We start from the raw sequence: 70705 nt of genomic DNA on the forward strand, positions 1-70705 counted from the left end.
AAAGAGGAAAAGACAGTAAAATTCCCCAAAACTGCATCTCTGAACTCTCTCTTTAACCAAATCACACACATTTAGGCTATTCTATATGATCTTCTTTTGATAACTAATGTTATATTTTTTCACTTCCATTTACTGAGACTCCCCAGAAACTCTTTGGAGCCCCGCTTCCCACTTTGAAAACCTCTGATCTATAACATCTTTGCCAATTCATTGTCACTGGAGGAGTTCCAGACTTTATACTTGATGACATCACATGTTTGAGTTTTGGCACTCTAGTTTTTTGGATTTGGGAGAGAGTTGTTTATGTTTACTAATATTTTTTGGACTGTTTTAGACCGTAGGAATAAAATGTATGAATTTTGACGATGGGCGTAGTTCCCCTCAAATATCACAAACATGATCTATATTATGATTTTGTCCCAGTTAGTGCATTTTAGCGTGACTGCAGGCTTTGAGCCACAGCTGCATGACTTCAAAGTTGCCAGTGTAATGGGCTTGATACATGACTAATGTAAAAACTATTATTGACCTGCCAGTTGCTCTGGCAACGGCCCTCATTTAATTCTAAACTACTCAACACACACACAGCAATATTTGTTCAGTGGAAGTCACTCATTTTTGACCCATTTTAAACAAAGTTAAGAGTTGCTCAAACAAAGAAGCTTTATGAAGACTTATTCATCGCTGCCATCTAGTGGCCGAAACAGACTCGGCAGCAAGTTGGAGGCTTCATAGCAAAAATGGCTTGAACAATAATTAACAAAGAAACACTTTGGATCAAAACAGTTATATTTAATACACATTACACAGGTTATGTGATCACACTGATGTAAAGTATTTATGAAAAATACATGTCCTGTGTCTTTGTTACGTTGTCGTGTTGACCCTCCACTACTCCATGTCCAAGTCGTCCATGTCCACGGTGACCTCTCTCTTGACCCAGGGTAAAGACAAGGGCACGTAGGGGTCATATGTCCAGCGAGGATACACTCTCTTGTACAAATTCATCAGGACAGTGTCTTGAGAGCGCAGCTGATTATCAAATACACACTTCATGTGACCGTGTGTTCCTTAAAAGATAAAAAAAAAAAATACGACAGTCAGAATTATACAGATAACAGACGTTGTGTTGCTGACGCCGAGTTTCGTTGTAACCTTTTCTCACCTAAAGCCTCCTTGATGTGGCCTCTCCGACCCCACTTTGTTCGCAGCTCCACTGGCTTGAACCACATGATATCATCTGTCGCAGAGAGAGAAATAAAAGAACCATGATGCTTTAAAGCCACAGAGAAGTCAAACGTTCAGTAATATTCTGCAGTCGTAGTAATGTAAAAGTATGTGAACATCCTCCTTACCCCTGTTAAAGAACATGTAACGGACAACCGCGGAGCGCCGGTTAATTTTGAACGGGTGTCCGCTCACTACGAGCCTCTTCAGCATGACACGCCGAGGGTCACAGCTGAGCAGACTGCCTGTAGCCACCAGGTCCTGGATGCCTACAAAGGCACAGTAACAAGAACACAATACCAGTACAGAATCAGTGGATAATCAAATAAAAAAACAGACAAGGGAACTGATGGTCAAAAGTTTAAAATCAAGGCAGCCAGACCACGAATGAAATCTACTCATTCTCAAGTAAACACAGAACTTTTCATCTCACCATCGTCCTTTTGTTTGAAGAGCAGGATTCCCGCGGGGGGGAAGGTGATGGGAGCGAACACCGACACCACGGTGGGGGCATCTGGCCCGAGGAAGCGCTCCATCTTGTGCTTGTCAGCTAGAGGTGAGCAGAGCCCAGTTCAACACTCAATAATTCATTTACTTCTGTATATCCCAGCAGCTAAATGTGTTTCAGACCACCTGCTTCTGCAATCTGCTAATATGTTCTTGAATAGAAGTTAACAACAAATCCATAATGCTATCAAACGACGAATAATTGGGTTCGCGTAAGGACACTGTCCTATAACCAGAAAAAACAAGCAAGACGCTGAAGCGAAGTGGTTCGCACTCGTTCTTTTGCTCAGTGGCTGTGTGCTCATGACCGAGTTGACTACTGGACTTCGCTGACGGTCCATTTGTCCGTATTTTCTTCCATTTATTTCGTTACGATCTGTCGTTTGTGTTTTGTGTTGTCTGTTGTTAACACGGCTAAACAGTGTTTAAAAATGGTGGTTGCCGGTGCTGCACTGGCTCATGTGTTCAATTAATCACCGTACACTTGCGTCACTCACCGTTCCTCTTGTGCTGGGAGGGTAACTTCTCTGAAATAGGAACTTAAAAAGTCCCTTAAACGGCTTTCTAAGAAATACTATTGTTCCTAGTTCTTGCGGTGCGAACACAATAAAATAGGACAGTTCCATTGAAATGAATTGATTTTGGTACCAAATGGAACTGTTAATGCTGGTGTGAGTGAGCCCTTAATATGTAGTAGTTATTTTTCTACCAACTTTGTGTAGACGGGGTCATTTCTAGCTCTCAGGTCTTCTGTATTGGGGCAATTCTGTTTAATTAAGAAGACAATAAGGCTGAGATAGGAGTATGCTGAGAGACACGTTTGCTCGATTAAAAAGGTGTTCTACCTGAAGTGTGCTGAGAGAAGATGGGAGACGCCCTGAACCTCCGAAATCCACAGTGGAACACCAGCTCCTCTTTAGATTTGATCGGCTCTGTGTTGCTGGGGTGTCTCCTCACCAGGAGGTGCATCACTGACATCTGTGCACAGAGGAAGAAATAAAAGAGGTCAGAAAAGTCATTAACAGTAATACAGGACTGTCAGTGTGACAAACGGGACAGGAATAAAGGCTTTCGGATGTCAAAAACTGTGGATCGGACCTTCTGTTCATGGGGCAAGAGAGACACCATCATCAGAGGTCTGCCTGACTGGACGCTCTCCATCACAGAAAATGGCACGTCGATGATGTGCAGCGTCACATACCAGCCCACCTGAAACAGAAGGGGCAGCAGAGTCAGTGAAGAAAGATCGAACAAAAGTGTATTTACAAATGAAGACAGACACTCTTTTTTTTTTTTTTTTCCTTTGTTACCATGGCTCCCTCTTCCTCAGCTGCAGCCTCGGCCAGTATGCGGCGGCGAGTGCGATCAAAACTCTGGAACTGGAAGATACGCGAGTAGTTGAGGGGCAAGTTCTCCATGGAGTCCCACGGCGAGGAGCGGAAACTTTTTAGGCCTCTGTAGCGCTGGAACCTAGACAGGCAACAGAACGAAATATGGCAATGATCAAACTGCATGAAGTACATTCTCTCCAAATTTGTTTTCCCTCTAACCTAAATTCACATCACTCGCATATTTATTCGTCGTCCAGGAGAGAAGAAAGCAGAACTGACCTGATTCTAGCCGCCACGTCGAGGGGCGTGTCCACCTCGTCGGGAAACAGCTCGTTGGCTCGAGCCTCGCGGTAGCGTTTTAGGCCTTCTTCTTCTGCGACTTTATCAATGTGCTGATCATAGCGCTGATCTGCTCCACCTTGCTCTGTGGAGCACAACTCTTCCTCCTCCTCCTCTTGTTCTTCATCTGAACCACAGCCTGAACCTGGCTCCTGCACAGAGACGATATAGTACAATTTTCCTCAATATGAAATAGCTTCCTGTACCCTTATATGTGCCCATTACCAACATTAAGAAGTTGCTAGTCCAAAATTAATTTGTGATTTCTCTTGTCTATGTGTTATCAATTCAAATAGCCAAAAATAATGTTTGTTTTTTTAGATATGATAGCTCGGTCACAACCTCTAGTGTTGGGGTGGAGGCAGTACCAATGGATTTCTTAGGTTTTCTAGTTTCATATGATACCAATATTTTCACTCTAGCTTTAAAACTGAGCCTGCTACAACCTCTGAAAGACAGAATAGCGTTGGATTGTTAAGAGGTTAATAGTTTGTAAATTAAAAGATCCGATACTTGACGGCTGTGTAACAATACAATATTGCCACGCAAAATATCACGATACTATGCTGTGTGGATTTGTTTTCCCCCCTTCCCTTACTGCTAGAGGCTTCCCCTGATCAAACTATGAGCCACTACCTCAAAGATTTCACTGTTCAATCCTTTTGCACTTACAAAACCAAATCAAGATATGCATAGGTTCTGTAGAAGTAATACTGTTGTTGCACTCCTCTTATTACAAAAGCTATTTTTATATATACGCAGCTTTTTGCCTCCCCATTTTTCTAAATTGCAGCCTCGATATTTTACAAACAATGACCAGATGCACATGTTGGGAACACAAGTGCACTCAAAGAGATTTTAAATATAGAAATTGTATTACAGCCAAACATAAACAAGACTGACCCGGCTACAATAAGGACCGTGTTGTGAGTCGGTATGTGATAAGGAGCTGCCAGAATTCAAACTATGGGAACCCCTGGTTTTGCATATATTTAAATCGTGTGTCGTTCCCAGTGTGTCTACAAAACGACCGTCTATGGTGTTTCCAGACATTCGCTCTTCACAATATCTAAAAACTCGACTTCCGTGGGCAATATATTTGTATGAGGAAATGAATCATCAAAGAGGACATGCTTTAAAGTGCTCACTCAACTGGCAGATTACAGGCAGAGCCAGACACATGAGGGGAAAGCACCCAGCATGGGGTTGATTCACAACCTTTCCAACATCCTCGCTGCAATAATAATAATCATTATCATTTGAAGTACCCTTTTCCCCATTGTTACCCTCTCCTAAATACGTATCCCTGTGCGTTAACCTCGACATCAAACACTAATAACAATCACGGATCGTAATGAACCTGTTGCGTAAGGGAGAGCTTCCCCGACTTTCTTTTCAAGCAGAGCTGGAAATAAATAAATGGTCGAACCCCTCCCTTCGTCCAGACGGGAAGTTCTGTTCACAGGACAGGAAGACAGGAGGCTTCTCTCGGGACTCCTGCTCCAAACACTATTGTTGTGGTGGTGAGCAGCCTGGCACTGCAGGCCAGCGACAGACACTGAGAAAACAAACAGTGCCTCTCTAGTTACGAGGTGCACTGACCGTGGGTCACGTATGCACCGCTCCGGCCCCCGGAACAAACTGACGCTCACCCTTTCAGAGCTTCTCCACACAGATTACTGTCCTCATCATCCTCCAGGAGATTACACTGTCTGACTGCAGCCACACTGTTGCTATGACAACAAGAAGCAGCTGAACAAACTAACCCTCTTTTGCTGAAACTATTAAAGGGCGGTCCATCTGCGTACTGCTCCACTTTTTCCAAACGGAAACGCCCACTGAGCCGTTCACAAAAAGCAGTGACGTAGGTTACCAAAGTAAGCTGATCAAAGCTAATCAATAAGGTTATGAATAACTAGCTGAGTCAAAGTTATTGTGTGCCAAGTTTGGAAATAACAGAAGGGTTAGTTCGGATTTTTTAAAGTGGGGTTGTATGTACACTTCCACGTTCTGCGAGGTAAAAATTACAGCTTTTGTGAATGAAGTCTGGTGGCTTTGAAGAGAGCGATATAATAGCTTCAGCTTCAGAGGTAAAGCGGCTGTGGACGGGAGCGGCAGAAAAACGTATTTAGCCACCTACAAAAAAAAAAATCAATATCACTTTAAATGTACGCTATATTTAGAATATTTTCACCCCCTTCACCTCGCCGTCAGATAGCCCTTTTCAACGGGGAACTGAAGCTGACGCTGTTTTCCAAACCACCAGACTACATTCACAAAAACAGTCATTTTACCTCGCAGAACATGGGAGTCGCTGGTCTACCGTTGCATTGATCGGTTAGTTTGTTTGTGTTATTGTGTGACTTTCGGATCCAAACGAACGTGACGTCCACAGCAGTACACTGCTTATCTTCCGTGCCGGTACTCCTGTCTGCCATCCAAGTTACTAGATGTAACATTAATGCACTGACTATATATACTGTATATGTAGCAGTATCATTATGTAGAAACCTACATCAGGTCATGTGGGAAAAAGATTTTAGAAGGGCTTGGGAAAATAACATTTTGATGTTAAAACATACAGTACATACTTTGACAAAAAATGTTATTTTCGGATTTGAATACACAGGGAACCCCACTGGGAAGCTACAGTGATACAATGATAGGAAACCTAAAAAAAGTAATGATAATAATGGACATGCCCTTTAATTGATCAAATCAATTAAAAAACAAAAATGAACAACAATTTTAATAATTGAGAATATTTGTAGACTCCCACAAAGTGAGGGTTTGAGCATTTTATCTAACTCCTATCATTATAAACTAAATCCATATCATTGCTCCCTTTTTTAGTTTCAAGAAAATCGACAATTTGAAAATGACAGCTTGGTATCTGCAAACTTGCAGTGGACATTTGTGCTTATTTTTGCTGGACTCAAAGTTTTTACCTGACTTTGTTCAAACATATTTGAGCACTAGTGTTTCCTTTGACACCCTGCAATCATACTGCCTCTTGAATTATTCAAACTATAGAGATATAGAGTATGCCAAAGAAAAATGATCGATAATCGAGACCAAGCTTCCTTCTGTTATGCGTGTACCTGTGAAGAGCACCATGGCTTAGAGGTTAACATAGCGACCTTCCACTCATCTCTCCGCTGTCTGTGATAAAGGCTTAACATACCTGAGATATCTGAGACATATTGTCCTCGTCCTCGTCCTCTCCGTCCATGGCCTCGTCCAACATGTCGTCGTCATCATCGTCCTCTTCACTGCTTTCTTCGTCTATCTCTCCATTCTCCTCGTCGTCATCGACAATCCACGAGGCCTGGTATTCCGATGTTCCTTTGGGGACCTTCATCACACGTTTGCTCTTCCTGGCCTCTAAACACCAGAGAGGAACAGCAAAGAGACATTTAGAGTCCTGTCTTCTTGTGGCAGGTTTAATTGTACATAGCCAAGTTTCTTTAAACTAACCACATTTTAAATGAAGAAAGGCATTTTAGTACACAAATCATTTCTGGTTGCCGGAAATGATTTTGTGTCAGGTGCTTGTAAGCAAACAAAATATTGCAAATGTACAGTTTCTCTTTGGTTTGAGCTAATTGGAGGTGACATGACAGCTATGTACACATTTTTTTCTGTAACTCCCTGGTCATGTTTATCTATCAAATCTATTTTTATCTATTAAAACTCACTCCAAGATGTTAGATCACAGTGTGATATAGAACTGTAATCAAGGAAAATGTGGCAAACCAGCATCATTTGTACAAAGTTTCCTCAATACAATTATTTCCAGTCACTTGAAGGCTTGCCAGGGTGACCTCTCTCACAGTGATAATTTGGTGTTGATCCCAGTGCAACAAGATCGCTCCAACACAAAAACAAACTGTGATTGCTCCAACCCCGACACTGAACTATGTCTTATCCTCATCTTACCGATTCTATCATCTCAAAATGCTATCATGTGTACGTTCTGTTTCTGCACCTTCAGCTTCCAGAATCTCGGTTTCCGTTGGCCACGTCTGCTCTCCGTCCATGGGGTCCACCTCGGCCTCAGCATGCAGACTCTCCCTAGAGGATGGGTCTGCTTTCATGAGCACCCTCACTGGAGCCTCATCATCACCTCGATCCTGTGGGGAACACAGATGATGACTGAGGCGAATGAGAACTGTTGAGATTAAACTAACTGCAAAGAACTTCCAAAACAATAATGTGTTAAAGGTCAACTCGGACCATAGCAGTGTTTTTGCATGTTGTAGCCCACTTACTATCACTCATATCGTGACATTTACATTTTTAAGAACAGCGGATATTCAGTGGGATGTTTCAAGTCTCTCCACCTACCAGCATGTCAACTTCTCCTTCCTTGCCAGTCTTTGCTGGTCTGGCTGCTGTAAAGATGAGGGGAAGAGGGTCTGATGGAGCATCAATCTGACTGAGCTGAAAGTCTCCATGTCCGCTGATGTGCACCAGTCTGTCAACTTGTAGAGGGCGGCCGCGGACGTACCCAGAGACACAGAGGGTGCCCAGGCCGGTGGGTCCGCTGCCTGTCCCCTCAGTGGGGCTGTTGGGCGTAAAAGTGATGTGCTGAGCCAGGAGATGGGAACGTCTGGAGCGGAAGCCGAGCTTTCTCTGTCTCTGAGTGCCCAGGTGTCTGAGGAGTAGAGTAGCGTCCTGCTCCGAATCCAGAGGGAAGAGACGGGCATCGGGGAAACGGATCTCTGTGATCTTTGACAGGACTCTTCTGGACTCAACCCGCTTCTTCACAGGAAGATCAGACACACCCTGACACACCAGTGCTGCATGGGGTGGATTTAGGGATAGAGAGACAAGAAAATGTATACTATAAAAAATCTGAAATCATGCATAAAATCTGCTGCAACAACAGTCAATCCCAGTGTCAAAGGAGCGTTCAGGTTTATACCCACCATGGCTGGGGAGGCCCTGGGCAAAGAGGCAGGACAGACAGTAATCTCCGTAGCTGTCCCAACCTTCAGTAGAGTCCAGCAGAAATACAAGGCTGTCTGCAATCTTTGCCACATCCAGCAGGGAGTGTATGTCAGCTGTCCAAAGAAACCATTACAGAAGTTTCAGAATGGGACAACATAATTCCCAAAACAAAGACAAAATAGTACAACAAAGGCCTATAACATGGAACAATCAGCAATAACTGTTCCATATCACTCAATACATACCCGTGCTTTGGCTGAGGAAGGTGAACCTCTGCTTAAAACGAGGCAGGAGCAGCCCAAAGCTGTCGCTGACGCCACTGACGCACCGCTCCTGATGTACGACGCCTCCGGCGCCCTCCCCGCGCAGCAGTTTGGTGACAGCAGCAGCGTCGACCAAAGCGTGGAGGGACACCACAGCGACCAAATGAGGAGGACCGTCCCTGGTGCCTAGACGTCGCTTTTCTGTCAAGACCTAAAAAAAGACAAAGAAACACACGGACACTCAGCAACACCGATCAGGAATTCAAAAGGAGATTATTCTTCATGAGAGTGAAATAAAAACGTACCATGTCTTTCTTATTCCTGCGCAGCTGGCTGGCTTTGTGCCTTCTGTCCATCCTCTTTTGCTCCTTCCTCTGTTTTTTGGTAAGGGCCGTCACTGACACTCTCCCTGAGAGACAGGTCAACACAAGGATTTATTACTATGTTGTAAAAGATGGTAAATACATATGTAGGTGCACACTTGCAAAGGCTGATTTGGATGCTTTATTGAGCAATCCTCATAGTATCTGCACTGTATGAAAAACAAAGTGCAAAAGAATGTCTCAACTGTGCAAACAAACCACAACCACCCTGCTGCAACATGTTAATGCATGCAAGTAATCATGTGCTGCTTTGCATACAATCTGCTTGTGTCAATCACTGCAAACTCATATTGAACGGTAAAAACAACTGTCGAGTTCAGTGCAATCCAATGCAACAGCCCTGCAACAAAGACTGCCTTGACTTTTCGAGGCTTATAATGTTCAGTTTTTTTCTTAAATTCTTAGAACAGTATTGATTTGATGGATAATTTTTGAGGACATACTTTGTTGTCATTACAAGTAGACCCAAAAACAATGTAACACCTCAAAAGTTATCACAGAGTTCAATCAACACCTCTCTCAACTAGTGACAACAAGGGAGGAATAGTTCATATCTACTTGAAATAGAAATCTTCTATAAATACTAAACTTACAGATATAGATACATGGACATTAGTTCAGATTCTATGGAAGGAGATATTGCGGTGAACCAACAGTTTGTCTGACAATATAAAAGTTGTGTAGTTTTTGTTTGTTTGTCCCATTTGCTGCAGTTCATTTCTATCTGACAGACTCTCAGCTCAGTTAAACAGGATCCTCTCTTGTGTATATTAAGATATGCAGACTGAAATAAAGTCCATACTTCTATTTGCAGTGTGTAACTCAAACCCCTCCATGTCAAGACTACTCAGCTATTCCTTTAAGCTGTAACTTCGCAATAGCTTCTCAATTGAATGTGTGTATGTTGTTGTATGATATAATCACATACACTTGTAGTGTAAGTTGCAGTGCAAATATACTGGGTGCAGGGTCAGAAATTAACCTTTTTCCTCACCTGCCATTGTGGCATGTCACTGAACATCTCTACCGGCCACTCATTTTTTTTGTCTGCCACTTCTGAATTCTAGGTAGAGTCTTCTAGGTAAAATTGTAAACACTGAGTCAGTGGTACCAGACCGTAGAATTATGGAATATATCATGTAACCTTAATCCATGACTATATTTGGTAACACTTAATTTTACAGGTCTACAAATTAAATGGTAATTAGATGATGATTAGCAAGTTACCTATTTGAAATTTCTTTGGAATTATTGCCAAAGTTATTTGCTAATTATTATCTATTTACCAGCAGACATGGAAATAAAGCATATGAATTCACTTTGTATTCTTTTGCTGGAAATGTATTAAATAAATTACCAGCTATTGAGAAATAGCGGAATATAATTATTAAATAATGTTTATAATTAAGTAATTTTCAATAAATGTATAGGTAAATATTGGGGTAATTTGGCAGTAATTCCAAAGAAATTTCACACAGGTTACTTGCTAATTATTACCTAATTACCATGAACTCCGTGGACCTGTAAAATGAAGTGTTACCATATATTTAATTTAGGCTTTAGAATTGCTTTTTATGTCTGCCATGGTGGCAGGTGTCCTGATATTTTCACCTGTCACAGCCAACATTTATCCTGTATTTGGCAGGTGGCAGGGGCTAATTTCATTCCCTGACTGAGTGGCATTATGTATGACCTACAATGTTGCAATTCCAATTTAATGATGTGTGATGATAAAAAAAATACATGCATGTAAAATTCTGAGTTATGAAGAACTCCATTTAACATTTTGCAATAATAATAATAAAAAAAACAACAATGACAACTGTGTTTCTCTCCTGAGACGTCTGGGAGATCTGATTGGTTCCCAGGGCTTTAAAAGGGCATGGGTCAACTGAAGGATGTACACTAGCAATTAGGTGCATTTACCAAAGTCACACTGTAGGTCATTTCTTACAAAGAGATGTATTTTTTTTATTTACATGTAGCACATTATCTCTGCGTAACTGATGCCACCCCGAAGCCCACTAGAAAACTCAACACGTGTGTTTGCAGATGGGAGCAAAGCCACAGCCACAGGCTAACAGCAGCTGTTAAGTAACACTTTATACCTGAACACGTCTTACCTTTGTTTTCTCTCTCGATTTCACCTTTCGTCCTGTGCTTGCCATGTTTGTGGCCTTTGTTTTTCTGTTTAAATACGCCTGGTCTGTGGCCCTGTTGTTTTTCCTCATTCGCAGCCATCTTCACCATGTGGGAACAAGGCAGGCCATGTACTTCCGCACTGGCGTCTACGTCATGACAAGGGGCGTGTCCTTACACTTTTTCTTCAAAATAAAAGCCTAGGTCATCATCACGTGAACATTATGTTCATGGGAAGCATTTTGCACAAATTTTCATGAATTGATACTGCAATTACATTTCTGTATTTACCGAATAAAATTTAAGCAAGAAAAACGAGACTCTAACATATTTTATGTATGAAGGCTACATTAAATTACAACATCCAAATGGATACAACTGACATTGAAGTTTTAAACTGCTGACCCCACAATACATATAATTCTCAACTTATACTTAGTTTTTTTTTTATTTAGTTTTTTTATTTATTTATTATTATTTTTAATTTACTTATTTTTCTGTTTTTTCTATCCTTTCCTTTTTTTATTCTTTTTTTTAATTTAATTAAAAAAAAAATTGGTATATGTTTCATTTATTTTGCTATCGGATTTAATTCATTTATATGTACTGTATAAATATAATTGTTTATGAAATTAACTCTGCTAATTTAATGGTGTAGTAATATTGTTATGGGGGGGTATAATTTGTTTATACAATTATTTATTGGATTTTGTACAGAATACCAATAAAAGAAATTTGAATAAATTACAACATTCTACAGAAGGTATTAGTCTGTCAAAGTTTAAGATACATTCACAGCCAAGTTACTATGTCGATATAGTTATATATGAGTGATTAATATATTTATTTTTGATTTTCCGTCCCCCATACTTCCCAACATTTTTTCTTCAGGGAACCCTTTTCTATCGAGTGAACTGACGACCCCTGACTAAGTGACACATTTCATGGATATTTCATATTATATTTAATGCATAATAATAACAACATTACAGAACAAGTGATAAACTGTACAATTAACCCAGAGTGAACGCAATAACGAGCAATTTAGATAATATTTTAGCAGATTGTTTCCTGTGAATATTGCATCAGAGATGAGTTTTCCTGTTATTTTTGGAAACTTTTAATGCAGTTCGTAGTCTGTATTATGTAATTTTAGCAATCGTACATACTTAATATATATATATATATATATATATATATATATAAAAGGGAATAAACATGATCACAAATAATAGTATATATGATGTGTGAGCTCAAACCCTCCTCTGAATAGATGTATCCATCCTCTCTTTCATCATCCTCTAATATTCAATCCTCTTTTCATTCATTCATTCATCACTCTATAATTACTTAGCTTCTTTCCAATTATTCAATTCTATAGTTCACAAGTCTCTTTAAACAAAAGACACTGGCTTTGACCTGGAAGTAAAAAGAGAAGGAGATGGGGGGCAAGAGAAAAATGAAGGAGCCACAGATGCAATTACTTCAGTCAAGATTGAGCTTGCAGCTCCTACACCTTTTCATTCATTCCTGTGTTATTGTTGAGCACAAAAAAATAATTTAAGAAGAAAGAAAAAAACATCAGTAATTTCAGCAATGAAAATGCAGAGTTTTTATATCTGGAAAATGACCTTGAAGAAAAAAAGGTGAAAAATAGAAAAAGAGAGGGAGAAAAAGAGGAAATTGAAAAGGGAGGAGACTACATTGCTGGAAGATGAGTAATGTGCCCTGTGAAACAAGAAATGTTCTTATACATCCACTTTATTTAACTGCCATCGTCAACATCATTATGATCATTATTATTTATGTATTTCTTTATCTTCCATTCGCACCCTGTGAAGGGGAAGCTTGTCAAAGTAATGCAGCCTCCTCCACTCACATTGAAGCTGATCCAAAAGCCCTCCAAGAGCCAACTTGAGTAGAACTTTGCCATGTTGGCTTTGGAACAGGCAGGTTATTGTACAGGCTGCTGAGTTACCATGTATAGTGATAGAGAGAGAGAGAGAGAGAGAGAGAGAGAAGGTTTGAACTTGAAGGAGAAGCCACAGGGGTTTCTTCTAAACCCTGTTACATCATGCACACAAACCCACCAAATGCAGAGAATACATTAGTAAACAATAGCTGACTATCATGCACTGCCCAAAGAGAAAAATTGCATACTCTCGGTCAGGATTCTTTAAGTATGATGTAAGTGCACCCAGTCACCTCTGGAAATCCTGTTTTGAAGAAGCCCTCATTTACTGTATGCTGCCAATTATTATAACCTTTTCAGAAATTAAAAACAATTACATTTTTGGTTTACACCCTCCAGAAAAATACAGTGGAGGGCCTTGAGATGCACTGTTTGGCCTTTCAACAACAACTGAGGATCCCCACGGCAAGGCACACAACACACTATTACAGTGAAGCTGAACAGTACGTTTGTACTGGTTAATTCCCTGGTGTGGACCATAGCATTATCTTGTGAATTTGTGTACGTGTGTTGGAATTATGTTTTTATGGGCCAGGGCAGGATGACAGCAAAATGTGCTTATCTGCTTTTTTTTGCAGAGGTAGATTGACGTATATCTACTGCAAAGCTTCATTACAGTAATTCAAATGTCTTTGAGAAAACATGTTTCAGAAAATGAAATGAAATGAAATGATGTATCCCCCGAATTCTCATGGACTTTCTGTCCATGTTTTTTCATATGTTTCTGGGCCTAACTAAGACGTTGTTGATCACCCATCAACACTACTACTGTTCAGTCTGACATGGGATTTGACATATATAGCCTACAGTGTATGCTTGGTCCCAATGCCTAAAGATTTTGGTAATCCCCTGGACTTTTTTTTTTTTCTTTTTAATTTACATTTGCCAACATTAGGCAAAACAATATGTTTATGAGCCAACATGTTGGATCACTGCTTAAAAAAATTTGCTATTCATATTTATGGTACCAAGAGAATTAATTATGTTTTTGATGACCCTTTGACCCTCTCTGTGGTGCCACCATCAAACCAAAAATTCCACTTGTACATAAGAAATAAATAGCTAATAAAATAACAACAATAATATAAAAGAAAGTATGGACTTGGATGGTAAATGGACTTGCATTTATATAGCACTGTCTTCCGACCACTCAAAGCACTTTACACTACATGTCAGTATTCACCCATTCATACATCCATTCATACACTGATGGCAGAGGCTGCTAAGGTGCCAACTGTGCCCATCAGGATCTAATCTAAATACTCATTCACACACTGATGGCTTTGCCTTCGGGAGCAAATTGGAGTTAAGTGTCTTACTTAAGAACACATCGTCATGTGACCCTGAGCAGCTGGGGATCGAACCACCGACCTTCCGATTGGTGGATAACCTGCTCTACCCTCTGAGTCACAGTAAAGTAAATGGCAGACTACCATGAACTACTGACCATTTCCATGTTCATTAGAGGCCATAAGAGAAAAACAATGTTTTGGACTCTATGAACTATTATGCCACCTTAACCCAGCCAACATTTTGTATGTGGGGCCCATGTGGGTAGTAAATGGGGTGAAAAATGGGCCCTATATGGGATTGTCCACGGGTTCCATAATGACCCAATGTCAATTGCCCACATGGATCCCATGCAGGATTACAATGGGTGTTATGTGGGCCCCAACTGGGAAACATACCCAAGACCCATCTTGGTCCCAGCTTTAAGTTCTATGTGGGTACTACATGGGGACTACATGGGCTGAAATATGTTTTGTAAGTGGATTTGTCACAGTTTCCATGTTGGCCCCATGCACTAATTTCCCAGTAGTGACCCAACTAGGACCCACACAGGTAGCCCATATGGGGAGCCCATGTGGGACCAACTTAGTTGATCCAAGTGGGCCCCAGATAAGATGCCCATTTTGGGCCCATACCCACTTGGTACCCAGGTACCCCCAGCATAACCCATGTGGGGCCCACATAACCATGTTGGCTGGGAAATAGGACTCGGTACAGTAGGTCTATAACTATGAATAATTTACAATATGTGGAGAAAAAAAAAACTAGTTATCCAAATTAATTATACTTTTCAGATATCAGCATTGTTATTCCAAGGTAATATCTTTTTATATGACCTATTCCATGGTGAAGTCATTTAGATTTAAGTTGAAAACAAATAGATAGATAGATAGATAGATAGATAGATAGATAGTAACTTTATTGATCCTGAGGGAAATTCAAGTTTCCAGCATCACAGTTCCATAGTGCAAAACATGTTAGTAAAAAGGCAGTAAAAAAGTTAGTAGTACAAAGTACAAAAAAATATACCAGATATAAAAAAAACAATGAGATGAAGAAAACTGTTAAAACTGAATATAGTGCAGGGTAACAGCTGTGATACAGGACTATTAAAAAAATGAATATAGTGCAGAAGAGACTGTTAAAAATGAGTATAGTGCAGGGTAACTCCAGTAGCTTAGTCTATGAAAGTGCACTGTGTGCATTATTATTTGCATTTATTAAGATAAGATAAGATAAGATAAGATAAGATAAAATAAGATAGGGTTAGATAAGAAATTCCTTTATTAGTCCCGCAGAGGGTAAATTTGCAGTGTAACGTGTAAAGTGTAAGTGCAAAGTGTAACAAAATTTGAAGCATATAAATACAAGGAAGTATAAAAATAGGAGCAGTATATACAGTATTGACAAGAAACAGACTATTAACAAAATTGCACAAGTGGAAAATGATATTGCACAGTGAGAATGAAATAATAAAAATGATAAACATGAGGAAATAATATGCCACAAATTAATAAAAAAGTTTTGTCAGAACAGAGTATTTATTCCAATATATATGAGACTGTTAAAATGAGTATAGTGCAGGGTAACTCCAGTAGCTTAGTCTATGAAAGTGCACTGTGCATTATTATTTGCATTTATTATAAATATGAGGAAATGCCACAAATTAATAAAAAGTTTTGATTTATTCCAATATATATTATGGATGTTTTTGTAACAATATGTCTCCTCCTCTGGATGCTGTTGGGTCAGAGAGAGTTTAGTGGCTCTCCAGCAGCAGCAGGGCGGAACTGCTGTTTGCAGTGACTGTGGAAGGAAGACGGTCAGTCAGGCTGAGTAACTGAACAGTAACTAGTTAACATGCCAGCGTGCCGAGGTTAAACCCCACAGATTGTCTAACCCACATCGCCGCCACCACTACATACTTGTTCCTGCGTGTTTAGGAGGTGTTTGAACTTCCCTCACATTCTCCTCAGCGTGTTTTTCCCTGAAGGGAGGCGGTGGAGCAGCTCGGCAGCCATCTTTGGACCTGCCTGCCTGGGAGTGGAGCTCTTCTCTCTCTGGCAGCCCAGTTCACTGCGAGGGTGGGGATCCTTTAACCTACAATAACTCACTAATCTGCGTCTTATAATCGACTGACAGCGTCGAGAAACACAAGGACTCAGCGTAGGAAACCCCTGAAGCAGGAAGAACACTTTAATAACCCCTAAAGTGTGTTGATTTACTCGACACAGAGCTGGAGCCTGGCCTGTCAGCAGAGAGGGTGAGTTTATGCTAAGCTAACTGGCTAAGCTAACTTAGCAAACATCACACTAGCTTGCTAATTTAGCACTTTCTGTCAAATAACTCTTAAAGTTGGGTTTAATGTCACACTATTCCGAGTAGTTACTCGACTATTCACGTTGTAAATACGTCCTGAATAGTGCTTAATGTTGTTAAATAATGTGACACGTAACTTAGCTTAGCTTAAGTTTGGTGTGTGGCTAACAAGCTAACAGTACAGTCAACGTTGGCTAGCCTGGGAGCTCCTCTGAAACCTCAGGTTTTGGGTGTGTTGCTGCTTGGGACTTTTACATTTCACACTTTTGTTTGTTTGATTTACTTGTGTGACAGCTGAAACAGCTGTTGGAAAGTGACAACTTTCAGAAAATCCCACTAAGTGCTCTTGTGTTGCAACTCATGTGAGGCGTTACCACAGCCACACAGGTAACATATAGGGGATAAGGCAGCAAGGTGAGGCTGGGCTACTTGTGTACCTCAGGTAGGATAGTTTGGGGGTAAATCTGTGTGGTTTAAATTGTTCAGATCAATAACAGTACTGTACAAGAGCTCCTGAAACCTCTGATTTTGTTTGCGCACGCTTTTGGGTGTGTTGCTGCCTGGGTCTTCACATTTTACACTTTTGTTTGTTTGATTTGCTTTTGTGTGTGACAGCTGAAAACAGCTGTTGGAAAAAGTGACAACTTTCAGAAAATCCCTCTAAGTGCTCTGTAGTAGTTCCCCTTGTGTTGCAACTCATGTGAGGTGTTACCCAAGCCACACAGGTAACATACTGTAGGGGATAACGCAGGCAGCAAGGTGAGGCTGGGCTACTTGTTTACCTCAGGTTTGATAGTTTGGGGGTAAATCCTGGTCATTTTAACGTGGTTTAAATTGTTCAGAGCAATAACACTACTGTACAAGTGTACTGTAATGTAGGCCTGTACATAAACATAGTTTTCTTGTTGTTTGACATGGGTGGTAGAGATAAAGGAATACACTGGTGGTTGACACAGTGTGATTATGTGTGTTTTTGTGTTATGGATTGGAGTGCCAAAAGGAAACTGATTACTGATAAGTTTAAACTGCGTACTGATTTTTAAAAAAGTGATGGCAGTTGCATTCTGTGAAGATAAATTAACTGTATGGTATGAAAGCTTTTCAAAGAAACTTTATTTTACTGTATTTGAAATTGCAATGCATGTCTGTAAGCGTGCCATTGCTGTTAAGTCAAGAGTTTCAGAGCAAATAACACTACTGTACAAGTGTACTGTAATATAAGGCCTGTACATAAACATATATTTTTTTGTTGTTTGACATTGGTGGTGAAGATACAGGAAACACTGGTGGTTGACACAGTGTGATCATGCGTGTTTTTGTGTTATGGATTAGAGTGCCAAAAGGAAATGGCTTAACTGATTACTAATAAGTTTAAACTGCGTACTGATTTCTAAAAAGCGATGACAGTTGCATTGTGTAAAGATAAATTAACTGTATGGTATGAAAGCTTTTCAAAGAAACTTTATTTCACTGTATCTGAAATTGCAATGCATGTCTGTAAGCGTGCCATTGCTGTTAAGTCAAGAGTTTCAGAGCAAATAACACTACTGTACAAGTGTACTGTAATATAAGGCCTGTACATAAACATATATTTTTTTGTTGTTTGACATTGGTGGTGAAGATACAGGAAACACTGGTGGTTGACACAGTGTGATCATGCGTGTTTTTGTGTTATGGATTAGAGTGCCAAAAGGAAATGGCTTAACTGATTACTAATAAGTTTAAACTGCGTACTGATTTCTAAAAAGCGATGACAGTTGCATTGTGTAAAGATAAATTAACTGTATGGTATGAAAGCTTTTCAAAGAAACTTTATTTCACTGTATCTGAAATTGCAATGCATGTCTGTAAGCGTGCCATTGCTGTTAAGTCAAGAGTTTCAGAGCAAATAACACTACTGTACAAGTGTACTGTAATGTAAGGCCTGTACATAAACATATTTTTTTGTTGTTTGACATGGGTGGTAAAGAGAAAAGGAATCACTGGTGGTTGACACAGTGTGCTTATGTGTGTTTTTGTGTTATGGATTGGAGTGCCAAAAGGAAATGACTTAACTGATCACAGTTTAAACTGCGTACTGATTTCTAAAAAGCGATGACAGTTGCATTGTGTAAAGATAAATTAACTGTATGGTATGAAAGCTTTTCAAAGAAACTTTATTTCACTGTATCTGAAATTGCAATGCATGTCTGTAAGCGTGCCATTGCTGTTAAGTCAAGAGTTTCAGAGCAAATAACACTACTGTACAAGTGTACTGTAATGTAAGGCCTGTACATAAACATATTTTTTTGTTGTTTGACATGGGTGGTAAAGAGAAAAGGAATCACTGGTGGTTGACACAGTGTGCTTATGTGTGTTTTTGTGTTATGGATTGGAGTGCCAAAAGGAAATGACTTAACTGATCACAGTTTAAACTGCGTACTGATTACTAAAAAAGTGATGACAGTTGCATTCTGTAAAGATAAATTAACTGTATGGTATGAAAGCTTTTCAAAGAAACTTTTATTTCACTGTATCTGAAATTTGCAATGCATGTCTGTGAGCGTGCTGTTAAGTCAAGAAAGACAGATAATCACTAGTCAAAATGCTCACCAGGGCCCCTTCCTACCTCCCTATAACTGTGCGAACAGGAAATGCAGCGCAGTGAGGGCATACATTGGGAATTCCAGCCCTCCAGCTTTGTTGTCCTGTCCTGCTGCATTCTTGTGCATATGTGTGTGTGCTTGCTAGTTGGGTGTTTTATGAAGGTATCAGTTATCATCACTCACCCTTGCGCTCACATGTCCCACAGTCGGAAAATGCCATCATGAGATATGACAACAAAGCTCATTCATGAGCAACAATGTAGTAAAGAACAATGGCAATAAAGAGGCACAGTCCCCACATGGTAATGAGGCTTTATTTCAGGGCCGTGGTGGCTGCATCTGTGTGGAATATAGTGAGTTGTTCAGTGTTGTTGTTGTTGTGAGACAAAAGATGTCTGCTTGAACTGGGGGCTGTTTCTCTCAGGCTGGGAAAGAAGTCTTGTGACTCGAGCGTCAGCTCTGCATCTGTTTGCAGCTGATCATCTGAGCCGCATGGACTCAGTAAACCTTCCTCAGTGATCTTTTACAGTCTACATCTGTAATACAGCAGTGAAGCTGTATAACAAACTATTTTAATAGGCGGAAAATAGTTAAAAGATTAAGCCTGATAGTGGAGATGTGGATCTATGCTATATTCTGTCCATTTCTGTAATTTTAAAAGGTGACTTCATCTAAAATAAAAAACAAACTAAAAAACACACTTTCCCTAATATTCCTAGTTGTATAGATAGTTTTGGTTTTATATGGTGAGCTTTTAAGATCAATCCACACCCCCTACTGTGGATATTTTCAGTATTTTTCAGATTCAGAGGAAAACTCCACAATGACAACTCTTTTCAGAAAGGTTGATGGGTTATCTTGCGTATCCAGGACATTATTTTTGGAAAGGCACGCTTCGTTTTCATTTTTTCAACACATTGAGCACCACACTTATTTATCTGCTTTGTATTGGTATGTTGCAGCTCTGCATATCTCAAAACTAGGACAAATATAACCAGAACCAAAAGCATTGCTAGAATCACTCACTTGTACTGAAGTTATATGGACAATGTTTGGTATGTTTGAGAACGCGTGTTTACCGAGTACCTACAGGTTTAACAAGTAGTCCTATCACTGGAATGCTTTGTTTCAGTTCAGGCATCTAGCCTATCGCACAGACGGTGAAGCAGCGTGTTGTTACCTCCTCGGTTTCTTTGTTCGAGCTGGATATTGTCAGCTGCGAGACGGCGGCTCTTTGTATCCTCCTCACATCTGCCTGTCTACATACCAGTCACTGAAGGTGTGAGAGAGGAGTTTGTCAGGACACAGCCCACTGATTTCCTTACCGTGGTTGCTGTTACTATGGAAACAGGAGACTTATCTCTTGCTACCTCAGGATTTCCGACTGGCCGTTCTCCACATTTGCACCTGACATCGTGGTTCGGTTCATGTTTTGCTTAGACTTCTCTCGTTCAGGTTAATAGGCTCTGCTGTAGCACATATGGACAGCCAGAGAGCTGTGTAATGTGTCACTCACCAGTTGTTTCCTCTCACTGTAACACAGCATTAATATTGTAGCATAACATGACCAATGTAAAGGAATTTATTTGTAAGGTAGAGAATATGTGTATATTTCCTCAAAACATCCCAAATTAACTTCTTACGTAAACCACTCTTGGAGCATATTGTACTTCTCTGCTGTCCATTCAGTATTAATAATGAAGCCCTGTAATTTATACCAGGAACACATTAATACATGAGGTTATACCACTCTGCTGCTGTTTATTTCAGTGTACTCATTCTTGCTTTTCCTTGTACTTTTTAGCTGTGAACACATATGAGACCACTGTCCTGCAGATGAGCCATCGGTGGGGGCTTTCAAGTCGCTGTCGCAGACCCAGATAGTTCCTGGCGGCAGCGGCATTGCCCCCCAGCTCCCCATTATGCCCAACAGCAGTCGGGCGGGGAGCCTGAAGGACCCCGACGTCGCCGAGCTCTTCTTCAAGGAGGACCCGGAAAAGCTCTACTCAGATCTGCGCGAGATCGGACATGGCAGCTTTGGTGCTGTATATTTTGTGAGTATTTCACATTGAAAGGCTATGGTCCAAGCAGACGGCCATGTTCAGTCTGACATCAGATGCTTTCATTTCCATTCATTTCAGTGAGGCCACTTTGTTGGCACATTGTGACACATATGGGTCTGGCCAAAAAATACAGGGTTATCAGAGCAGAAAAGTTAAGCCTGGCTCAGTTAATGACATATATTCAAGTGCGCATTTCTGGTATAGCACTGTGTAATGTGAATGGCAGAATTCAATTGTTCACCCTCAAGATTATTGTTATGGATGATAAGATGAATGCTACCGTGATAACTTCCCCGGAAATGAGAAAATCCTGTTTCATAGTACTATAAACTGCTAACAAAGAAGCGCATGAATGTGTTTCATCCTGTCAAGTCTATACGGAACAGGCTTGAAGTTTGGGGCTTTGTAGCCTTGAAGGTCATTGGGATGATATTGATAAGTCGTTCAGTTTTGTTTCAGTATTCAGCAATTGGAGAGCATTGTTCTACCAATCCAAAAGGCCTTTAGATCTTTTCAAACATTTCAGAATAATTTTCTAAAAATCCAGGACTGTTTTAGCAACACTGTCTTAGGGGCTGATCACACAGAGACGCGTCGCTACAGGTGTGGCCGCCTCAAAAACGCCATGGCAAACTGCGTCGTGCAAAACAGTAAGGTGCGCCAGTGGAGCAGGGCTCTGTGCTTGCAACCGGGCGATCAGATGTGATTAACGGGAAAATGTGGTCTCTCTCTCTCTATCACTCTCTCAAAGACAGTAGCCTACATGAAACTTTCACAACACTTGATAGGAATTCCTCCTTTCCTCTCATATACGCTGTTGGTCCAACAGCTAACTAGCTACCCACATCCACTGGCATCAAAACAAGAAGGAAGTGGTTAAGTAGCAACGCCCCGCTTCTTGCTTGATTTCATTGGCTACCTGGGCCAAATTTGACAATGACGAGTGGTGCGACTATGTGCCTGGCACTGAAAAGTTGAGAATATTTACATTTTCACACGCGTCTAAAAACAGCTACAAAAATGCAACACGCTGCGCCAGAGAAGAGCGCACGGCAAGTGCGCTGTGCCAGAGGAAAAAAATGGTTTTGCGGGCAACACTTCTCTGTGTGATCGGGGCCTTATTGTGATGTCGTGTGTTTGTCTTAATATCTTTGAAAATGTAATATTTTGGGTTTGACTTGGTGTTTTTGCATAATGTGTTGTTGGCTAAAGTATAACCAATTTTAGCTTAGCATAGTCTGTAATATGGATATTACGACCAAGCAGTTAGAAGCATTCATTGCACAGGTCCCAACAATATCATGTTGTTCTACAATGCCCTGTTGCTCCAACAGCTACATTAGGTTTACATAATCTTAATTTGAATGTGGATCATTTAGTTGAGTCTGTAACACAGATTGTATTGTGTTGGGGCAATAAGGTCACATACAGTGATTATTGATCAAATTGACAAAATGTATTATTATGGGTATATAATAAATATTTTTAAAAACTGATACTTCTACTGTAGCCCATGTAACCTACACCACTAAACTAAAACTTAAATCATTGGTAATGTTATGAAATGACAATATGTAATGTGCTTATCATTCAGGCACGGGATGTGCGGACAAATGAGGTGGTGGCCATCAAGAAGATGTCTTACAGTGGAAAGCAGTCCACTGAGGTATGCTAAGCTTTCACTAACCCATATCATGTTAACAGGCAAATTGTTAATCACATTTACTTATAAATGTTTTTTTCCGCTTCATTCTAATTTGTACCATTTTCACAGAAATGGCAAGACATAATCAAGGAGGTGAAATTCCTGCAGAGAATACAACACCCAAACAGCATAGAGTACAAAGGATGTTACCTGCGAGAGCACACTGCCTGGGTAAGATTCTACACAAGAGTCAGTTATGATGACTAAAATTATTAGCCACCTGGTAGTCACAGATTCACACAAAACACTCTATTTCATTGCAGCTGGTAATGGAGTATTGTCTCGGCTCTGCTTCAGATTTGTTAGAAGGTGAGTTGAAAACCTTTTGTCCTCCAAACCATTGCATAAGGCTGCATGACTACAAACAGGGAAGGTAGTCTCGCTCTTCAACATTATCCTTGTCACCTTTTTCTTGATTGACATCGCTGTTGGTGAATGTATCCCTTCCAGTTCACAAGAAACCTCTGCAAGAAGTTGAAATAGCTGCAATTACCCATGGTGCTCTTCAAGGGTTGGCTTATCTTCACTCCCACAACATGATTCACCGGTGAGTGTGTGTCTGGGAGCATGCTGGACACTTCTTATGCCGCCTTCTTCTGTGTGGATCTGTAATCATTTCCTCTTATGTGTTGCGACAGAGATATCAAAGCAGGAAACGTCTTGCTGACGGAGCCGGGGCAGGTAAAACTAGCAGATTTTGGTTCTGCCTCTATTGCCAGTCCTGCCAACTCCTTTGTCGGGACTCCATATTGGTACGCTATAAAACATTAACATTAAAGGTTCCTCTCAGAGTACTTTTGCAAATTTCTAGAAATGGCTATTAACATATTTTTAATGTGCTGAATGCGTTTGTTTTCTCAGGATGGCCCCAGAAGTAATTTTAGCTATGGATGAGGGCCAGTATGATGGGAAGGTGGACATTTGGTCTTTGGGAATAACCTGCATTGAATTAGGTATGGTCACTGATGTATATGGTCTGATTCACTTCTAATATATTTGTTGTTACATTGCTTGTATCTACATCTATCTTTTTACACTTTTAACTATCAATAATGTTGCTCTTCCTTTCTCTCTTGATTTCATTTTTCTATGCAACATCTGAATTGTTGATGTAACACTCTACTTGGTCTGCAGCTGAGAGGAAGCCTCCACTGTTCAACATGAATGCAATGAGTGCCTTATACCATATAGCACAGAATGAGAGCCCAACGCTGCAGTCTAGTGAATGGTGAGTTCAGAATGAAATTTATAAGAACTGGTGTATTATTTCTTAAATAAACTGAGTCCATAAAATAACTACAATTCTATCCCTTTTTCCACATTTCATCTCTCAACTTTAGGACGGATTATTTCCGAAACTTTGTAGATTCTTGCCTTCAGAAATTTCCCCAGGATAGACCAAACTCTGAGGAGCTCTTAAAGGTAAGAATTTAAAAAAAAATGGCTATGGCAGATTATGTTAGAAGTCAGGATTTTAATCCAAGACGCCTTTTCCGTGTTCTTCCTCCAGCATGCATTTGTCCAGCGCGAGCGACCAGAATCGGTTCTAATAGACCTGATAAGTCGGACCAAGGACGCGGTGCGAGAGCTTGACAATCTGCAGTATCGTAAGATGAAGAAGATCTTGTTTCATGAAGCCCACAATGGCCCCACAACAGAGGCACAAGATGATGAGGAGGTCGGTCATATGACTCTTTCTACTAGCCTGCATTTATATCTTTCTCCATCTCTTTGTCATGTCCGGTTTAGCGAGGTCGTATTTTGTAGTATCGTGTCATCCTGTGTAATTAGAGAGCTGTGTTGTAACCTTGTTATTGTCTGCCGTGCGTGTTATTTTTAGGAGACGGATCACAGCGTGGGTAGGACGGGTACAGTGAACAGCGTGGGGAGCAACCAATCCATACCCAGTATGTCAATCAGTGCCAGTTCCCAGAGCAGCTCTGTCAACAGTCTGACCGATGCGGGCGATGACAAGAGTGAGGTGGACATGGACGGAGACCACACGGTCATGTCCAACAGCTCTGTGATACACCTCAAACCGGTAAGAAGTCCAGGTTCCAGTATTGTTATATGGACAGCATTTAGATCACCTCTGATTGCTTTGCTGTATCTTGTTCTGCTATTTACACGTTCTGTTGCCTACCTTTCAGGAGGAAGAGACAAACAATGAAGAGTCGGACCCTAACGCCCGGCCAACTGAGCCACAGTCCCCTCCTGCACACACTCCACGGCCAAAACGGAACCGCGAACACTTTGCTACTATACGCACAGCCTCAGTGGTAATAATGCATTTCTTGTATTTGCAGATCGGATAAGAAGATGGCAAAAATAACTGCTTGTATAGCTGCTGGACATTTTCCACATCCATGGGTTGTTTCAAAGGCAGAAATCTTTTGACATATTGTCCTCGTGATCATTGAATGCTTTTGCTTTAAGGCTAGAAAGTAGTAATTTTACATGTAATCAAAAGCAGAGTCACGATCCAGCTTGGAACATTTATACACTTTGATATGCACTTTACAAAATAGTTGTCCATGATTCTCTTAAATACCTCACTCTTACATGATACATATGTTGGCCTCTTGTTATTTCCACCCACAACAACATAAAGAGAATCTATGTCTTGTTTCTTTCCAGCTCACTCGCCAGATTAAGGAGCACGAGCAGGATTCTGAGTTAAGGGAGCAGATATTGGGCTACAAGCGCATGAGGCGGCAGCACCAGAAACAGCTGATGGCTCTGGAAAACAAGCTGAAGGCCGAGATGGACGAGCACAGACTGCGCCTGGACAAGGAGCTGGAGAACCAGAGGAATAGCTTTGCCCAGGAGATGGAGAAACTGATCAAGAAGCACCAGGCGTCCATGGAGAAAGATGTATGCTTTCAACTCATTTATGGTTTACAAAACACTGTTATTTTATGTTGAGCAAACTGATTTATGATGTGCATTTCTCCATTAGGGAAAAACTTTTACCAATGATGAAAAGAAGTTCCAACAACATATTCAGAGTCAGCAGAAGAAAGAGCTCAACAGCTTCCTGGAATCCCAGAAACGGGAGTACAAACTTCGCAAGGAACAACTCAAAGAGGTAAGGGGGTCCAGACCTCCTTCTTGCCCCGTACATTAGTCTACAAAACTGTATTTTTCAGTTTACTTACTAGTGTGGAAACCGCTTATAGTGATCAACCGCTTATATGGATCAAAAAGCTTGGGACAAATTAATTTCCACATATATGCTGTTTAAGTTATTTGCTTAAAGTAATCAAGTAGTCCACTTACAGTGTTCATTTTGGGTCTTTTCATACATGACAACATGTGGAAAAAATGTTAAAACTATGGTAATTCTATATACAGTATGTTTTTCTTACCTCACTCCCTTGATAGTTTGCCTCGTGGCTCATTGTAACCTGTCTGCGTTCCAGCTGGCTACCTGTGGCTGGTGCTGCATGCACATTGAAATCATGACAGGAAAAAGAAAGTAATTTTCTCTCAATGAATTGCGATGCAGCAGCGAAACTTAATGTTCTTCAGGCGACCATACAGAAAATTAATGTGCACGCGGAAAAAGCACCTGTGGTTGAAGCCGCCTTCGTCAAGTGGATTGATAATGCCTGGTCACGTAATGCCCCCTTAAACAGAAACTCTGCCGGCTCTGCGCCACCGCAGCGCCGGTCTAAAAATGGCAAAGCCTCACCCCAAGCGAGCCCTTTGTGAGGGGAAAGGCAGAAAAATGATTAGCGATCCAGTTAATAGTGAAACTGTCTTTCATTACTTAGTATTCATGTAATAAATATGAAAATGTCAATTAGATGGTAATCTGCATGAGGAATATAGAGAAACAACATTTTTTTTATAATAATCATACACTTATAGTGATCAATTTGACCCGGACAGACGTGATCACAATAAGCGGTTTCCACTGTATCCGCTAATGGACAACAATCGGTACTATGAAGTGTGTTCTACCAGTGACCTGAAATCTTTCTTTTATTTAGGAGTTGAATGAAAATCAGTCAACACCCAAGAAAGAAAAGCAGGAGTGGTTGTCCAAGCAGAAGGAGAACTTCCAACACTTCCAAGCTGAAGAAGAGGCCAACTTGCAGCGCAGACAGAGGCAGTATCTGGACCTGGAGTGCCGCAGGTTCAAACGGAGGATCTTGATTGCTCGCCACAATATTGAACAGGACTTAGTGCGCGAGGTCAGTTCTGCCGGGTCTCAAATAATAATAATTTGATTAACAAACTAAAATTGAGTTATCTTTGGTGCGTGCCAGTCTCATCTCTTTGTTTGTCGTCTCCATTTGCACATAATTAGGAGCTAAACAAGCGTCAGACCCAGAAGGACTTGGAACACGCCATGCTTCTCCGGCACCATGAGTCCATGCAAGAACTGGAGTTCCGCCAGCTCAACACCATCCAAAAGACGAGGGCCGAGCTCATCCGCCTGCAGCACCAGACGGAGCTCACCAATCAGCAGGAGTACAACAAGAGGAGGGAGAGGGAGCTGCGACGCAAACACGTTATGGAGGTTCGCCAGCAGCCCAAGAGCCTCAGGGTGAGAACTCGGCTTGTGAGCACGCATGGCCATTGAATATTCAGTAGATATTATCATTTCAATAATAATAATGAAATGCTCTGTTACTTGTAGGATCTGTTTAACATGCAACATCCTTATTCATGCAACGCTTGGTTTCCTGGTTTGACTTGCTTGGTCTGGGCCCAAAAATATTGTGATTGTACAGACCCAATGTAGATAATAATGATCCGTTTCTGTCTTGTCTTAATGTTGGCTTTTAAATATAGAAATACCTCATTTGATAATTTTTCTCCATGACCTAAGTCTAAAGAGCTACAGATCAAGAAGCAGTTCCAGGACACATGTAAGATCCAGACCAGGCAGTACAAAGCACTGAGGAACCATCTGTTGGAGACCACGCCAAAGTCAGAGCACAAGGCCGTCCTTAAACGGCTGAAGCAGGAGCAGCACCGCAAACTTGCCATCTTGGCAGAGCAGTATGACCACTCCATCAACGAGATGCTTTCCACTCAGGCGGTGAGTCTGGGAATGCCAGGAATGTAGAATCCTAAAGTTGTAAAATATGACCATGAAGGTGCCGCCTAATTGTACATTTTGCCACCTTTTGATTTCTAGTTATGGTTGCGTATATATTTTCCGTGTTGGATCCTGATCTTCTCTTCTCTGTCCCTAGCTCCGTCTGGATGAGACTCAGGAGGCTCAGTGCCAAGGCCTGCGAATGCAGCTACAGCAGGAGCTGGAGCTTCTCAACGCCTACCAGAGCAAGATCAAGATGCAGACAGACGCCCAGCACGAGCGTGAGAGGAAGGACCTGGAGCAGAGGGTGTCACTCCGAAGGGCCCTGCTGGAACAGAAGGTTCTCCTCTATAAATTATTCTCATGTGTGAGATTTATATTGGTCTGACTTCATGATTATTGGCAAGATTTGAGTTTTAAAGCTACTGACCTGCTCTGGTTGAAGGTGGGCTAAACTAGGACTGTGTATGTACCAATAAAAATGATATAGGTGCTAAGATAGGTATAAATTGGAAATCCGACTTGAGGGGACCTTCCAGTTGAGATCTCCGACTGGGAACTTGGAAATTCCGGCTTCCCTATTCAACTGGAACGCAGCATCAGTCCCGAAGAGGTTTAATTAGGTAAAATAATTAAAAACACCTGTGGTTGTGTACCATGGGTGTGCTGGGCCTTTAACTGGACACTTTTTTCACAGCAGATATTTGAACTTGTCATAGTAGGAAAAGCACCGGTGTTACTAATAACATTAACGATGGCTCTGTTGTATTCAAGTGTCCCAGTGAGTCATGACGGTGTGACAAAGACTATTTACGTTATGGTTTTTAGCAGCTAAGTGGATCTGCTCACTGTGAAGCACATATACTGTTTATGAACATTGTTATTTACTTTTTTTTTTTTTCTTCTGTAGATTGAGGAGGAGATGCTGTCCTTGCAGAACGAGCGCTTAGAGCGAATCAGGAGCCTGCTGGAACGTCAAGCCAGAGAGGTCGAGGCTTTTGACTCGGAGAGCATGCGCCTGGGCTTCAGCAACATGGTGCTATCAAACTCGTCCCCAGAGAGTCAAGGCAATACCTTTCCCGGGGCTCCAGCGAGTTGGAGTCACCAACAACAACAGCACCCACCTGGGAGCTCTCAAGGGTCACCCTGGAGCGGTGGCAGTTCGGGCGCAGGGTCAAGCCACCACGGCAGCCATCACCACTATCACTCCAGTCCGGGAGGGGCGTCTATGCAGCAGGGCTGGGGGCAGGGCATGCAGGGAGGCGGGGTTCCATCACCGTGGGGCCACTCGCCAGCAGGAGGCCTGCTCTCCCGCAGCAGCGGAGGCGTACAGAACAGCCCCCAAGCAATGGGGAGGACACCCTCGGGAGGGCGCAGCGAGCAGAATATGAGCAGGAGTACCAGCGTCACCTCTCAGATATCTAACGGGTCACACCTCTCCTACACATAGATCCCCCCCCGTCAGCCCCCGGAGTCAGAATTTGAGCGTGGAGACGTAGAATCCAACAAACAAAAGCGGGACAGAGTATTGGCTGAGCTCTGCTGCTCGGTCTCCGATGTACAGATGTGGATGTGCGAGGAAATAAATGTTGCTCAGGTCAAAAGGGCTGGAAGAGACGCAGCCCGTCCTCACGGCAGTTTATCGGCACACATACAGATCCTTAAATTTATGTTACATAAGCAATTTGAGTGTCAACACATTAATACTCCCATTTTTGTTTTTATTTACAGCTCTCCTGCGGAATTTTTTAAAAATATATGTTTTGTGCTATTCACAGCCATTGCTCTCATTTTGCACATGAAACACTGTTGAAAAGCCTTTGACATGTGTTAACTATGTCCTTTAGAAACGTGGTATCAAACAATCAGTGAACTGATTTTATTTAGGACCCCCCCCCACTCCTTCACTCTCCCGATTCATATTCAGTTATACACTGGTCGATTCTCTGACGGTGGTTAATAACGCAGCAGACCCATCTAAAGATGCTTTGCTGTTGTGATACCAGCCTGCTGTAATGGTTGTGATAAATTAGATGCCTCCTTTTTATTCAATAGTTTTATTTCACCTGGTCATCAGCCAAAATGAGACTTCAGAGCCAAATAAACAAAAACTGTTTCAGGCTTATGCTACAACACTACTACAGTGCCTTTTTAAACCCTTGATTATAAAAATCGGTCTCAGATGTTTATAGCTTAATATTTTAAATTTCATCATCAGTTTATAATCCATGTATGTTTAGGTTGATTTTAGTTCCAGAGGTCTCAAAAATACTTTTCTCAGATTATTATATTCACTGTGTATGCAGTAAAGTTGGTTTATAAATGGTGAGAAATAGAAAAGTGTATATCAGTTGCTATATTTTTAGGTCTTTAGAGTGGTGGTACTCTAGGGGTGAACTTGGAAAACCCCGGCGTTACAGAGAATGTCATTGTACACATTCACAAGAGGAGTTGACTCATTTGCCTTCAAAAACAATCCTAGTATTGATCTGTTGATTTTTATTAGTGCCTTTTTAAACTGCTGCCTTTTTCCAAAGCACTTTATACAGCGGAATATGTGTAAAAAAAAATTATATTTGACTTCTTTTCGCAAAGCACCTGGTGGATGAGTGTTTCGTCGGTACGTATGTAGTGAAGTCGAGGAGTCGAGCTAACCCGTGCTGTGATTTTTCGGAGCAATTTCCCCCAAGTACAGACAAGACCTAGTGTATGAAAATATACAGTATGTGAGTGGACGCATTTCCCCCCCCCCCCCCTTTCTGCAGCTTTTACTGTTTTGAAACTAGCTGTTGTTGGTTATCTCCTCTGTGTGTTTATGCTGAATTTTGATTGGATGTGAGGATGCTGCAGGCTTCTTTTTTTTTTTTTAGATATGCTTTGGCTACAGTTTCCATAATACAAACTGAACTGAAGAGAGTCCATTATGTGCAGGCAGAAAGCTTTAGGTAATTGTCATGACCATGACAGCAGGCTCGGCACTACTAAGAAAAACTACAACACTGTTAAAAAAAAATGTTGGGGCCCAGTTACGTAACACTAAAAAAAATGTAAAAGGTGCTAAAAGTTCAAAATGTTACACAACCATCTCATCAGAACCCAAGAACAAGGGCGACTGAAATCAAGCACATGCTCGCATGATGGCATTGTATCATATACATGTAAAATGTAACGTCAACGCACACTCTGTGAAAAACAGCCAAATACAAAATAAATGTGGCAAAAAAAAGCACTTAGGTATTCATTTTGATAGCTCTAGCAGTTCCTCTAATAATATCTGTCTCTGCCCGCTCCCTTCAATCTGGTTTGTGGTTGAAATATCATCGGTGCCCTTTAAACCTTTTAACAGCCTTTCTGCACAAAGTTAGGCTTTCCATTTCCATGCAGAGGGTTTAAAAGATTTTCTTGGGAAAGGCCATAAAGGATATATGCTCCCTTGAATCACAAAGCTGGAGTTAAATGTTCATATGTGTATATTTTATTAAAAGAAAAACATTTAAAAACTAAACTCACATTTTAAGAAAATAATTTCTAAAACTAACTTTATTTAACTGACAGACCACACTGATGTTAGCAAAACCCTTTCACTCTCAAAAGTGGTTTTGAGTTGTTTGGACATCGCTCATTGGAAGATATTCTTGGTTTTGTGTACACAGAGAGAATGCCTCGTATGCATGTGTTCGCTGTCATCTCCTTTTTAAATGCCACTTCCTTAGTCAAGCGGCCATCTCTTGAGCGTTATCACTGCAGAGTTCGTTCTCCCCCACCGCACATGTTTGATCACTTGTCCCCTGATTCAGAGCCTCCTTTGTCAGATGCTGGCTCTTTCTGAATGTCATACTGTGATATATTCCTATCACATTTGAGGACACAAAAATGCTGGGGTCTTTTTTTTTTAAATAGGTGGGATGTTAATTTTTCACGTGTATATATCCTATCCTTGAAAGTATGCATTATATCAAGTTACATATGGTTTGGTCCCAAAACACTTACTTTTTTTTTTAATGCCGAGTGACTAGTTCCAGCTACTGTAACACAGCAGGTTATATATTCATCATTTCTTTTCTGATTTATTGATATTTGGTAAAGAAAAGGGGAATGTATTTATCATGATCGGAATCTTACCTCAAATCAAAAGCCAAGGCCAAGAGTTTGAATGTTAGGCCAATCAAACCTCACATACATGCCAACCTTAAAGTTTGTATGTGAGTGTGATGTGTGTGAGGGAGTCTGTTGTCAATCATTGTCGGTCATGAGACCTCTCCACGAACCTGGATTTTATTTTTTATTTTTTACTTTAACTTTGATGTCAAATTTTGTCCTACTGACTGAAAGCTTATGGGATACCGAATGAGAATCGGCAACACAAAAAATGGCGATCCTTTCTATGGTCAAACACTGTGCCATACCTGAGTTGCCAAGCCCAGATACCACTGCATTGTCTCATCTCCATGGTTTTACCTATCAGTGGGCTGACGGCATGAAATGTATGAAACATAAAAACAAGTTGGTTCTGGTCTAGTGGCCAAAGTTTAAAAGAAAAAGAAAAAAAAAAAGGCTTGAAAAGATGACGTGGTGACAGGCAAATTATGAAAAGAGATTCCATTTCTTTGAAGATGTCAGTATTCTTCTTTGGCACATTACCACTACAACTCATAACCTGTATTAAAATGTATAGATGGTGGAACTTGTTATTGAATGTCAGAGAGATTATGAAGATACTACATAAGAGATGGTAAAGTACTAAAAAAGTGGATTTAAATTGTGTAAAAAGATTCATAAAACAGAATAAAAATAGGATCAAATTTACTATTTTGTTTGTATTATATTTACCATTGTGTTGGCAGAGGGATATTGAACAGAAATCAGCTGTAATAAAGTAATTTTAGTATAACTTGGCCTTGTGTTTTTATTTTATTGTACCTCAAGTGTGTAACTTTAGGTTGCAATAGTATGGCATTGCAGTACTGTGCCATACACAATATAAACTCGGAAAAAAAGTTTGGAAATTTGTGTTTGGTGGATTATTTCTCTGTTGTTACAATGCTAATGGGCATTGTATTTTACATCGTTGGAAAGCCTGTTTATTTACCTTCACAATGATGTCCAACTTGTAAGGATCATGCATTTGTGGGATGAGCAGCACAGCTGATTATGTGGGTAGCACCCAAGAAAAATTTGCCAAAATGCTCTACCAATGGTAAACAGTGTATTCTCCTGTTGGTACTGACTCTTGTTTTGAGTTGTTTGGTGGATTGGATGATTTATCTCTCTATCAGTAACAAGGAACAAACAAGACATATTGGCAATTTTACACTTTAATCATTTAATACACCGTCAGGATCCTCAGTAGCGGTGGAAGATCCATACGCAGCCACAACAGCCCGGCACCTCCTCCTCATGCTGGTCACCAACCTGGTCACACGTTGCTGTGGGATGGCGTTCCATTCCTCAACCAGGATTCGTTGCAGGTCAGCCAGCGTGGTTGTGTTGGTCACTCTAACACGTACAGCACGCCCAAGCTGATCCCTCAAGTGTTGAATTGGGTTGAGGTCTGGACTCTTGGCAGGCCGTTCCATTCTCTCTACTCCCACATTGTGGAGGTAGTCTGTGATAACTCTGGCTCTGTGGGGGCGAGCGTTGTTTCTTGGAGGATGAAGTTAGGTCCCAGATTGTGGAGATATGGGATCGCCACTGGCTGCAGAATCTCATCCCGATATCTCCCTGCATTGAGATGGCCTTCAATGATGACAAGCCTTGTTTTGCCAGTGACATCATTGAGGGAACACACAACCACGCTGGCTGACCTGCAACGAATCCTGGTTGAGGAATGGAATGCCATCCCACAGCAACGTGTGACCAGGTTGGTGACCAACATGAGGAGGAGGTGCCAGGCTGTTGTGGCTGTGTATGGATCTTCCACCCGCTACTGAGGCTTCTGACGGTGTACTAAATGAATAAAGTGTAAAATTGCCAATATGTCTTGTTTGTTCCTTGTTACTGATAGAGAGTTCAATCATCCAATCCACCAAACAACTCAAAACAAGAGTCAATACCAACAGGAGAATACACTGTTTACCATTGACGGAGCATTTTGGCAAATTTTTCTTGGGCGCTACCCACATAATCAGCTGTGCTGCTCATCCCACAAATGCATGATCCTTATGAGTTGGACATCATTGTGAAGGTAAATAAACAGGCTTTCCAACGATGTAAAATACAATGCCCATTAGCATTGTAACAACAGAGAAATAATCCACCAAACACAAGTTTCCAAACTTGTTTTTCCCCGGAGTCTAATATTGATGCTACTTCCTGTGTGGCGTCAGAAAAAAAGTCCCTTTTAGGGGACCTCTGAAAGGTCCGAGGACCACAGCTTGGGAATCAATCAAGCAATGACGTCACTGGTCCTAGAAGCGGAAATGCGTGTGACGTGATATGTGACGCGCATTGTAAACAACCAAAGTGGATGTTTTGCTAGCCTGTAAGTAAAGGAATGCAGTTACAAGAGTCGTTTCCTTGAGTGAGTAAACAGTCTGACAACACCAATCAATAACTATTAGCTCACCTGTTGACTAGTAACAATGTGGATAGCTGGCTGGCTAGAACATTTAGCTATCTAGCTACTTGTCCCACGACTTTAGCAGCCCAGCTAGCCATCTCTAACGCTAAAGAAGCATTATATCCCCTTCATTAACACGTCTATATGAATAATAGTAACGTTTTGCACACTTAAAACGCGTTAAAGCGTTAACATATCTAACTTGTGTATTGTAGAATACATATATTAGCTATTAACTGATATGCTGTCTTTCCTGTTAACAAAATAAGAGTGAGTTTACAATTTATAGCTTACAAACATATAATACTTGCTTGTTTTGGCTCTCATTATTATGCCCAACTCCATAATGTTATAGAGTTTAATACAATGTGATAATTATACAGTATGTTTTGTCTAATTCTAGTTATCCAAATATTACCTATAGCAGTATGTTATGACATACTGTAGATTTAATTTACAAAACATACAGCATTTAGAGCATAAACCAATTAGATATGAAGAATAAAGATGAATGAAATATGTGCTGTACAAGGCAATAATGTATGTATGCAGGGAATGAGATTAGCCCCTGCCACCTGCCAAATAAATGTTGGTTTTGGCAGGTAAAAATGTCACCTGGTTTTCCTTATATTGAGATATCATATTTTTAAAAAGCAATTCTAAAGCCTAAATTAAATGTAGTCAAGGATTAGGGTTACATGTTTTATTCCAAAATTCTACGGTCTGGTACCACTGACTCAGTATTTACAATTTGATAGAGTTCTACCTAGATGTCAGAAGTGGCAGACAAAAGAATTGAGTGGCCAGTAGAAATGTTCAGTGACCTGCCACAGTGGCAGGTGAGGAAAAAGGTTAATTTCAGACCCTGTATGTATGTATGTATGGTTTGTATGTTGACTTGCCATATGCACAATGTATACAAACTTTGATGTTATTTACAATATTTAATTTGTTAATGTAAGCACCTAAAATGAAAATGTTATGGTATAACTGACATAACAGTATGGCAAAATCCCTGACGGTAGACGCATATTAGAAGAATAACGCATGAAACTGTCAGTATAGGTGAATACTTTTTATAGTCACAGTATACGTACACTAGGATCATATACCAGAAGGAATCGCTTATTTCTACTGTGTCTGTGTCTGGTGTCCTCACAGAGCTCCAGGATGTTGTGTGAAGTCCTGCTGTCATCCCTATGGTTCCTGTTTGTTATCTTCTGGGTCGAGACAATAAGTGTTTGGCTGTTTCTGTCCATGTTCTACCAGGACCGGGCGTTTTACCACTGGGGAGATGGGTAAGAGATGTGTTTCTGTGGTTAACTTTTTTATGTGCATCATATATTCACAATAGTTTGTTCATCATTAGACAAAAAAATACTCACTTTAAACTAAAAACATACTGTATATAGAAAGTCCCACACATATTGATACCCTTAGCCTTACTTTCAATATTCTGAAATTATTTTTAGTGTTTACAGCTTCTTATTCTAGTTATGTGATTATATTTTATACATTTTCCCTCATTGAATATCACTTCTTGCTGTTACTTTAATAAGATTTTCCCACAAGTATGTTACCGTTTCATCTAAATTAATGTGAAGTACTTATTTAAGTTACTGGTAGCCAGATTAAGTTGAATTTGCTTTGCGGTACAGGCCTCAGATCTATGACTTTGTTTTCCTCGACAGCATTTCTTTCTCAACTAACTTGGAAGTAGAGGGAGAGAAGAGAAGGTAGAATGACATGCGTTGGAAGTTAAAAACGTCTCCATTTTCTTGATAGGACCCAAATTTAGACCATAAGAGCCCTAAAGCCCTTCCTGAACCGATGGATGGAAAAACACTTAAGACCTAATGGACAATGTCCATTATGGAATGGGTGTTGTGTGTACTCGGTTCATGGGTTAGTGAACAGTATGTTTTAATAGAACTGTTCTTTTGATGTTACAGGGTATTTGCAGATGATCCAGGACAGATGATATACATGTTGAGCAGGTAAGAACTTTATGATTATTTGAGTTTATAACAATTTGAAATATGAACCATGTGTGTTTGTGTGCAAGGTTTAATCTCTTGTCTCTTTCTCCACAGAGTTGATACCCATATGCAGACGGAGATGCAGACCTGAGGCGGGAAAAGATCAAGAACTCCACTGAAAGGACTCTCAAAAAAGGGCGGTTGCAGTTATGTGACTGAAGAACATATGATGAAAAGCAGTCGCTTTTTTTCCTTTGCACTGATTGCTTCGCACGTTGTTGTGCACAGTCTTTGTTAACATAGATACATACAAGTAGTCCCACTTTCAATAATAATAGGTGGTGGAGAGTTGCAGCATGAGTGAAGGCTCAACTAAGACGTAGAGGAATGTTCCTCAGTGATTGATGTGTGTCACACATACCTGTGTAGCATTTATATTTCCACTTTCAGATTTTGGGGAAGCAGAATGAATGTAGCAGAAAATGCTTGGTTTGGTTGGTCTTTCTTTTAACTCCATTTTGAAACTTGCACTGAGATGGCGTTCTATGCAACTAAAGTGTGTGCTGTCTGCAGCTATATTTGCGTTTTAAATATCAGATTGCAGTAAAGCTGTTATAAGTTAGGTATATGATTGTTATTAACAATTGTCTGATATGTTGGTTAGTTTGATGCCATGATCTCCAACAAAGAGCTAAGCTAGAGTTCATAATTTCATCAAGAATTTGATATTTTTCACACTAAAACCCGTCACCTACAGTAAATAAACTGGTAGTAGGAACAACATTTGAACTTGAAGCTTCATTATAAACCTTGGAAATATTATTTTGATTATTATTTTAAATTTGTCCACTTTCAACCACATCTTGAGGCCTTTATCTCTGGATGGATTTTGCTCAGTTGTCATGTATCCCTATCTTGATATAAGACCACTTATTACATGACTTAAAATTTCATGCCGTGGTCACATGATAACTGAGCCATCTCCACGGCAACTGCAAAAGCTCCATCTGCTGTTGAAGATCACAAGATAGGACCGAAAGCCCTGAAAGTGGACTTTGTGTTCTGATTTTTTTTTGTCAGAAAGGAGCAACATATTATTTGCGTGTGTGTTTAAAGACGAGGAAGACGAGGAAGATAATAGTGGGGAGAGTATACGCCATGGTAGGAATCCTCTCTTAAAAGCAATATGTTAATATTATATCTAGTAAATGAAATACAAATGAAAGTATACTTTTAAAATAAACAACTCTTTGCAAACCTGTGAGATTATTGGTCTGCCAAAACATTTTTGTATTCCCTCTCTGTCAATTAAAGGGTTTTCTTTTGAACAAATCCAGCAGATAGTTTTGGTCAGATTTTATAACTGAGACAAAGAATGTCAATGCTGTTTTGTATAAATATGCTAAATAAATGGGAGTATTTTCAAGTGCAAGTTTTTGCTAAGTAGCCTACACTATGTTAAACAACCTCACATGCCAGGTCGGTAGGGAAAGGTGGGCTGGAAAAGAAGGGAAGAAAATGTCATCCTTCGACTGAGAATCGGACATACAGGTCTTACTCTTAACCATACATTATATAGAATAGGCAAGCACCCAACTGGGAAATGCACATGTTGTAATCAACCAGAAACTGTCGACCATGTACTGATACACTGCAGGAATTACAGTATCCAGGGGAATCACCTTTTACAGTCACTAAGGAAGGCAAAACATCAGGACTTTTCATTGTCAGGTCTATTGGGGAATACAGCAGATAACATATACTGTACTGTGAAATTATTCAGTTTTTTTCTTTTTAAACAATAAGATTATTCAGTTTTTTGCCCTTTTTTTCCCCCCACAAATGATAGAACACAATCATACAGACAGCAATACACATTAACCCCCCCCCATGTCAGATAATTGCATGAATAAACTTAGCATATACAGGTGCAGCTCAAAAAATTAGAATATCACAAAAAAGTTCAATATTCTTTGTCAGTTATTTAAGAAAGTGAAAATAATATATTCTAGACTCATTACATATAAACTAAAATGTTTCAAGCATTTTTTCATTTTAATTTTGATAATTACAGCCTACAGCTCAAAAAAGAAAGAAAAAGGTATCTCGAAATATTGCTGCGTGTTTGATAACAAAATAACTGTAGTCACAATTGTGATAAATACAAGTGAAGAAAATAAAAAAAAAAATAAATAAAAAAGATAAAAGACATATATATATATATACATACAAACACATATAAATAAGTAAAAACAAAAGAGAATTACAGAAGTAATAGTAGTACAAGAGATAGACAAGCTATATACATGCAGTATATTCTTTAGTATATTCAGTTTTTAAGATAAACAGATTTAGTTAAACGAATCTAGAGTTTTCCTCATTATTATTATTATTATTATTATTATTATTATTATTATTTATTTTTTTATGTATATTTTTATTTTATTTTTTATTTTTTTTATTTTGTTTCTGCACTATCTCCTGTTGCCCACTCCAGTCCAGACGGCGGCGGTAATGCACCTCTAAGATGGTTTAATAATAAACACCAAAGCAAAAGAAGAAGAAGAAGAAGCTGTGAAACTGGATACACTTCCAGGTCATCATCATCTTTGTCCTTCCGGGTCGAAGTAAAAATGCCGTACAGACTCTGACTAAAGTTAGATTTAATAGTTGTGTGTACTTCTACTTAGACCACGGTAGTTGTTGTCATCGGGCGTGTTATTGTTGGTTAACACGTGTTTTGAGTTGTGAGCAGTTTGTTGTAAACATGGCTCCAACGATCCAGACTCAATCTCAACGAGAAGACGGACACAGGCAAGTCAACATAGATACACTTTACAAGCTTGTTTAACTAGCTGGGTGTCTTCATTGGACTGCTTATGTTGTATTGTTATCGAGTTAATGTCTAAAGCAGCTACAACTCGTCCACGCGAGCTCGTTAGTGGCTCACTGTCAGTTTGTGTACAACATTAGCTACCGATGCTAGTTAGCTTAGCGTCAAGTGAACTAATGCTAACCTGCTCGCTAAGCTAATTTAACCTTATTATTTAACGTTATATAACATACTTACATGAGTGAATTTGGTCTGTCCAGTCAGTCGTAGCAACTTTATGCAGAGGCAAATGAATTGGCTGACATTGTGTTAATAATACTAAACGTTTTGTTTAGGACAGCTAACTTAAGGTTAGCCAGTCCTAATGCTAACAGTAACGTAACCTTAGTAACCCTAAGTAACTAGGATACTAACCCTAACAGTAACCTTAGTAACCCTAAGTAACTAAGATACTAACCGTAACAGTAACCTTAGTAACCCTAAGTAACTAGGATACTAACCCTAACAGTAACCTTAGTAACCCTAAGTAACTAAGATACTAACCGTAACAGTAACCTTAGTAACCCTAAGTAACTAGGATACTAACCCTAACAGTAACCTTAGTAACCCTAAGTAACTAGGTAACTAACCCTAACAGTAACCTTAGTAACCCTAAGTAACTAGGTAACTAACCCTAACAGTAACCTTAGTAACCCTAAGTAACTAGGATACTAACCCTAACAGTAACCTTAGTAACCCTAAGTAACTAGGTAACTAACCCTAACAGTAACCTTAGTAACCCTAAGTAACTAGGATACTAACCCTAACAGTAACCTTAGTAACCCTAAGTAACTAGGTAACTAACCCTAACAGTAACCTTAGTAACCCTAAGTAACTAGGTAACTAACCCTAACAGTAACCTTAGTAACCCTAAGTAACTAGGTAACTAACCCTAACAGTAACCTTAGTAACCCTAAGTAACTAGGATACTAACCCTAACAGTAACCTTAGTAACCCTAAGTAACTAGGTAACTAACCCTAACAGTAACCTTAGTAACCCTAAGTAACTAGGTAACTAACCCTAACAGTAACCTTAGTAACCCTAAGTAACTAGGTAACTAACCCCAACAGTAACCTTAGTAACCCTAAGTAACTAAGATACTAACCCTAACAGTAACCTTAGTAACCCTAAGTAACTAAGATACTAACCCTAACAGTAACCTTAGTAACCCTAAGTAACTAAGATACTAACCGTAACAGTAACCTTAGTAACGCTAGGACGAACATGAACTATCCTAGAGTGTACAGGTGTCAAAGCTTAAGGTATTATGTACCTAACGTTAGTAGATTCCTGTAACAAATAAAACAAAGACAAAAAAATAAACTCTTTTTTTAAGACGGCTAACTTAAAGGTCCCATATCCTGCTCATTTTCAGGTTCATACTTGTAATTTGTGTGTCTATTAGAACATGTTTCCATGCTGTAATGTTACTTTATTGTCCTCTTACTGAGGCAGTTTGTTCCACAGACTAGGACCTAACGTAAGTAGATTCCTGTAACAAATAAAACAAAGACAAATAAATAAAATCTCTATTGGCAGTGTCTTACCACCTTTACAATACGTGAAATACAAGAATGAGATGTATTTAGATGCTTGTCTTTAGGTTGAATTCAGCCAGTAAATGGAGAGTATTCACAGGCAGCTGTGGTTCCTTTAGAGAACAAGTGGTTTCCACAGCAATTCTCGGTATAAGAATATGTAAACAACATGCATCTATTCATGTAAGCATAATATAAGAGAAGGTTAAAGGGAGCAGTGAATAACACAGTAGGATGTTATCGGTTACCTTTCACTGTAACATTTCTATGGCATACTCTAGCATTAACTAGTTTATGAGAGATGGTCTGACAAATGTCTGTTTTTCTTTCTTTTCCAGTAGGCCATCCTCTCATAGAACTGTTCCAGAGAGGTAAGTAGATCTGGTACTGTGTTTACTATTATGTACAGTCATTTTGCCTCCTTTTAAAAGTAGCACTAACATATGCAAAAGTTTCTGAGTAACCCAAACTGTGTATGTCCTGTACTTTTGTGCCAATGTCAGGTCGGGGGTGGTCTGTCGAGTGAAGTACTGCAACAGCCTGCCTGACATCCCTTTTGACCCCAAATTCATCACATATCCATTTGATCAGCACAGGTAATCATCCAGCCTCTCCATTCATTCATCGAGAACACTCTCTGTCGAACACGGGAACAGCTTGACATTGGTTTTTCCATTGTGGCAGGTTTGTACAGTACAAAGCCACGTCTCTAGAGAAGCAGCACAAGCACGAGCTCCTGACTGAGCCAGACCTCGGGGTCACCATCGATCTCATCAACCCAGACACCTACCGCATAGACCCCAACAGTATGTCTCCAGTTGTTGTTACATGTCACATCCTATTCTTAATTTTTTTTTTACTGTGCTTTATGAAATGTCTGTGTAGACTGAACCAATCTTTCAAATTGTCAGTACTGTTGGATCCCGCTGATGAAAAACTGTTGGAAGAGGACATCCAGGCTCCATCCAGTTCAAAGAGGTAAGGCTGCTAAACAGGCAGCTTTATGTTGTTAAAGATTCATGTGGATATTTTTTAAACATTTTTTTCTTCCCTACAAGGTCACAGCAGCATGCCAAAGTGGTCCCGTGGATGAGAAAGACAGAATATATTTCGACAGAGTTTAACAGATACGGTGTTTCCAACGAGAAAGTGGAAGTCAAGTAAGTTGGCTAAATCACTTTGGAATTACTCAATAGTAGATGATTTTATGTGTGTGTGTGTATAACCTAGATGTGCGTTGTGTTTAGGATCGGTGTGTCTGTCAAACAGCAGTTTACAGAAGAAGAAATCTACAAGGACAGAGACAGCCAGATTACTGCTATTGAGAAAACATTTGAGGATGCACAGAAATCGGTGAGTGATCTATAACAAGTGTGTCCAAATCATTGTTGTTTAACAGCCTTTATATTTCAAGCAACTTAAAGAGTAAAATGAACAAGTGATAGTAGTTTTCTTCAGCTGTTGCTGTGGAGATGCTCTGTGCAATAGAACGCTGTTTGTAATGGTCAGCTGTCAGATGCAAATCAGCACATTAACCCAAAATGTCAGAGCGCTTTCACAATCCATAGTCCAGTTGGTTAGTCCAAATCCGAGTGAAATTGGTACATTTGGTTCATTTTCTATTCAGTCTTTCACAGTGCACAAATTAAAGATGACCAAATAACATAATTAATTTCCTGAGGGGCGTGTATGAAGGAGCAAATTTGTCTTTCGTCACAAGAGCTGCCATTTCTATACAGGGAATCGCAGACTTTGAAATATTGCTGTCGAAATGTTTTTCACTTTGACTCAGCACTGATCTCCTGTGCGCACGAATCTCTTCTCCTCCAGTTCATCTCCAATGACTTTATAAACGTCACTATTTTTGTGGATTTAATTTAGCATATTGTGTATGTTCCAGATATCAAGCAAACACCGAGTCAGTCCTCTCCCACTCATGTTAACCTGTTGTTTACCTGTGTCCATCTCAACAAATGCCTGCACAGGCAGCCTTCGTTTTGGTTTGAAACGGGTCCGAGACCACCTCTTGCAAATGGTCTCGGACCAGTTGTTTTGGTCCGAACCAGAGTACGATTACTGCGTTCACAACTGTCCAAACAAACTGCACCAGAGTTTGATTAAAGCGGACTAATTGTTGGCTTGTGAAAGCACCTTAAAAGTATTTTGGGCAATTGAAAAAGGCGCTATGGTTTGTAAAACATGTTGTTGTTTCTCTCCAGGTTACAGTGCACTACAGTAAACCCAGAGTTACTCCTGTGGAGGTACTACCTGTGTTCCCCGACTTCAAGGTGAGCTATGATTTCATTCAGTTTATCTACTTTTCCGTTTATGATTTCAAATTACATGCCACAGGCACTGTAGTAGAAGTCCAGAGAAGGAAAACGATGCAATAAACACCACAATAAAAATACAGCACATTTACATGTAACAGTAAAATATACTTTAACTGACAAACTGTCACTTTACAGATTTATATAATTATATTTTGTACACTTTTTATTCTCTCCCCAGATGTGGATCAACCCATGCGCTCAGGTCATCTTTGACTCTGATCCTGCACCTAAAGACCAAACAGCACCACAAGGAGTGGAAATGATGTCTCAGGCCATGATCAGGTTTCTACAAAATATCCGTTGCATGAATATGTATTCAAACAATAACATTTATGCATAAACACTAATTTATGGTCTCTTCAATACAGAGGTATGATGGATGAGGAAGGAAATCAGTTTGTGGCCTACTTCCTGCCCCATGAGGAAACGATTCGCAAGCGCAAGAGAGATTGCGATGAAGGGATGGATTACATGCCTGAGGATCTGTATGTACAAATATAACATTAAGAAAATTGTGCATTTCAAAATTGCTTTACTTCTTTGCTTTGCTTGTATACCAGGAAGAAATAATGATAATAATTTCTGTTTTTCAGGTATGATTACAAGATAGCCAGGGAGTACAACTGGAATGTCAAGAACAAAGCCAGCAAGGGTTATGAGGAGAACTACTTCTTCATCTTCAGAGATGGAGATGGTGTTTACTACAACGAGCTCGAGACAAGGTAACTCATTGATCAGAGAGGAGACTTGTTTGTTGTTGCACCTCGACATAAAGAAAGGGAGATATGCAGCTGGTGTGTGTAGATCCAGCATAAAGCTGTGTTCACACTACGAGCGGCAATGCAACAGGCCGGTGACATGAAACTACAAATTAACGCCAGACACTTGTCACTGCGTGACGCGTTACTGATAAAGTTGAGGTGGTCTCAACTTTTTTTCAATGATCAACAAATCATATGTTTTTGTTTCACCCTCTTCCGTTCCATCTACAGAAATGCTGTTAGCCAGTTCCCAGTGCTATTTAACAACATAATTACGCCAACGAGCGCTTGAGCAACGCTTAAACAGCGACTCGGCGATAATGTAGCTGGCCACGCTTGGTCTTTTTGTTGCGTTTGTCACTCGTAGTGTGAAAATAGCTTAAGTGTAGATGCTTTAGAAAATTTAGTGTAAATTTGCACAATACAACCAGCACCAAAACCATGATATATGGGACTTTCATGGGAAACTGTTGGGCCTCGTCCTCTGACAGCCTTTCTTCTGTCCTGCAGGGTGCGTCTGAGCAAGAGGAGAGCCAAGGCTGGAGCACAGTCAACCACAAACGCCGTGCTGGTGTGTAAGCACAGAGACATGAACGAGAAGGAACTCGAAGCCCAGGTGAGTGTACTTTTTACTTTCCTATTTTTCTTGATGTTAAGACTGTTGGAAGGAGAACTTCAGTGTCTAAATTATTATTATTTTCTTATTTAACTAAAACTTAGGGTTTATTTCAATACCTCCATGTTTATTTAAGAAACACAGAAGCTAGGAAATCACATTTATCATAGATTACAGATGTAATATTGATTACATGCAGTCGGTTATTCAACATTATCGAAACAAAGTAGTTGCAGTTAGGGGACGTGATTTGTTAAAACCACATTAATATTTAGATTATTTGCCATGTAGTCGGTGTTTGTGTTTTGTGTTAAACAATCCTTTCCAACACGACTCAACTAATCTAAATTAATGACTGGAATTTTAGCATTATCTACTGTATAGGCTTGCGTTCTTGGACAGTAGTACCGATGACTGATTCCCTTTCATTGTGATTCTCAGGACGCACGTAAAGCTCAGCTGGAGAACCATGAGCCAGAAGATGAAGAGGAAGACATGGACTTGGATAAAGACTTGCAAGACTCTGGTCAGTTTTCTTTTATTCTCTACCAGTGCAACTATTTGGCTACCCTATTTGGCTACCTGCTGCACTGTAGTAGTAGTAGTAGTAGTAGTGTGTCTGCTAAGTCATTCACCATCTGTGTTGATGGCAGGTTGTAATCAGTTTCTATATCTATCTGTGATATTTTGAACTGTTTCCCTCCAGGTGACGAGAAAGAGAAGGGCAGCGGCAGCGAGGCAGAGAACTCCGGTAGCGAATCAGAGAGGGAAGATGAAGACCGGGAACAAAAGCCAGAGGAGGAGGAAGAGGAGGACAAAGAGAAGCGGAAGAGGAAGGCGAGCGGCAGCGGAAGCGAGAGCGGCGAGGAGAGGACCAGAGAAATGCGAGACGAGGAAGAGATCTTCGGCAGCGACGACGACAGCGCCGGCGGCGACAACGACAACGAGAACGACAAGAACTCAGCCAGGAGCAGCGGGGAGGAGGGCAGCGGGAGCGAGGACGAAGGAGGGAACAGAGGAGGCAGCAGGAGTCGCAGCGCATCGCCAGCACACAGCGACCGCAGCAGCGGCCCCTCGGAGACCCAGGCTCAGAGCGGAAGTGGAAGCGAGAGAGGCTCAGATTCCAGCGACGCCAGTGACAGTGAATAAAACGTGTGGTCTGGACAGCAAGGCGATGGCCACCTTTCTTACCTGTATGTTCAGCTCCAAACGTGGCAGTGTTGCCCTGTCACTGACCCTGATATTACGATTGCAAATAAAATTTGTGTGTGTGATGCTCATAGGTTTTGGACCGGGGACATCTCACTTCAATACAGTTTTTAATAGTAGATTCAACTATCGCACCAGTAGCTATTTGTACACCATTCCTCTGTTTTTGTCTGTTAGATATTCCGTACAGGATCATGTAAAAAATGTCTTTGTTCTCTGCTTTTTTTCTTGTCATTGTGTTACGGCTTTGAAACTGATAATAAAAATGCAGGTGCCATTTTGTAAGAAGCAGTGGTCAATAGGTTGTTGTTTTCCCCCTCTTTAACAGCTTATTTTCAATCAACCCAAAGAAGTACAGGACTGTCGTCTGTGCTCCATTTAAAAAATATTAAATATTTGATTTGTTTAGTTGATGCTTAGTTCATATTTTGTTGGACAAAATTTGGGATTGTTCATGTTTAAAAATGATTTCAATGCACAACTGACAATTCCTTTCTTACAGTAAATCCTTTTAATAGCAATAACTTGCAAAACAATTAAAACTTAAAATCCACAAGCATGTTTCACAAAGAAAAAGATAAGTATTGGAGATGCATATTCAGCGAAACATTGACAGATGTTCCTTGAGCCATTCTTCTGTCAAATCCTCAGCGTTTCTCGTTTCAAAGACCTCATGGAATAAAGCAGAGAACGTCACATTCAAAACATGAAGATTAAAAGAATTTCAGAGATATTGACTCATTAATACTCAAGCTAGTTGCTAATAAATGGGGTAGAAGAAAAGAAACTAATGACATCTAAAAGTATGAATAAACTGCTAAATACGTTGACAATCAACTTTGGTCTACATTCAAAAACTATGATAAAATACAGATCATAATTTAGAGATAATTACCTTTGTGAGCCCTGCAGCTTTGACCAGTTGAAGCTTGCTGCCTGCATACATCATCTGTTGCTCCGGCTTACATCCTGTTCAAAATGAAATTTACATTTTTTATCTCCATGGGATTCTGTGATTTGACCAGTCAAACATTCCTCAGCAAATCCAATAAATGCCACATTCATCACAACAATAAAGACAAGAGGAGACACTCGGTGTTAATTTGGCAGTTAAGTTATTCCATTAAGCAGAACAAATGTAATCTAAGGAGAAAGATTACTTTTGATTTAAAATACTGTAATTACGTACCCGCTGGACTGCTGAATATGAAACAGAGAGGGTAAGACACCCTCCCATCATCGTGGGAATATTTGTAGCTGTAGACAATGAATGTGCACTACTGTCAAGGATTTTTTTCCTCAGCTTTAAAACACTGACACACTTTGAGTGATTTTAAGGACTTTGCTATAGAAGGATATCTGGGTTGACGCTCTGGAAGTTCTTCTCTCAACTCATCCAATGAGATGTCCTAAAAGACAAAGTTGATTGTAATTAAATGAGTTTTAACACAGTTAAAAAATAATAAATAAAAAAAAAGGGACTTGCCTGAAGTTCCTTTTCAAGGATAACAAGCTGTTTCTCCATGTCTATTTTGACTGAGAAATAAAAAATCATTATTTAGGCTTTTGCTTCTGTATAATTGTTGATGCACTGATATTTGCATGGGATTTTTTAATTTATGTTGATCAATTTACAAATGATGTGTTACAGAGTAGAGTTTAGGGATGCACCTGTACCGATACCTGATTGGATATTTGGGCCGATACTGACTCAAATAGCTGGATTGGATATCGGTGACAATGGAGCCGATATATTAAATTCAATTCTATATTTCTATACTATATACATTATGTACTGGAATTTCAATTCCTGTTTTAAGTTTTGACCAATTTGTTGCTGCACTAAAAAGGTTCACACTTGAATAGTAATTCCTGATAATTAGCAAGTTTCTGGTGTCAGATTTATCATTTATTATTTTAATAATTAACAATTTATTAGATTTATATCTATTATATCTATATAGTAATTCCTGATAATTTTATAGATTTTTTTAGCAAGTTGCTGGTTATTTATTATTTATTATTTTAATAATTAACAATTATTAGTAAGTACATTTAAAGCTATGTATTTATTTGTTACATTTAGTTTTGCTAAGTTAAGAGAACAATGATAAAGTCAATTCTGATGTTGCCTTACACAGTCCAGAATGATCCCAGTCACTCCCACACAGTGACACATAACAGCTTGTCAATCAAACACTGGTATCGGTACTCGGTGTCGGCCGATACCCAAAGCACATGTATCGATATCGGAACTGAAAAAGTCAGATCGGTCGGTGCATCCCTACAGCCGAGCTATTTGAGTAACTATAGAACATCCATATGTGTGATACTTACTCAGTATGGCAGCATCGTTGGTCTCCTTTCGAAATCTAAACTTGTTCAGTAGAGCTTTCAGACTTTCATCCACGTCACACACAGTCAGAGAGGCTGACTGCAAAATGGCATAAAAAAAAAAAAGATATCACTCGAAATGTGTCTGTCTAAGAAGACATTTCCTGATGCTCCTGATAAAAGGTGTGTGGCTTGGTCTACAGGCCAGAAATAGAAACACAAAGACACCTGCTCGATCTGTTTGTTCAGATGTTGATGTCTCTATATCCACCTTGCATGGATGCATTAAACATTCATAACATTATTCTGACATATTGAGGGCAGGAAATGTTTTCTGCTGCAACATGCAAGATTGTAGTTTCCTGTTTGTGTGAGAGAGAGAGCGGGGGATGGTCGGTCGACTGATGTCGCAATGGTAAGGTAAAGAAGAAAAAAAAACTATACGTACGAATCCAGTACATTTTCAAAAGAAAAGTAAAACATCTTTCAAGCAATTGCATCAGTTTCACCTACCATTCTCAAACGATCCTGTCCTGCCTTCCTGTCTTCAGGATGAGACTGCCTTGTTGAAGCAAACTAACTTGCAAAAACAGACACGCAGACTGGCAAGATCCTCCTTAACTAAAAGTAGGAAGTAAGTAAGAAGGGAGAGTTGACACACACAGCTAGGGGCATGCATCAGCATGCATCCGTGCTGCTTCCTGTTTTCAACACTATAAATGACAAGCTCAGCAATGTTGTATGAAACCATCTTTTAAAGCAGCAGTGGGAAGAAATGGAGCAAATATGATTAAAAAAAGTTATTTTTTATAAAACACCATATATACTATACAGTAGTGCATGAGACAGGTAATCTGAAAAAAAAAATCATGCGTCTCTGTGTCCTATCGGTACATCTGCAAGATTTCACACACCGGAGGAAAACAACCAATCAGAGCCGAGCTGGAGCCTTGCCGTCTCTGAGCAGCTGTCAATCACTCACTGATCAGACAGTCAAACTATAGGCAGCACTGATCAAACATGAATTCATATTCTGTTACTGTAATGCCTATATGCCGCCTCAGATGTTTTCAGAAACATCTTGTAGTGTACTGTTTAGCTGTAAAATAAGAAAAGTTTGTGACCCGGCAGCCATGTTGAGATCAGTTGAGGAAATACCAAGCACCGCCCACCAGCTGGAGCAAACTTTCTCATTTTACAACTAAACAGTACACTACAAGATGTTTCTGAAAACATTTGATGCAAGAAATGAAAGGCATTACAGTAACAGAATATTGATTCATATTTGATCAGCGCTGTCTAGTTTGACTGTTTGATTGGCATTTGCAAGTGATTGACAGCTGCCTTCGTTGAACGAACAGCCAATAGGAACGCTCTCTCTGTCTGAAATGACCTGTGATTGGCCAAAGTCTCCCGTCACAGGCTAGATTTTTTAAAGCCTGAAAACAGACCTATCAGGAGGTGCAGAAGTCTAGTTTTGGTTCAGAACACTTGAATTACAATATGCTGAAAGGATATTATGCAATTCTTGCCCAATGTTGCCAAAAACATTCTGCCTACAGCAGGTTTAATGCATAAGGGTGAAAATATGCATAACAAACCTATGCATCTTAGTATGACAAAAGAGAATGTGTGAAATACTGTTTGAAGTTGAAGAAGCTCAATTTTACCATATGTTGTCTATCACAGTCACTAATATGATATTGTTGGTGTGATTGGGGTTACTTTCACTTCCTATTACCATACAGGGATGGGAAAATAGAAAATCAAATCAAATCAAATAGAAACTTGCATGGCTCAAAAGCTTCCTCAGATCCTTAAACTAACAATACCACAATAGAATAAATGTACAATTTTCAAGTAAGTAAAAATATAGAAATACATGCAGTAAAACATAGGCTGCTTAAACATCAAAAGTAGAACGTCTTCATGAAAAAAAGGCTCCTGTCACAGTATCACATTACTGTTACTGCTCTCTGCTGGTGGAAACTTTAGGTATGTTACAGCTCTGGCCCCGCCCCAATCAGTGATGTCACAGCAGGTGACCTCACCTCTGCGGGTGCTGTGGTGTGTTCTGCCACTGACAGCTGAGAGCAATAACACCGGCTGTGACAACTGATTGTGACCAGAAGACATTATGCTTTCAACCCATTCAGATTGTCTATTACATGTCATTTAGTGTTGATTAACCCTCAACAGCATCTCCTTTATGGAGATATTTATCCTAAATCCTAAAAATAATCTTGTCCATTTATAATTTCAAACTATAGTTATGTCTGAAATTACTCCCTCGTTCACTCATTCACTATTCCACACATAATAAACTCCCAGTTGTTTAATCTGGTGCTGAAACAGTCAAATAAGGGATTACTAGATCAGCAGAAAATAAACAAATGTTAGTTCATTCAAAAGGAGTGTCTGTCACTCAAGTGGTTAGCCATTAATTGTAGTTGGTGGTTCAATCTCCTTGGCCACACATTCAACTCTTCTACAAAGGAGGACAGTCTGCAGGACAGATAATAATGCACACAGTGCCCTTTCATAGACTAAGCTACTGGAGTTACTCTGCACTATATTCATTTTTAACAGTCTCTTCTGCACTTTATTCATTTTTTGAATAGTCCTGTATCACAACTGTTACCCTGCACTATATTCAGTTTTAACAGTTTTCTTCATCTCCTTGTATTTTTATATGTGGTATATTTTTATATCTGGTATATTTTTTGTACTGTGTACTTTGCACTAATAACTTTTTTACTGCCTTTTTACTAACATGTCTTGCACTATGCAACTGTGATTCTGGAAACTTGAATTTCCCATATGACCATAAGATAAGATAAGATAAGATATTCCTTTATTAGTCCCGCAGTGGGGAAATTTGCAGTGTACAGCAGCAAAGGGGATAGTGCAAAAAACAAGATGCATCAGCTAACACAGTAAAAAAGAGAGCTAAACAAAGTGTAACAGAATATGAACCATTTAAGTAGAAGGAAGTATAATAAAATAGGAGCAGTATATACAGCATTGACAATAAACAGTGCACAGTGAAAATGAATGAATAAATGAAATTCCACCTGAAAATATCAGGTTATTGTCAGTTTTTTGGTGTGTAAGAGGTCTACTGGGAGCAGTGCTGCCATATGCCCATAGTGCTTACTTTTACTAATAAAAAAAAAAAAAAAAGAAAATACAAGACCCATACATTTAGTTCATGAAACATGTAAATATAGCTCAGGGCTTATTCCTTATATGTGTTTACATGTCAGGGTGGAGGGTGGGGGCCGTGGATTTATTTACCAGACAGTGGGCGGAACAAAAACATTACGTAGCGTCCAGTACGTAATGACGTTGCACTCACGTCCTTGCGTCAACTCAAAATCGAAGTAGATCTCTCTCCAGGCGTAGCTACTCTCTTTTATTTTCTGCATTGCAATAAACATTTTGTACATAAATCCTTTTGAACATGGCTTGTTCGAAACGACGGGAGCTGGACGCTGTAAAGGAATACCCTTAAGGATAAGGAACACCTCGTACGGGATCGTAATCTACGCTTCTGTCCAGCTAAGCTAACGTTATATTGCATCTATTAGCAGAAACTTGCTAGCTAAGAAGCTAACGCTAGCAGCTAGCCTGCCCTAGCGTCGAGCTAGCTATGCTACTAGCACGTTAGCCTAGCTCGCTAACCCAGTGACAACTGACAAAGGTAAACAACAACCCTTTTGAGTCTGTTTATTGGTACATCACAACTCACATAACTTTGTCTGGCTGCCTAGCTCCGACCTGCTGTCGATTAAAAACTGCGTTTCAACGTTAGCACCGTTAGATTGAAGTCACCGTTACGAAACGGAGAGAAAGAGGTGAGCAACAACAGCGTTAACAAGAGAAACACTACTATAATGATCCCCTCATCAGTGAGTAGGCTCACCGAGCTGGTGATGGAGGAGATAGAAGCTTTCTGAAACACTGAATCACTGTGAAACAATTGAGTGTTGAAAATGGTTCACTGTGAAGAAGCATTTGATAGTCACAAATGGTGACACCTGCTGGCCAAGCCTCTTTGTAGAGCATTAGTAGTATGGATGGATTAAAATGTGATAATTAAACAGTCAGCTTAGTCAAGTTAGTTAGTGATTTATTGTTATTTTGTTCAGTGAAAGTTTGATTTACAAAAAAAAAGGGGATCACTTTTAAACAAAAATCTACAGCTAGCTAGTGAGGCAGATTGACAAGAACATCCTTAAAATGTGATAATTAAACAGTCAGCAAGTTAGTTAGTGATTTATTGTTAATGTTATTTTGTTCAGTGAAAGTTTGATTTACAAAAAAAGGGGATCATCACTTTAAACAAAAAGCTACAGCTAGCTAAAAAGCCAGACAGCCACACACAAAAAAACATTACTACTACTAATAATAATAATAATACAATATTTGTGTGTTTAAAATATGGAATTCACCCAGTTATATGTGTAAAATGTGATAGAAAAATATATGGTTAACAAGAGAAACAAACCCCATCCTGATCCCCTCATCAGTGACTAGGCACACCAAGCTGGTGATGGAGGAGATAGAAGCTTTCTGAAACACTGAATCACTGTGAAACAATTGAGTGTTGAAAATGGTTCACTGTGAAGAAGCATTTGATAGTCACAAATGGTGACACCTGCTGGCCAAGCCTCTTTGTAGAGCATTAGTAGTATGGATGGATTAAAATGTGATAATTAAACAGTCAGCTTAGTCAAGTTAGTTAGTGATTTATTGTTATTGCTATTTTGTTCAGTGAAAGTTTGATTTACAAAAAAAGGGGATCATCACTTTAAACAAAAAATCTACAGCTAGCTAAATAGCCAGACAGCCACACACAAAAAAAAAACATTACTACTACTAATAATAATACAATATTTGTGTGTTTAAACTATGGAATGCACCCAGTAATATGTGTAACATATGATAGAAAAACATCTGTGCAATACATGGTTAACAAGAGAAACAAAACACATCCTGAGTCTCTCATCAGTGACTAGGCACACCAAGCTGGTGATGGAGGAGATGGAAGCTTTCTGAAACACTGAATCACTACGAAACAATTGTGTTGAAAATGGTTCACTGTTAAGAAGCATTTGATAGCCACAAATGGTGACACCTGCTGGCCAAGCCTCTTTGTAGTGCATTATTAGTGTGGATGGATTAAAATGTGATAATTAAACAGTCAGCAAGTTAGTTAGTGATTTACTGTTATTGTTGTTTTTGTTTTTGTTCAGTGAAAGTTTGATTTACAAAAAAAGGATCACACCTGCTGGTCAAGCCCTTTGTATTGCATTAATAAAAATAATAATAATAATAAATTGGACTTATATAGCGCCTTTCAGAAACCCAAGGACGCTTTACAAAGGGGGCACACAAAATCATACTAATAAATAACACAGAGGAGAAACTATAGCTAAGTAATTAAAAGAGTGATGTGTAGGAAGAGTCAGCTGAGATCATAGGCCTTGATGAACAGGTGGTGCTTGAGGTGTTTTTTGGAAAATGTCCAGGGATGAAGCATTTCTTATTTCATAGCATTAGTGTGGATGGATTAAATGTGATAATGAAAACAGTCAGCAAGTTGGTTAGTGATTTATTGTTATTGTTATTTTGTTCAGTGAAAATTTGATTTACAAAAAAGGGGATCACTTTTAAACAAAAATCTACAGCTAGCTAAATAGCCAGACAGCCACACGCAAAAAAAAATCATTAATACTACTACTAATAATAAATTATACAAATTGTCAATATTTGTGTGTTTAAAATGTGTCTGGAATGCACCCAGTAAAATGTGTAAAATATAATAGAAAATCATCTGTGCAAAATATATGGTTTTCCTGCACGTCCCCTGACTCCAATCAGAACAGGGAAATAAGTATTTCCTTTTATAATTGTAATATAACTTAAAGTATTTCCTTTTATAATTTTAATATAACTTATTATTTTAATGGAGCTTCCCAGCAAAAAGCATTTCACACGATTGTACCTGTATAACCGGCGTGACAATAAACATCTTGGATCTGGAATCTTGAATACTCAAGTAAAGTACAAGTATCTCAAAATTGTACTTAAGTACAGTACTTGAGTAAATGTACTTAGTTACCTTCCACCACTGAATACATGTTATACTGTTGTGTTTTTTCTAAGCATTCTTTACTGCTCCTGTTGGAATAAAATAATTTTATTATTATTAATTATTAATAATTAATAACTATAATAATTATTTAACTGAAAAGTAGTAATGTGTTTTTGATACATTCACTTTTTTTTGCATTAAATCATAGCGGGATGTTTGCTGAAATTGATTGGATGTGGCACAGCCCTAACCCTAGAAAAATTTCCACCAGCCGCCACTGATAGTGAGGCAGATTGCCAAGAACATCCTGTATTCAAAACCAGCGCGACACCTCTGTGACCTTATGACGCCCCGTTTGGGGGGGGTGGTCAAGTGATTTTTTGGCGTGGTGAAACGAGGAATCTTGCTGTGATACTTCTGTTATGATAGGTCTCTACTGTGTTGAGTAGGCTGCTTGGAGGAGTAACATCACTGGGCCAAGCTAACTCTGGCTTAACAGCTATCTAATGCTAGTCTGCCGGGTGTAATGTTCAATTTAATAATCCTGACAGGGATAATCATAACAAGGCTGCTGACCAGAGCTTCATAGTCAGTTTGTTCTTCAATTAAAATTATAGCTCATAATGTTACATTTGCTACAATCTGCACTGTTGGCAGTTTTTTTGTTTTTGTTCTTTTTAAACAATATTTTTATTGAATTTTACATATAGGCACATATACACATACAGACAGACTAACAATATTAATGATTCAATTATACAATGAAATGTTTAGTCAGAATTTCAAAGAAAGAGAGACATGACATTTCATGTATTTCACATATCTAACAAAGAAAACAAATAAAATAAAAGATAAGACAAAATAAATAAATTGCAATGTTGGCAGGTAGTAATTTTGACATCTAATGTTAGCATACCCTTGCCTGGTTAGTGTTCTACTTTTCTCCACTAGCGGTTAACCAGTGAATTATAATTAGCTGTTGTAAATACAGGGCACCGATGACTGATGTCCTTATGCTTTGAATAGCAGCCTATTTTCATGTTTTGCATTAAGCATTGCTCTCAGCCTTAATGACCTGAGACTCTTATCTGTTGGAAAACATGTTTGTGCACACCTTTTATGAATGACTTGAATGCCTGTATCATTATGATATGACTCAAGCAGCCGTGGGCAAGATTGACAAGAGTCATAAGTGAGTGATAAAGTTTATTTAGTAGAGCTTACCTCAAATAACACCCGTACAGTCACAGTTATAACAGATTTGTTTGGATATTTCTCACATTTTGTTTTGAATTATACATATTGAGTACATTTTGTATAGGAAAGTTCTAAAACTCAAATTTAGATGTCATATTCCTCCTTATGCTTTGCATGTCATAAAAGATTGAAGCAGTGTGTCTGTCTTATATTGGCTGTGTGTGCCATAATTTCTTATTTATATATTATCCTATGTACCTACACTGTAAATTCAGTTTGTCACTCACTGAAGCTGATGATCTATAAGAAAATGATTACTCTTATTTGCTTTTGGGCTGAAAAATATATGTACCCAAACAACACTGTCTTAATATCACAGAAAGAACATATTCCAGTACTTAGTCTGGGATGAATAGATGGACTTAATCTGTCAAAGTACTCATGTTCACTTGTTTATGTATAAAAGTGTGGTTGTGTCGTGGTGAATGCAGTCAAATTAGAGAAGAGAAACAAAATTGGATTGGAAATATACAGAGTAAATATTTGGTTGATTAAGATCTTAAAATTGAAGTTGGGTGAATTGTCATCTATGATTTTTCTCTTTGTCATTTGTTGATTTTAATAGGCCACAGATGATGTGATCCTGAACATGCCAGAGTGAAAAACAAAGCTTTTCCTGTTTGTGTCATTACCAACTACGACTGACGCACTTCAAGCCTCACTTCATAAGACATCTTCCCAGTGATCCACACGGCATCCCTGTCTGCAGTTCCTTCTGCACCTGAACCATGTGAGGGCCCCTCGGTCCAGTCTGAGGGGATCCCAGGACTGTTGTAAATACGACCCCGCTGTGCGGGGTGAGACTGAACCTGTCTGTGTGAGAGAGCAGTCTTTCCAGTACACCCCTCCCCATCCACACATTCCCCGTTCTCCTTACCGAGGAGACACGCCATGATGTTCCGAGACCAGGTAGGTATCCTCACAGATTGGTTCAAGGGCTGGAATGAGTGTGAACAGACGGTGGCACTGTTGTCCCTCCTGAAGAGGGTGTCCCGCACCCAGGCTCGCTTCTTACACATCTGCCTTGAACACTGGCTGGCAGACTGCACAGAGATGCACATCCTAGAAGCTGAGGCCAACAATGCAGGTAGCTGAGAGTTTTTTTTATTATATGAAAGTCTTTTTTTTTATATGTTATTGATTAGCTCTGATTATGAGACACTATATTTTCTTGAAATTGAAGAAGGCCTATATTAAACCAGTAACAAAAGATTAATTGCTGGTGAAATTCTCTGTTTGCCCTTTATCATTAGCAATTGTCAGCCAGTGGCATCAGGAGCCAAAGGAGAAGGTTGTGTCCTTGCTGCTGTCCCACCTGCCTCTGCTGCAGCCGCGCAACAGTGAGGCCAAATGTGAGTACATGAAGCTGCTGCAGAAGGTGTTGAGTCACACTATCGAGAGTAGCCTGTTTGTGGAAGAGAGCAGGCAGCTGCTGTCCTACGCGCTCATCCACCCTGCCACCACACTGGATGACCGCACCTCTCTGGCCATGTGGCTAAACCACCTGGAGGAGCACCTATCCAGTGGCTACGCTCCCCGGGCCCCATCTAGTCCCTACCACCCACGTCAGGGCTCAGATGAGTGGCCCAGCTCTGCTGAGGCGCTGGACCCCGGCCACGCCTGGCACGACCAGCCCCCCTCGTCCGGCACGTCTCCAGCAGGCCAGAACGGACACATGTCTTTCCCAGGCGGGATGTCCTCTCCCATCAACAGCAATAACACAGGTCTTGTTTGTCATTCTTCTCATTTTAAAAATTGGGTGAAAACACAAGGAAATAGTTTGGTCGGGGCTTATGACACCATTGTAGACATCCCCCATAAGCTGCAAACAGTGTGTATTCGCAGCCTTGTCTCCTAAAAATTATGTTCCCATACAATTAAATGGCATTCTCAATTACGTTTGGAAGGAAACTTTTTTCGTCGCGGACTACGTTTGTCCTTGACGTATCACAAATACCTTTATAAGTCTGTGGACGGCCGCAGCGAGTGACGTAGTACAATGAGCGATGCGCAGAGCAGGTGACGTAGTATATTGAGCAACCATGGATGAAAATACGTTGAATAAAAACGTTATTGAATAATAACGGGTATAACAAGTAAGAAAGTCCACTACTGGCGGGCGGGAGGGGAAGTAGATGGGTCCAACAAACACCAGACGTTCCCCCCAGGAGACCGGTGTTTGTGTCACGTGTGAAACGTAGTTATTTCTTGCATTTTAGTTTTGTTTTTAAGTCATTTTAAGCCAAACCATGATGTTTTTTCACTAAGCCTAACCCAGGTTTGTTGCTTAAACCTACCTAAGTAGTTTTGTTGCATTTTTGTTTTGTTTTGTTTCCATTTACAACGTTAATCACATGTTTAAAACTGTTTAAAACTGTTTAAAACGGTGAGCCCAGTCCGGGAGAAAATAGGCTTCCCTCAAAACGTATTTAGGTTATGCAGTTTAGTTGTATGGGAACATCATTTTGTGGGATACAGGGTATGCATTTTGTTAAAGGTCTTCGAGTGTTAACATTTCATTAATTTCTTTCATACGAATTCCTAAGAACTTCTGTTGTTTCTCATATATTGTTTGTTTCCCTTTCCAGGTCTTGGAGGGCAGATGCAGCCCAGCCCATTGAAGAAGTCCATGTCCGTTATTCCTTCCGGTCCCCAGGCTTGTGGCTCTGAGTGGGTTAGTCAGGATGACATCGGGGGCCGGCAGAACTTCATTCTAACAGACCACGCACCCCTTTCACCCCAGAGCAGCGTAGCCTCCTCAGGCAGCGAGCAGACAGAAGAACAAGGCTCTGCTCGCAACACCTTCCAGGAGGATGGCAGTGGCATGAAAGGTCAGAGGGCTCTCACGGTATTTTGCTCTGGTAAAAGCCGCACACCGCCAACAGCTGTGGTGATATAAGCCTAAATGTAACATTACTTTTTGTTTGTCCCTTGGTGTGTATTTTTTCTAGATGTTCCCGCATGGTTGAAGAGCCTCCGCCTTCATAAATATGCATCACTTTTCTCCCAGATGACCTATGAGGAGATGATGATTCTCACAGAGCACCACCTGGAGTCGCAGGTTTTTAAGCCTCCCTTTTATACACACCGGGGCTGGGCTTTGATTACTCCGCCCTCCTTATCAATTGTGAGTGTAACTGTCCTCAAACCTGATGATACATCAACACTCAATGAGGCATGAAATTAAGCGACGCACCCTACAGTTATATCGAGCCAGTCACACATATAAATGGTGCGATTTTGCCTCTGCCCCTTGGCTTTTAATGAAACAAATGGTGATTAGGTTTGTTATTTAGTAACTGTATAAATTGTACAGTGTTCCAACAACAAAATGACTCGCCTGCTTCTCACAGCATCTTGTTACTTTCTTTCTCTCTCCCTTTTTAGAATGTGACTAAAGGAGCACGGCATAAGATCGCCTTGAGTATCCAGAAACTGCGAGAGAGGCAGAGTGTGCTCAAGTCTTTAGAAAAGGTAATTCAAATGGGATGCTGTTGTTCTTCTCATGCGGAAGAATTTTCGCCTGTACTGGTCAAAAATGCACTTGAGTATGTATTCATTGATGACCATGTTACACTTGATTTAGTTCCATTGAGAAATTCCCATTCTGCTTGTTGGAATAGAAAATGTTGGCTGTCCCTAAGGCTTAAATCCAGATCTACAGCTTGGATATCTTCCTGTCTGCTCACGAAATCACACTTAAACCCTCTGAATAGCTCGTTCAACATGTGACACTGATGCTGTCATCTCTTGGCAGGATATTTTGGAAGGGGGAAACCTGCGTAACGCCCTCCAAGAGCTGCAACAGATCATCATCACACCCATCAAGGCCTACAGCCCACCCAGTGCAGCACAGACGCTCCTGGAGACAGCCACCGCCCCGGACGCAGCCACCTCCCCTTCAGAAGCCACAAAAACAGGAGCAGACAAAGAGCCGGCCTCAGAGGGCTTCCAGTCCCACAACCCACCTCCCTGCGATGGAGACTCCTCGGCCACACCCATCTCAGACGGCGACATTGCAGGACAGTTCACCCGCGTCATGGGTAAAGGTAAGAGTAAGATGCTTTTCCCAAATTGAAGTTGATCACAAGTAGATTGTAGACTACAGAGGTAGGTAGGTGATTTGTCCTTATAGGAAGGGCTCTTAAAACTTTAACACACATGAGAAACAATCAACAGCATAACAAAAAACTGTTATAACGTGATTAAGGCATTTTATGTCCATGTCAGCATTTAACATCAAACACATAGCACTTCCTATAAGGTCCCGCTCCCAGATCTCAGATAATGTGGGCATTCATACCTCAGGAGGGGAGCCAATTGAACCCACAAGTACTGGGTATTTGGATGGATGACAGGCTCTCTTTTAGAGTGCGTATTGAGAACCTAGTGAAAAAACTGATGGTTAGGCCGGGTTTTTTATTATCGAAATAAGGCCTGCCTTGATTTAACCGTTAGGACACTTGTGCAGGCTACGTTCTTAGTGTTTTAGACTATGGGGACATTATTTACATGCATGCTGCTTCCTCTACGCTTTATATCCAACTCATTGTCCCATACATATCCCTGTGTTCTTTATGATTTGGTCTCCCGGCCTTCATTAAGCCTAAGGAGACAGCAGCATTGGTATATTTTTATTTACAGAGCCATACTGGATAAACTCCCTTCATATCCGTGTAATCTCCTATCACTCACCAACAGCTATGATTTCCACTCCACTAAATGGCGTCTCTACCAGATACCCAGGATTTGCTCAGAACTTGGTAGAGCAGCTTTCTCATATTTTGCGGCCCGGTCATGGAATAACCTTCAGAACACACTACGGCTTCATGATTTTATCTCCCAGGGAGAGTTGAAACTTCTGATAAAAAACTGTGTAACTGAAGAGTGCAATTGCTATTCCTAAACTGGATTTTGTATTATGCATCTGTTGTCCCTTGTCTGTTTGTAAAATGTGCTATATTTGATTGCCCATGTCTGTCTTTGACGGCTTTATTTTGTAATTTTTGTTACATTGCAATGATGTGCTATTTTGCCCAGTTCACCCTCGAAAAAGAGATTTTAATCTCAAGGGACTTCCTGTTTAAATAAAGGTTAAATCAAATAAATAAATACGTAATTTATTATCCGTAACCACCTACCCTTATATGCACAGATATCCCTTAGATCCAAGTTTATTTAAGGGACTTGAATCTATAAACCCTGACTTCTGTTTCTTTCAGTGTGCACCCAGCTGCTGGTGTCAAGGCCAGATGAGGAGAATATCAGCTGTTACCTTCAGCTCATTGAGAAGTGTCTGACACACGAGGTGAGAACCCGAAGATTACGTTTTTTTATCATCATTTCATCATCTTCGTCATTTTGTATGCATGATTGTTGTAAATGCACATAATGGTAGTTTTACAGCACAATAAATAATACCTCAGATCTTGTGATCATCTATTTTTTTCTCTTGAAATGAAGAATTCAACTTTTAAAAATCACAAATTCCAGAAGTGTCTGTTAATGCTCTTTGAAAGTATGATTCCTTTTATTCTTCTGCTGTCTCTCTCTTTGTGTCAGGCTTTCACAGAAACTCACAAGAAAAGGCTGGTCTCCTGGAAGCAGCAGGTCCTCAAACTGCTCCGCCTGTTCCCTCGGAAAGCTATGCTGGACATGCCTGTGTACCGACAGAAAGGGTGAGACTCTGCTCGCCCTCTTTACCTTTGATCTCCCTCTTCAGTAGTGGGAGATGTCAGACCAGCTGAACGTTACATTCTCCCTGCTCTCATCCCTACTGTCCAATTTCTGCTTTGATTCTCTTTCCCTTTCTCTTTCACTCGCTCTTCCTCATTGAATTAATAACTACCATTTCATATGAAGTAGCGTCAGTTAAACACAGTTCTCTTAACTCTCATCTGATGTGTGTTCCTTTTTGTTTGTTGTTTTTTTTTTTACTCCAGCTGGACCTATGGGTCCAACTCCCTCCCCACAGCAGGCTCTGTGAGTGGAGTTGTAGGGCGGCGGGGAACAAGGCAGTTCCAGATGACTCCTCGTGGACTCACAACCGGACGCATCGGCCTTCTGAGTCCCGGCGGGATCGGGGGAGCATCTCCACGCCACACACTCACTAATCCTGCGCTGGCAGGCCAGGGTAGACAAGTCAGTATACCTGTCAATGGACGAGCATTTTAACACCAGTTTGTGACAAAACAGATCATATTATATCAATCATGTCATGTTTTTTCTTTTGTTTGGTGATTTTTTTTGAAGTTGAAGGAAAACGTTTTGTGCTAAAAGCGGACTACACAGTTTAAAGGGAGAGTTCAGGTGTTTTGAAGTGGGGTTGTATGAGGTACTTATCCGTAGTCAGTGTATTACCTACAGTAGATGACAGTCGGCACGCCCCCAGTTTGGAGAAACAGACAGGAGTACCAGCACAGGAGCAAAGCAATGTACTGCTGTGGACGGGGCTGGCAGCAAAACGTTTTTTAGCCACCTAAAAGAAAGGCTCACCTAAAAATATCTATATCAGTTTAAGTGTTCTCTATATTTAGAATATCTTCCGACGGGAAACTGAACTGAAAGTGAAACTTATCTATAGTGTTTTTGTCAACAGAGTCTGGCTGCTTTGAAGAGAGCATAGACAAGTTTCACTTTCAGTTCAGTTCCCCATCGGAAAGGGCTGTCTCACGGCAAGATAAAGCGGTGAACATATTCTAAATATAGCGTATACTTAAATGGTTATTGATTTTCTTTTAGGTGAGCCTCTATTTTAGGTGACTAAAATATGTTTTGTTGGCGGCCCCGTCCACAGCAGTACATTGCTTTGCTCCCGTGCCAGTACTGCTGTCTGTTTCTCCAAACTGGGTGCCTATCTACTGTAGGTAATAGACTGACTATGGATAAGCACCTCATATAACCCCATTTCAAAACACAAACCATCCCTTTAAAGTAGTAATCTGACTTCATGTTTTGTGACTCAAGAATTTTCAGCACAAGTTTTTCTTGTCTGAAGGTATTGACCCGTATGATGATATGCCCAAGGAGTCATAATAGGCCTTGGTAAACATTGGTTCTGAAAGGAAAACAAGGGAAAAAACAGGAGATTTTGGCAGTCTAATCAGTACACACGAGACATTACAAGGGGTTAGGGATCACATTTTGATATGAATTGATTTATTATCATAGCTTGAAGGGCTTCTGTCTAATGACTTGGGTGAAAGATGAGCAAAGCATGTCAACCTCCCAGGATGAGTGGCATTTGCGTAATGAGAACTTGTGTTTTCCTCTATAGAACCTGTGGTTTGCCAACCCCGGGGGCAGTAACAGCATGCCAAGTCAGAGTCGCAGCTCTGTGCAGCGGACCCACTCACTCCCTGTCCACACTTCCCCACAAACCATGCTCATGTTCCAGCAGCAAGGTATCGTATGAGGTCAAGCCTCTTTTATTCTTCATGAACATGGATGTGTGCACTCACCCACACTCTATCCTTATTTATATTTTATTATTGTATTATTTGCCTAAACTTAACTACAACAGTCAGTCTTATCACCCTTATGGCCTCTACACACCGGGGGCGTGGTGAATATATTACACAAATAAATTCCGGCAGCGATGCAAATTTGCGACAGTTGCAACACTTTTTCAATAAAAGATTCGAATAAAAGATTTGCTCAGGCAGAAGACCGATTACTGAGATCCTATTGACCCAGAGCATCTGCCAGTCTGTCTTAAGTAAATTGTTGTATAGCCTAAGCTGCCGTAAGCTATTTTATTGAGTTTCGTTTTAGTGAAATGCTGAGTGAATTTTCCTCTGGTAAACAGTTACACAGTGTATATGTCTAAAGCTTTTATTGTGAAAGATAAGAACGGAAGGAGTGGATCTGGTATGCGCTGCCTTTGTTAAGGTTCAAAGGAATAATGAAGTTTGCCGTTTTGGTTCAGACACCGAAGCTTCCGTGTTGTTGTACACTTTTGTGTATGTTTTGAATATGTCTGTCCCGCATGATGTGATTGGTTGATGCCTTCATTCACGGTGAGAAAGCTCGGAAAAATCAACCTTGTCAACCTTTTTCACTTTTTTGCTGCGTTATATTCACGCTCTGTGTGCGCACGCATGACAAAAACAACAGTTTGAAAAAATATATTGGCGTGCGAATTAATTGCATGAAAAAGTGCCCCCAGTGTATAAAGACCTTTAGGCTGCATTCACACCCAATCAGGCGACCTCCTGCGTAGTGTGTTTAACCTGCAACGGTGAGGACGCAGGGGGTGCCGGAAAAGTAAAACACATTTTTTTCATATAAACTGGAATTGATTCATGGAATAGAAGTTATTTGGGAATGGCAGATTTGACTCTGCTGGTGAGTTTTGCCAGCAACACAAGCTTTTAGAAAACAACTTTTTCAAAAAGGCCATTTCATCAGATGCCAAACCAGAGAGCTGCTCTCCCTTTGTGCCAAGGACAACATGACAAGACAGCTTAGCGGCATGTTGCAGTAAACAATCTGTCACCTCGTACAATATACATAACTTTTTGGATGCCGTGTCTCGTGTGCCAGATGCCACACACGAGGATTGTAGATTCATCTGTGCTGTCATTTTTTCAGCAGAGTCAACATAGGATGTTTCCATAACAGAGCATCCTGTGTGAAAACAAAAAAATTCCTAACTTAAAGAGGCTGTATGAACCCACCAGTGTTGCACTTTCCATGTCTACAGCTAGGAGCTCTAGCTACTTCATACTATTGTACAGGACTGCCTCTAATAGGATGCCTAGCACCGACACAACATGCCATGTACACCATACATCTAGCTGTTTGTTTTTGTTTTAAGATAATGTTTTTTTGCATTTTTACCTTTACTGGATAGGGGGGTATAAAAGCATACCGGAAACAAGGGGAGAGAGGAGGTTATGACATGTAACACAGGTCCTCCGGAATTGAACAGGGGTGTTGCGGCTACGTGGCATGCACCTCAACCATTCAGCCATCAGGACGCCCCTCGCAGTTTGTTTTAACTTAAATAATCCCCACAATAACAGAATGCTTTGCTGCCTTTCTGGCTTTTAATTTATACCTTGAAGTGCACACACAAATGGGTTGTTAAAATAGATCTTTAAGAAGTATCTCATAGTGATATGGATTCTAATAAATCCATCATAGACCTTTACTACAAATGACCCTATAAAACCTCATTATAGAGATAAGGATTACAGAACTATCTTTACTGTAACAGATCATAGTAAACCAAGGAATGGAATATGCAATACTGTACATGTATAGAGAGCACATATAAGTATACAAATAATTGGCAAGATACTGGAAGAAGTTCACTTAGATGATACTCCAGTAACTTCCTCCTTTCCTATACTATTAAAAGATGTGTTCCTCAATAAAGAGACAAAACAAAATATTACAACAGAGTGAAACACTGTGTTCTTCTGGGTACTCGAAATGATCCAATTTAAACCTGTCTAGGCATAACTCATGACTGCGCAGTCTTGCAGCGGAGTTTAAAGATCCGTCAAGGGCCAAACTTGACACCCAAATGGTCATCGCTGGCCCGTGTGCTGAGGTTTCACTTTCAAGCTCACTCACACTCCGTCCCTCCTCAGACCAGTGTTATATATCATGTCTGCATCCACTTGAGACAGAAGGCAGTTTACACCTGACCTCAGTATACTTCTCAAGTGTGTCTTGAGTGACCGCTGGTGATCACATTTTGAGTTGTCAGCAAGTGAAACGTAAGCCGCGACTCATGCTAAACACAAACCACACTCTTGACTTTAGCCATATACTGTATCTATGGTACCTGACCTCAGTGAAAAGAGTCTCAGAATCAGGTTGTTCATTGGTTAATGGCGTGTTTCAGCAGTCATATTTGTGTATCCGGCAAAGGAAATGTGTGAATAGTGCATTAAGGCATTTAGCACTATAGCACTTTTTTGATGTGAGGAAAATATAGTGAGTAATGAAGTGTCATAGATGTGCTGGAGGGCTGTAAATAGTTTGGTTTCAGCACAAAGTTACCAAAAGCAATGTCATTTAACACAAAGAAATGTATTTTATTAAAATAATTTTAAGAATTACATTTCCCCCTGTGAGGCCTACATGCTTGAAAGGATTTGTTTGTAGTTGTGACTGTAACTTTTACCAGTAACATTATTGAAGCTGCCGATACCGATGCATGTACACGCGCTTTACAACAGATTCCATTACAACAAGCAACACAAGTGACCAGATGATGAAACTCTTTCGAACTAATTCCACATCACCCATTTTATTTAATTCAAAATGAAGGTAAACCTACCCTAAAGGTCCATTATAATGATCGACTGTATTGTCAAACTGTGTGTGCGCACAATTATTGTCAGTTTGCCTGGTCAAAAAGGAATAAGGAAGTAACTGCGAAATATAATAGACATTAACAACAGATCAGAGAATTTTTACTATTTTTTTCTTCTAACATAATTACTCAAACCGATTAATCGATTACCAAATAGTTGGTGATTAATTTAATAGTTGACAACTAATCGATTAATCGTTGCAGCTCTACACGTAAACTGTTTTTCCCCCTTAAACCAAATAAAACATACTCATGTCCTGATAATAGAAACTGTTCTTTTACAAGTAAAATTAGCAAATTCATCCTCTTCAGACATTCTCTATTTAGAGAAAAATAGAAATCTGCTTTTGTAAATTTAGAGTGTGAAATAAATTGACTGAGTCCTGACAGTAATATAAACCTCAATCTTCCTGTGGACTGAGACTGTTTTTACTTGTTCCCTCCAGAATGCCAAGTTCCAGGTGCTGACCTGGAGATCAACCCCACGCTGGAGTCACTGTGCCTCAGTATGACAGAGCATGCCTTAGGGGGTAAGTGTCCTCAGCAGCCCCGTACTAAATAGGCCACTGGCTGGCAAAGCTCACACTAAACTCCCAGCTAGACAACAACACCTTTTTATGTGTTATAATGAGGCCGTGAGAGAGGAAGGATTCAATGAACATCAGGGAAATACATATTAATTTGTTCACACACAACTTCTCCTATGCAAACAGAGATGAAAAAAGTCAGTTGACTTTTATAATTCATATTTAATCCGTTATATTTGTGTATTAATTTTTAATAACATCTAAATTATACAATGTCATTAGTCAAGTCACAGTCAGGGTCCTCTTGCAGAGAGAGAAACGCACAGACTTACCTCTGTGCATCATATGGTGTACTTAAATGACAAAGTTTGCATCCGTGTCAAACACATCCTGAGTATTATGTGACTGAAATGTATCCCTGTTGCATGAATCTTTTTGTGAGTTAGATGAAATTTAGGGCATTTAAACTATTTTCCTTCCTTTCTCAGAGACAGATAAGAATACTGATATATTTGTTTACAGTCTGAAAGTATGTTTAACACTGAGATTAGCCTAGTTTGGCTTACTTTCTGATGTTTAAGATCAAATAGTAGGGACATACACACTGGAAACTAAATGAGATTTTATAATTTCAATGTTTCACTATTACTATACTAGTACTATTTTATTATTGACATAAAAATTACATCAAACACCCTTTTGTTTACATACACAGCTAGCGATGTTCCGATACCATTTTTTCCTTCCCGATACCGATTCCGATAACATGAACTTACGGTAACTGTATAATGACTATCGTTACACTCTCCACTAGCACTTCACTGTTGTTGTTTGCTATTATCATGTGACGAACTACATTCAATCAGCTCTTCTTCGCTGCTCTAAAGCAGTAGTTACCAGTGGCAGCCATGAGCCACAGCACAGTGAAGGCTACTGTTTTTGGAGCGGCGAAGAAGAATTTCCGGTTAACAAGTCAATTTTTTTCTGGGTTCATAAATTATGGTATCGGATCGGTGAATAGACTAGTGTACTTGCCAATACCCAGTACTGTTTTTCCTAATTTTCAGGCTCATTTCCAATACTGGTATTGGAACAAGTCCATACACCTATGGCAGATGAACAAATGCATATTTTGGAGACAGTAGGCCCAAAGTAATTGGGAGGATTATTGTATATACTTTCATTCAGCAGTGAGGTGTATTTTCCCAACGTGTGGAAGGAGCTGCTATTTATCCAAAAACATATCTAATAAATATAAGATATGCCATGTTCAATAGCTGACATACCATAAAAATGTATGTAATATATGTGAGAAATTCATGGACACATAAAAAGCATCATAACTTGTTCTGCCCCTGGGAGAAAAGGGAGTACTCCAACAGTGAACCCCCTTTGAGGATGAAATGTGAATGCTGCAGTATATTTTACGATGGTAAATGTCTTGAAACACATTAATTTCCAATCTCCTCCTCAGATGGAACAGACCGGACATCGACAATATGAAAAGAAGAAAGGAAAAAAATACACTTCAGTTGAGAGGCCTGTTCAGTTTCCTCATCACCCAGCACAAAGATATACGTATGCTTAAGAATACCAGGCAAAGCAGTCACTACAAAAATGACAAAAAAACTGTGTATATGTTCTCTAATATTTTTGTACTTTATTATATACAACTAAGTTTATTAAAAATGGAATACAGATGATTATTATATTGCAGGACAGAGGAAAAAACAAAAAAAACAAACTGCTCCATGTCACCTGCGGGACTGTGACATGATGTGCAGAGGCTCAGTTTGCCGTGGTCTGAGAGAAAAACGGTGGATTGGTGCTGTCTTAAAGGGGCTCTGCCCTACGAGTTACTCTTCTTTTCCTCCTGCCTTGGAAGCAAGGCTTCTTTCCAGAACACACTGACAGCCACAGCCCCTGCACCACATAATGTTAAGATTGAGAAAAAGTCCAGCCAGAAGTAAGGCACTTTTATCAAATGATCTCTGTTGATATTAGCCACTAAACTGTAATTCGGCCCTACGATATACACTCACCGAGGTTCCACTTGTAGACAGGTATTGATACACGGATACCAATACACTTCCTAGCCACCTTTATTGTTCTATAACCAGTGCTAGTGAGGGCTTGTGTTATTGAAACTTAGACAGCTTTCCTTGGTTCTTTTTATCCTCTCTAGAGGAAATGTTTTTGTGGCAAAGGCAGAACCAAAAGGATTGAGGAAAAGCTAGTAACTCAACCCTTTGTCTTGGTTGTTTTCCCTGCACACAGAGTCAAAGCAGAAGTGACTGTCCTCCTCTAAACGTCTACAAAGCCAAAGAGAAGGGTCGTGCGATTGTTAATTTGAGAAGGATATTTGTAGTGAAATGCAACAGAATGGTATAATTTTTTTTTTTTCAAAAAAGAACAGCAGTCCGAATAATTTATGCCAGCTGCAATTTGTCTCTGTTATTTTATGCCCTACTACATAAATGATGATGAATCTCATTTTGTGCCGAGGAATCCCCAGAGGGGTGAATAAGGGCCGGTGAGGTTCGTACAGCGCGAGAGCTGATGTGATATTGAATTGATAAAAGCGAGGAGGGTAGAGTGTTTTCAATTTACACTCTAATGCCGGGTGAGCAAACTAAATGAAACCCATCTCAACCCTCTGGCCTCCTTATGATTGGCTCTGCTAAAAATGAAGCTTGATCTTGTAATAAATGCTCTGGAGCGCGGCGCCTCGCCCTCGCGGTGCCCTCTTTTCCTCAAACGGCCAACGTGACGATTTGATGAATCATACTTCTTCAAGGTGCTTGACAGTGTCCATATTTTCTGTTTGTGTCTCAAAATGTGTTTCAGTCTCAGAACCCCCAACATTATCATGTGGTATCAGTGTTGAATCGAAAAAACTTGTCTTATACGGCCTCTGTCTTTGAATGTGGCAGAGCGGAGGTGCATGTATGTGTAATATGGTCTTAACTTTTGGATCACTCTTGGTTGCATCATAAGGCAGGGATAACCATTCACATTTTATTTCAGCAGAGCCATAGGAGGTCTGTCTAGTAAAGATGGTTATTTACAGATATCTTTTCCAATTGTATTTTTTACTCTCCCTTGATATTGATAACTTATGCTTATTTTCTATAATCGCATGTTTTGCCACACTAATACAGCACTGTTGTAGATAGAGGACATGGTGGTCGATGGTGCCCCGGAGTCGCCAACAGCTAGAGAGCAGAAATCTTGCAACTAACGTTGTATGTTTATACCGCCTAAATGTCACTGTTTACATCTCTCTGGGATAATGCCCCAATTCATGTTATGTGATGTCATGAATACTCCATTGTCTCACTATGTAACGCATTAAAGAACTGACGCCTTCTCGCACATGAGCTGGCTGGGTAGAGACTTAAAGCAAAAAGCCTTCTACCCCCATAATCCATGGACTCCGTATGAGTAGGTTTTTTTCAAAGTGATACCTGTATGAGGCATGTAACGCCTGCTTTTTCTGGTCATGCGGTGATGAGAGAGAATAGCTTTTCCTGGCCTTGTGATTGAACTGTTAGCTGTCATGTCCTGATAAAACTGTTCATGTGGTGCCTGAAATGCACAGCTCCAGCATCCTCAATATGTTTGATTTGATGGTCTTGAGTAGTATTCTAGTCATGGATTTCTTCAGAGCAGGCTCTTGGATAGATCTGACTTACTAAAAAAAAAGCATCACACTCACGCCCAAGTGAGTTAACAACGCTGACAACTTTAAGACTCGGCTATCTTATTTTTAACTCTTCACTATACTGTATATCAAGTGTGTTATGTTACAAATGGCTCAGATTATCCTTTTCATAGCCTCTGTAGCTTTGGACAGCCTACATATTAGTGCAGATAGACAGAGTGGTACAGTGCAGCAGATTTTTTGCAAGTGTCCTGTGCTTAATGAAGACGCAGCAGGGGGATGGCGATGCTTTTCTGAGCCACAAATGATGTGATTATGAGTAAACAGAACACTAATAACAGGCCAAGGAATATGTTTACTCCATGTTTACATTCCAGTGATGCATGAAATGAGTTGAGGGGGAAATGCACTTCACAAGTTCAGCCTGGTGTATTTTTCACATACCAAGCATCCACTAGGAGGTACAGAGCCTGTGTCATATGGAGACGTCTACCAA

The 70705-nt window shown here is 40.1% G+C and overlaps 5 protein-coding genes and 1 long non-coding RNA gene across 8 annotated transcripts in view; 4 read left to right on the forward strand and 2 right to left on the reverse strand.

The window, feature by feature from the left end:
• Window positions 1-769: 769 nt before the first annotated feature.
• On the reverse strand, window positions 770-11295 carry tsr1 (TSR1 ribosome maturation factor). The gene is made up of 15 exons (XM_037775881.1): window positions 11127-11295; window positions 8926-9029; window positions 8603-8831; window positions 8336-8470; window positions 7752-8206; window positions 7393-7537; window positions 6589-6788; window positions 3345-3556; window positions 3045-3204; window positions 2833-2943; window positions 2580-2712; window positions 1661-1777; window positions 1356-1496; window positions 1166-1240; window positions 770-1070 (listed from the first exon to the last, which is right to left on the reverse strand). The coding sequence occupies exons 1-15, from the start codon at window positions 11251-11253 to the stop codon at window positions 892-894; spliced, it is 2523 nt and encodes an 840-aa protein (XP_037631809.1). The 5' UTR covers window positions 11254-11295; the 3' UTR covers window positions 770-891.
• A 4886-nt stretch (window positions 11296-16181) lies between these two features.
• taok1a (TAO kinase 1a) lies at window positions 16182-33020 on the forward strand. Its single transcript, XM_037776492.1, has 20 exons — window positions 16182-16667; window positions 21113-21362; window positions 22966-23037; window positions 23146-23247; window positions 23340-23385; window positions 23527-23623; window positions 23715-23828; window positions 23938-24029; window positions 24211-24304; window positions 24417-24498; window positions 24587-24754; window positions 24917-25117; window positions 25227-25355; window positions 25714-25950; window positions 26036-26164; window positions 27072-27275; window positions 27392-27631; window positions 27917-28129; window positions 28287-28469; window positions 29040-33020. Exons 2-20 carry the CDS (start codon window positions 21231-21233, stop codon window positions 29577-29579), a joined length of 3075 nt encoding a protein of 1024 aa, XP_037632420.1. The 5' UTR covers window positions 16182-16667; window positions 21113-21230; the 3' UTR covers window positions 29580-33020.
• Window positions 33021-34485: 1465 nt separating this feature from the next.
• LOC119492117 lies at window positions 34486-38093 on the forward strand. The gene is made up of 4 exons (XR_005207718.1): window positions 34486-34649; window positions 35850-35986; window positions 36641-36685; window positions 36782-38093. It is a non-coding gene; the product is annotated as an uncharacterized LOC119492117 (long non-coding RNA).
• A 1133-nt stretch (window positions 38094-39226) lies between these two features.
• Window positions 39227-46423, forward strand: paf1 (PAF1 homolog, Paf1/RNA polymerase II complex component). Of its 2 annotated transcripts, none has more exons than XM_037776494.1 (14): window positions 39227-39481; window positions 41420-41449; window positions 41582-41674; window positions 41763-41884; window positions 41990-42056; window positions 42137-42238; window positions 42326-42431; window positions 43298-43366; window positions 43590-43693; window positions 43780-43896; window positions 44005-44133; window positions 44683-44788; window positions 45230-45314; window positions 45495-45937. In XM_037776494.1, exons 1-14 carry the CDS (start codon window positions 39435-39437, stop codon window positions 45935-45937), a joined length of 1620 nt encoding a protein of 539 aa, XP_037632422.1. In that variant the 5' UTR covers window positions 39227-39434. The 2 variants fall into 2 exon arrangements, with proteins under 2 accessions (XP_037632422.1, XP_037632421.1); XM_037776493.1 differs by having other exon boundaries at window positions 39229-39481; window positions 41417-41449; window positions 45495-46423.
• A 62-nt stretch (window positions 46424-46485) lies between these two features.
• gmfg (glia maturation factor, gamma) lies at window positions 46486-49046 on the reverse strand. Its single transcript, XM_037776495.1, has 7 exons — window positions 48845-49046; window positions 48335-48431; window positions 47484-47533; window positions 47357-47406; window positions 47187-47269; window positions 46893-46966; window positions 46486-46667 (listed from the first exon to the last, which is right to left on the reverse strand). Exons 1-7 carry the CDS (start codon window positions 48845-48847, stop codon window positions 46596-46598), a joined length of 429 nt encoding a protein of 142 aa, XP_037632423.1. The 5' UTR covers window positions 48848-49046; the 3' UTR covers window positions 46486-46595.
• A 2628-nt stretch (window positions 49047-51674) lies between these two features.
• The window catches only part of LOC119491361 (protein Smaug homolog 2), a 19317-nt gene continuing 286 nt past the window's right edge, over window positions 51675-70705 (forward strand). The window contains exons 1-13 of one of the 2 annotated variants that reach the window (XM_037775290.1): window positions 51675-52034; window positions 56254-56775; window positions 56942-57412; window positions 58277-58519; window positions 58640-58815; window positions 59076-59162; window positions 59446-59737; window positions 60911-60996; window positions 61251-61366; window positions 61631-61829; window positions 62965-63091; window positions 66465-66548; window positions 68020-70705. The exon at window positions 68020-70705 is cut by the window's right edge and continues 286 nt beyond it. In XM_037775290.1, the coding sequence (XP_037631218.1) occupies window positions 56580-56775; window positions 56942-57412; window positions 58277-58519; window positions 58640-58815; window positions 59076-59162; window positions 59446-59737; window positions 60911-60996; window positions 61251-61366; window positions 61631-61829; window positions 62965-63091; window positions 66465-66548; window positions 68020-68048 (2106 nt within the window). In that variant the 5' untranslated portion in view covers window positions 51675-52034; window positions 56254-56579 and the 3' untranslated portion in view covers window positions 68049-70705. The remainder of the gene's footprint in view (window positions 52035-56253; window positions 56776-56941; window positions 57413-58276; window positions 58520-58639; window positions 58816-59075; window positions 59163-59445; window positions 59738-60910; window positions 60997-61250; window positions 61367-61630; window positions 61830-62964; window positions 63092-66464; window positions 66549-68019) is intronic. The other variant, XM_037775291.1, reaches the window with a different exon arrangement.

This window comes from Sebastes umbrosus, chromosome 7 (assembly GCF_015220745.1).
Source record: "Sebastes umbrosus isolate fSebUmb1 chromosome 7, fSebUmb1.pri, whole genome shotgun sequence".
Classification (NCBI taxonomy): Eukaryota; Metazoa; Chordata; class Actinopteri; order Perciformes; family Sebastidae; genus Sebastes; species Sebastes umbrosus.

Bases quoted from the DNA above. Each gene is read 5' to 3' on its own strand.
- tsr1 (XM_037775881.1), bottom strand. From the start codon at position 11,253: ATGGTGAAGATGGCTGCGAATGAGGAAAAACAACAGGGCCACAGACCA. The intron at 9,030-11,126 runs GTAAGACGTGTT...CCTGTCTCTCAG, and splicing joins AATCGAGAGAGAAAACAAAG to GGAGAGTGTCAGTGACGGCC. The intron at 7,538-7,751 runs GTAGGTGGAGAG...TGTTCCCCACAG, and splicing joins AAGGAGAAGTTGACATGCTG to GATCGAGGTGATGATGAGGC.
- taok1a (XM_037776492.1), top strand. From the start codon at position 21,231: ATGCCCAACAGCAGTCGGGCGGGGAGCCTGAAGGACCCCGACGTCGCC. The intron at 26,165-27,071 runs GTAAGGGGGTCC...TCTTTTATTTAG, and splicing joins GCAAGGAACAACTCAAAGAG to GAGTTGAATGAAAATCAGTC. The intron at 28,470-29,039 runs GTTCTCCTCTAT...TTTCTTCTGTAG, and splicing joins GGGCCCTGCTGGAACAGAAG to ATTGAGGAGGAGATGCTGTC.
- paf1 (XM_037776493.1), top strand. From the start codon at position 39,435: ATGGCTCCAACGATCCAGACTCAATCTCAACGAGAAGACGGACACAG. The intron at 42,239-42,325 runs GTAAGTTGGCTA...CGTTGTGTTTAG, and splicing joins AACGAGAAAGTGGAAGTCAA to GATCGGTGTGTCTGTCAAAC. The intron at 42,432-43,297 runs GTGAGTGATCTA...GTTTCTCTCCAG, and splicing joins TTGAGGATGCACAGAAATCG to GTTACAGTGCACTACAGTAA.
- gmfg (XM_037776495.1), bottom strand. The intron at 47,270-47,356 runs ATATCCTTCTAT...ACAGTAGTGCAC, and splicing joins CTTCCAGAGCGTCAACCCAG to ATTCATTGTCTACAGCTACA. The intron at 46,967-47,186 runs GTACGTAATTAC...CATTTTGAACAG, and splicing joins CATATTCAGCAGTCCAGCGG to GATGTAAGCCGGAGCAACAG.